Here is a 53,700-nt window from a genome sequence, read left to right as displayed (position 1 = left end):
CACAGGAGCCTGGAAAGTACCGTCATGTGATCAACCTCCTCCTCCTCCTCCCTCCCCCCAATAAAACTCAATTCCAACGGTCGTCACGAAAATAGCGAACTATAAACGAATACAACAAAACGCGATTTGAATGTTTTAAAAAAAATAAATTAAAAAGTTACAGATACGACTGCAAGAAATCAGATTAATCTCCAACTCCGTTGCCCTCCCCCAAACTCAATACCCCTTTCCCCATCTGGTCACACTCCAGCAGACCAATGACATCATGGTTGCTAGGGACCAGAAGGGACGGTCCGCGCGGGCGTGTCGTTAGTCACGTGCCTCCACCACCGCACGATACCATTGGTGGTTGCTGGGGAGTGATGACGTGTCCCTACCCCTTCTCTCCCCGCCCCCCCCTCCCAAATCCGGTTGTTGTCAGGACAAGTGCGAGACTGGAGCTTAGTGTCCATGTTCTTTCCTGCTGTTTATAAACTGGAGTCGGCCTTTTACTGTCTACCCGTTGTTGAACCCAGCTGACGATATATATATATACACACACACTGGGATATACGTGGGAGGAAAGCTAGAGCCTGAGACGAGAGGGCTTTGCGAGTGAGCGAACAATCGCAGGAAATCGCTTCAGCCTGGCCGCCATTTTCAGCCTTTTGAAACTTTTTTTAATCCAACGACGAAAGGCGAGGAGGTCTGGGTTTTTTTTGGAGGAGGTAGGCTGGTGATTCTACTGTTCCTCTTCCCCAACCTTACTTCCCAGTATATATTTCGGGCGAATTAGACGTTTTTGTCATTGCATGGTGATCGCCTCCTCCGTTGGACGTCGCACCTCAGATGCTGAGTTCGAGATTTTAGCTACAGGTCGGAAGCGGAGGAGACGGCGGCGGTGGGAAGTCGCTATGCATCCATTACCCCTGCCCCGACCACCGCCAGGCCCTCTGCCCACCAGCGAAGCCTCTAAGACCGTCGTCGTGAGCTGCCACCGTCACTCCAACCAGCAGCAACATCCACAACCTGGCAAGACGGCTGCGGTGAGTCGAGCTTGGAAGATCCGCTGCTCTTCCTCCACCGCGCTGCTACAGAGACACACACACGGCCGGCCTGCCTCCCGGGGCGGCGGGGCTGCAGGGCCCACGACGACCACCGGGCCCGAGAAAACTACACCAGCGACTGGCAGCTGCTTGACCGCGGAAGAGCGCAAGGTGAGAGACCCCCATGTTCAAATTGGGGAGGGGGGGGGGAAGAAGGAAGAGAGAGAAACTTTCACCGTTCTCGGAGAGGACATGGGGTTAGGTCTGGGCGGGAAGACCCGTTTTAAACGCTGAGACCGTTCGACAGCTGTTACGCCGCGCGCCCTCCCTTTTTTCTCTCCTCGCCTCCCCCCAGCAACAAGTGACCAATCAGAGCGCTTCACCCACCGACCAATGGCCACAGAACTAACCGTTCACGTAATGGCGCACCATATTCGTGCACTTCCGGGTTCCCGGGGAAAGGGGCGGAGTCGGTGCGGGGGCTTTCCGCTTTGCAGGCTGTCAAATCTCCCTCTCCGCTCTCTTCCTTTCCCCCCCTCCCCCCACTTGCCTTAACTATCCTCTTTAGGTGGAAAGAGGAACAGTCTCTTGTAGGACGATAGGAGCTCAATTTGTCTGAAATGCTGGAAACTGTCAAGCTGGTCTTGATAGTTTTTGTTAGATTGTCTAGTTTCGCAGGGAACGCATTAGAGGGGAAAGTCATCACTGGGGCAATCGCTGGCAAAGTCGAAACACTTCTGCGGCTCTTAGCTCTGTAGTCAAATTTTGCAACCTTTCTCATTCTTTCTTTTCGTTTCTATCCTAGGTGACCAAATCCATGGGAAGGTCGGATAAAGCAATAATTCCACACACACAATTCATGTATAGTGTAAATAAAACAGAGTACTGCCAACCTCTAAATACCAAGAAAAGAAACAGACGTAGCCTACAGTTGAGAAAAACTTCAATAAAAAGAAATGAAAACAGCCATAGCCAGAATGGTCCTTCTGTTGAATGCTGCAATATTATCAAAAACGATGCAGACAAGCCGATTATTTCTGCAAACCCATCCAAAAATCTAAAATTACTGAAAGCTGGACTGAAGTCTGCACTGAGCCTTCAAGGAGATCAGAACTATGCTGGGCCAAAGTTTAGTGAGCCACCGTCTCCCAGTGTTCTACCTAAGCCGCCCAGTCATTGGGTAGGAGCACATGCTGAATGTCATGATGAGAGTAAGGAAATAATGACTGTCCACTTAAAGACTTTACTGAAAGTTAATGTATAATTCTTGAGCAGTTCAGGTTACCTTAAGCAGGTAATAGAGGAAAAAATTTATGAATGTTTCCGTCAAGATTCGACTTGTTGCAGCAGAATGTCCTGTATTTTAGATAATTGTAATGTCCTCCTTGTGGTTTTGGGATGACCATACGCAAGTGGTGCTAGTAATGAAGTGGGGTTCTGTATATTAGTGTAAACCATGTAATTATTTGTATATTTTCGTATACTCAATTTGAAAGAAAGGAATTATAATTTCATATGAGAATTTGTTGCCCTGTGCCAGTTGGTGGGCAGAGTTAAATTTTATATTTTGTATATAAATAGGGAAAACTCAAGTATTCCAAGTTATTCTCTGAATGCAAAACTAGCAGCTGTAGAGTTGTGTACTCCCTTGTAAAGACGCTTGACAATCTGCAATATGTTTCTGACTGTGAAATAGACTAGGGCATAAGATAAATGATTCAAGCACTGCTTTTATCTGCACTACTGAAGGATACTACGTTCCATCAACAAGATGCACTTTTGTCTTACTGGGTGTTTTAATATGTAATGTGAATAATTTTAAAATCTGCCACCAAATTCAACGAGAGCTTTGGCTGGAGGAGGAGCACAGTTTGGTCTTTGGTAAACACAATACCTCATGGTTAACATACAAGTTTTGTGGATCCTATAAATGCGGATCTCTCAAAGACCACTGACAAACTTTTTAAGCTTTGATCATTTCCCGCTCATCAATTTTCACAATCACTGCAGAAGATTGAAATAGGAAGGAGTTGTGCATTGCATACTTGTTAGCTCATCTAAATTTCTGACAGTCCCACTTTGGAAAGTGGGAAAATTCTGTTAGTCTTTCTATTCCTGGTTTCTGGTGTATCGTTGTACTGTGGCGAGTAGTGTCTGTTCCATTGTAGGTATTTTCCTAGACTTCTAAGAGTGGTGATTGGACAACTAATTAAATGAGCCTGCACTGAGCCAGGATGTACACAGGGCTGATGAGACTTTCCTACTAGTGAAAATTGCAGTTTTCAATATAGCTAACCCATATGTACACCGAATGAGTGTTGACACTTTCATGTATTTTCTTTTCATTTCAATATTGCATCTGAAGATTGCTTTTCTGTGAAACAATTTCTGCATGCTAACTTTCATTCCACTCTCCCAAAACCTTTATCTTCGGCAAAGTCTGTGATCTAATGTCACTTACTAAATGAGTTAATTGCAGTTATCATATTGGCAAGTGCTCGTTCATCTAGTTGTGAATGGCTACAAACTTCAAAAGATCCCTTTGTTTGCTCATGTACTCCAAATAGCTACCAATTAAGTTTTTATAAGTTTAAAATAAAAGCTAAAATCCTATCCATGCAACCATTTTAGCCACTGGTATATCTCAATTACAATGCAAGTTCTCCTGGCTCAGTTAGAAACAAAGTGAGAAGAGTAAACATCATATATAGGAGGAAATTATCAATCATGTGTCTTCATTTTGGGCACAACATATTGTGTAAACTACACAAATAGCTGTCTCTCTAGCTTTTGTACTGTAACAGATACCTGAAAAAGATGTCATCTAGTCAAGTGATTTTATAGACTTTGTTTTTGAAACATCTCGTCCAATGCTAATACATAACTGGAATTTTACCTAATGTTAAAAGCTGAATATTTTTTAACCCTATGCAAGACATTGGCAAATAATTAATGACTTAAAATATAAAGTTGTTAAATGAGAAATTGGTATTTTCTAGAAGAAATGCTGTCATCTTTGATGTAAAGATATTTTACTGCAACACTTGCTATCTGTTCCTCTTGAACTGTTCTCATAAATTGGCAAATTTCAAAACCAAAAATAAAATTTAATTGATCTCCCTGGTAATAGTATTTGTTTATTTTCAACAGATTCCATTCAGTATGTGTAGCAGTCTCTGTTGCCTTTTTGATGGTTTTTAATAGTACCTGGAGTGACACGGCTGGATCAGAAATTGATAATCTCTTGCTCCTCACTTTGATGGGTTTGAACAGTCTTTCACCCAACTATACAATATATAACTTTTGCACAACGTTACGTATTTCTAAAGTCCTTCAAAGTGTTGTAGAAAGCAGCAACGATTTGCTAACCAACTTTCAAAACCTCTGAACATTTAAGATGTTCTAATGTTCAAAGTTTGGGTGAAGATTTGAAGCTCGGGTGCTCGTTGTTGTGGTTTTGTTCGCCGAGCTGGAAATTTTTTGTTGCAAACGTTTCATCCCCTGTCTAGATGACATCCTCAGTGCTTGTGAGCCTCCTGTGAAGCGCTTCTGTGGTGTTTCCTCCGGCATTTATAGTGGCCTGTCCCTGCCGCTTCTGGTTGTCAGTTTCAGCTGTCCGCTGTAGTGGCCGCTATATTGGGTCCAGGTCGATGTGTTTGTTGATGGAGTTTGTGGATGAGTGCCATGCTTCTAGGAATTCCCTGGCTGTTCTTTAATGTATGCTATTCATCTCGCAGGTTCTGCATTCAACCATTCTTCCATAATTACATGCTAGATGCGTTCATGGTTATATTTGTAGTCTCTTATTTTGGACTCACTACGAGACTAATATGGAAAAATCAGCTCTTTGTCTACAATTTCCAATTTTTAAATATCATTCATGGGCCATGAGCCTCAATGACCCAGCTTGTGTTAATTGCCCATCCCTAATTGATTCTTAACTGCTATCCAAACAATCACAACACTGGGTCTGGAGTCATGTGTGGGCCAGATTGGGTAACAATCGCAGATTTCGTACTCTGAAGGCTATTCGTGAATCAAATAGATTTTTAACAACAATTGACCCTGGTAACATGGTTGCTGTTACGCTAAATTTTAATTCGAGATTTGTTTTAATGTTGAGTTAAATTTCACCGTTCCATGTCCCAGGACATTAGCTTAGGGTAATGTATTTCTAAACCTCACCCAGTGGCATTATCACTATGCTATTGCTTCCTCAATTGTTTCACATGTTTACAGATCTCCAGTAGAGTGCTGTACAGTCTTGTTTGTTTGTCTGGACAAAATAATTGAATCCTGATCAACATTATCTGATAATTAAACCTTTTTAGTTCTTGCACCGTCCTTTAAATTGGTTTTCCCATCTCTGCTCACCACTGTGTGTCTATCCTTTTTGCAAATTTTTTTTTTAAAATTCATATGGCTAGGGAACGATTTGGGGTTTATTGAATGGGTTCTTAAAATCACTTCAGCTGACAGTGTTGAATGGGTGACAAAAAAGAAATTGTTGGGAAAACTCAGAAGATCTGGCAGCATCTGTAGAGAGAAATCAATTAAAGTTTTGGGTTGAGTTTGGCACTTGACCTGAAAGGTTGATCTGATTTTTCTCCACAGATGCTGCTAGACCTGCTGAGTTTTTTTCAGCAATTTCTATTTTTGTCTCTGATTTACAGCATCAGCAGTTCCTTTCAGTTTTGACAATGTTGAATGATTGTGATGCCACCAAGAATGGATCTCTTAAGATCAGAATTAATGTCTACAGGCAATGGTCTGAGTTGGCTGGCCAATTTGATCTGTTTCTCATGTTCCACCTGTGTAGAAAGTGGCTACAATCTTCAATAATTCATTCTTGAGTTATTCGGAGTTGTCCATTGAACAGTGAAGCCTGGGACTTCAAGCTACAACTGATCTAAGTGATGTTTGCAGATCAACCAAGAGGTGTTGTCATTCTTTTCATATGGACTTTGAGTTCAGGAGGTGTTGCTGGTAGGTCTAAGTACAGTTGAGTGATGTCAAGATATTTTGGTGTTGATTTGTAAATGAGTGATTGACCACCGAACTGAAAGTGAAGAGTTTATCTGGTCTTCAAATTGTTCAAGTTGGTGGTTGAAACAGCAGTGTTTGGTTCAAGTCTTCATTTGTTGATGCAGGTTTCCTGGCTTGGCATGCCCAGGGTCAAGTTATCGGCAGGTGGGAAGAGCAGTGACTTGGTAAGCAAATAATAAGTATGTGTTTGCTTTTCAATTCTATTTTTATCACACCTTGATCCTCATCTCACTTAAATTCATTTTTAAAAAAAAGTGCAGATTCTGAATATTTGAAACAATCGGAAATTGCTGAAGAAGTTCAGCAGATCTGGCAGTATCGGTGGAGAGAAAGTCAAAAATTGACTCTGCTTTCTCTCTACAGATGCTGTCAGACCTATTGAGTTTCTCCAGCATTTTCTGTTTTTGTTTCAGGTATTTTGGCCAAGTATGCTGACTGTTTGGTGAAACTTGTCCCCTTCTTTTTTTTCCCCGTTGTATTTTTTTAAACAATATCCTGACTGACCATATAATCCTAGGACTGCTTGCACTTGACCTGACTGTGGACATCCTCGACTGTAATGAGATTAGCCCCTTGACCAAGTGTGAGTCACTCTCAACCACTAAGCACTTGTCCCTTGATTTTCATGCATGGCTGTTTACTTCAAGTGCATGTCGTGCGTTTGCTGCGTAAGCTGCAGGTACATGCTGCCATTCTGATGGTGACATCGCATTTTGCCAGACATTTGACATATCCACTCTCTTTGACTAATACATTTTACTCTTCAGTCCTCCCTGCCACCGCAAACTGCTTTCTCCTTCTGCACTAAAGCATTCATCCAAAGAGGCTGTCTGCTTTTAACTCAGCATTAAAGACCTTATGCAGGTAAAAAGAGGGTTAACCCTCAGACATTGGCTGCCTCATTAAATGCTTAAGCCTTTGTACATAAAAGAAAAGCAAGTCAAGAGTCAGAGGCTGGATACACCTAAGTACGTGTTAAAGATGTTATGTGCCAATAACTAAACTAGATCCATAAGATGCCTAACTCTATGCCAGCATAAAGCATCTTGTATAGTTATGCAAGTTGTCTAGCAATTCCTTAGTGCAAAGCAAAATGGCAGAGAATGTTTGAAAGGATATGGCTGAAGTCATGAGGTTGTGATTGAGTTAGTCCAAGAGCATATATTGATGCTTTGCCAATGCCAAGTTGCATGGATGAAGGGTCCATGAAAAGCATAACCGGAAATACTTTGTGTAGAAGAAGCAGCTCTGTATAAAGAGAAGAGGGGAAAAATTATACATTTCCAATCCGAGTCTTATACAAAAGGCCTTTCAAGAATGCTAGAGAACTAAAGGGACTAACACAAAAATAAGAAGCTGAAGTAAATTAGCATCTGTAAAGAAAGTAATGCTGGTGAAATGAATGGGTTGAAAAGTACCCTGGATGTGGTGATGTTCATCCACAAGATTGGAAAGGAGTGTCTATGAAGATTTTGAATGAGTTGGTGGTTATCTTCCAAATTCTATAGATTCTGGAATGGTCCCTGCAGATTGGAAGGTAGCAAATATAACCATGAGAGGGAGGGGGGAGTGAAATTGGGGAATGACAGACCTGTTAGCCTGATATATAGTTGGGAAAAATACTACATATTCCAAAGGATGCAAGAACCGTACATTTAAAATAATTGTAGGTTTGGGCAGAATTACTAAGGACCATTGAAAAGGAAATCACATTTGATAAGTCTTAGAATTTTTTGAGATGCAACATGTAGAAATTATGAGAGGAAACTATAGATTTGGTTTATTTGGATTTTCAGATGGCTTTCAATAATCATTCAAATGGGAGGTTAATTGACCAAATTAGATCACGAAGGATTAGTGTGAATATATTGGCATGGATTGAATATTGGGTAATACCAAAAACGAAGAGTAACAAATGGGTCATTCTCAGGGTGCAGGCTGTGATTAGTGGGTTATTAGGGTCAATGCTTGAGCATCAGATATTTATAACTTCTATTAATGATGTGGAGGTATCGGTGTTGGCTGTGAGGGACAAAGTTTAAAAATCACATAACACTAGGTTATAATCCCAACAAGTTTATCTGGAAGCACTAGTTTTCAGAGCACTGCTCCTTCATCAGGTAGCTAGTGGGCAGGATCATAGGACACATAATTTAGAGCAAAAGATTGTAGTGTTATACAACTCATGATATATTGAACAAACCTAGTTTGCTGTTAAGTCTTTCATCTTTTAGGATGGGTTGCAGGTTTTGATTCATTAAAATGTAAATCCCAGAACTACTTTCAAGTAATTTTCCTGAGATAACTTAAGGTTTTATATTAAAAAAAAAAGTGACCTCTCAGCTCAGACTGCATTAAAGGTGTGAGGTTAGAGTCTGTCTGTATTCCAATCTTGAGTCAGACTGGTTCTATTTCCAGAATAGAAATTTATAAAATGTCACATGGATTGACTGCCTACATATTGTGTGTTTTTGCACAAAATAGAATGTATCCGCAAATACAATTCTGCAGAATTGTATTTGCTGATATTCTTTTTTTTCAAAAAGCACACAACCTGTAAAATCTGCACTTGCAAATAAAACTGTTGGACTATAACCTGGTGTGTGATTTTTAACTTCTGTTAATGATTCAGATGTGAAGATCAAATGTACTATTTCCAATTTTGTTGACATAAAACTAGGTGCAGATGTAAATTGTGAGGAGGATGCAAAGAAACTCGAGAATTTAGGCAGGGCAATTGAATGTGGAAGAACAATGGCAGGTGAAATACAATTTGGAATAATATAAGGTTATCCAGTTGGGTAGGAAAAACTGATATGAAGAATATTTCTTTAATGGTGCGAGATTGGAAAATGTTTATGTTCAAATGGACCTGAATCGTCTCCTTCATAAGTCATGGAAAGTTCGGTGATTGTTTTTGACCAGCATGGATGCGAAAGGCCAAACGACCTTTTTTTGTGCTGTAGTTCTCCATATCTTTGTGAAAGGAACCATGCAGTGCCGCAAGTAGTTAGGAGAGCAAATGGTACGTTTTGGTCTTTTTTGGAGAGGCATTGCTGCTATTGCAAAGGGCCTTGGTGAGATCGCACTTGACAATTTGTGTGAAGTTTTAGTTTCCTGACCAAAGTAAGGATAGATTTGCTATTGATGGAGTGTTCAGAGGCTCACCAGAGTGATCTGTGGGACAGTGGGATTTCCCTCTGAGAATAGATTGAAGAGACTAGTCCTCTCTTCCCTACAGTTTAGAAGAATGAGAGGTTATCTCATTGGAGCATACACAATTATTACAGGACTCTTTTAAAAGAGTAAAAGGGGCAAGAATGAATCCCCTACCTATAGGATCTGTTATGAGGGCTTACATTCTCAGAATAAGAGGTAGACCATTTAGAACTAAGATGAGGAGGAGTTTCTTTATTCAGATGCTGGTGATTTTTTAAAATTCTCTACCTAAGAGAGCCTTGAAGGCTCAGGCATTTAGTATACCCAAGACAGAGTTTGGCAGATTTCTGTATACTATATTAATGATATCAAGGAATATGGAAATAGTACAGAACAATGACATCTCAGAGAAAGACCAGCCATGATCGAGTTGAATGGAAGAGCAAGCACGAGAGTTTGAATGGCCAACTCCTTCTATTTTCTATGTTTTTGTAAATGCTTTTTTGAATTATCTTTTACTGTCTAACCTCCTTTTACCTGATGCATCGCAAGACCATTTTGCTTTGATAATGCTGCTGATGTTGGCTAGTATCTATGTATTTGTCATACAGGTTCCCACAGTTTTAACCTGTGCATTTATAGGTGCTAATGTGGACTTTCAGATTGGGATTATGGGACTTTAAAAAGTCATTGGCTTAAGTTTCCTTTTGTATTGCCTACAGTTCATTTATTGAATCAGCAGGCAAGTAACTGAGTTAGTTGTTACTAGGAGCTATACAAAAAATTGCCTGCATTTATTCTGTTTCCATTCTGCTCCATCCCTTAGGAAGAAAAGAAAATATGAAGGGGTATTATATCTTCCAAAAACGAAACAATTTAGCTACAGTAGAGAAATATTTTCAAGATCTTTTAGTATTAGAGATTTATTTGCAATTGTTTATGGCAATGCCTATGAAAATTATTTTTCTGTCATTTGATGGATAAGTCCTGAATATTCTTAGCTGTTGTAGATTTTTAGCAGTAGCATTTGTTTTGCTCATTGCTTCAAAAGTCCAAAGGATAGGACTTTGTTTTTGGGTTACACTTAAAACTAAGTTAAAAATCGTACTCACTTTCGGAACGCTGCTCCTTCATCAGGTGGTGAAGGAGCAGCGTTCCGAAAGCTAATGCTTCCAATTAAACCTATTGGACGATAACCTGGTATTGTGTGATTTTTAACTTTGTACACCCCAGTCCAACACCGGCATCTCCAAATCATGACTTAAAACTAAGGCCTGCATTTTGTGAGGCCAGTGAAAGTCTCCCTCACAGAGAACGGTTGGGAACCCTCATCAATTATTACTATCAGACCTTTCCTGCATTGAGATCCCAAGTAGCAGAACTTGCAACAATCTGATTGGCTGGAAGCTCATAAAGCTATAAAATATTGCAGAAGAAGACCAGGTCATAGGTGCGCAAAGGTTGAATTGGAGTCATGGGAGTGGAAAGCGACTTGAGGCAAGGGCAGAAAGTGGCTTTCGGATTCCCTTTTTCTGATTCTCTGTTCCTTGATTAGGCACAGAGTGCTCATTAATGAAGACACCCTCCTCCCTTCTCCCCTTAAATGATAGAGGTTGCACACAAACTGAACAGGTTTTGCTGCGTGGTTTTCTGAGGAAATGGGAGGTATGATTCAATAAGGAACCTCCATGATTCTCACCGTGATGAGCTGTGTAAAACCTAGCATAATAGAGACATACAGCATGGAAACAGATCCTTTGGTCCAACTTGTTCATGCCAACTAGATATCCTAAATTTAACTAGTCCCATATCCCTCTAACCTTTTGGCCCATACCCTTCTAAATCTTTCCTATTCACGTCCAAGTTTCTTTTAAATGTTGCAATTGTACCCACCTCTACCACTTCTACATAACTATCTGTAGAAAATGCAATTTTGTCAGTAGAAGTGAGAGAATTGTTACACTCTGCTAACAAGTTATTTATATATATGTATATATTGCCTAGGAGTTCAAGACATTTGCCAGAACAGTCTCCCCAGAAATGAAAGCACTATTCAAATAGATTCCAGCTTCATGGAAAGTTAAATGGAAATTGTTAAGGAAATTATCATCGGACACCAAAAAGGAACTGGAGCTTTTTGGTTGCTGCTTTAAGACCAATGGAGATATGAGAATTCCATATGAGATCTGGAGGAAATAATAAAGCTTACGTGCCAACGGATTAAGAATGACAACAGATGAAGAAGAATGAAGAGTAAAATCATCAACATAAGATATTACAGATTTTCAAGAGATATGAAAACAATCTCTCCGAAAACTCGATTACATTGACTTTTCTTTTGCAAATGTTAGTAAATGAAGAAAATTATACCCACAGGCATAGATAAGTTAAAAATTTAGTAATTCACTTACTGTACTGCAAGAGAAATTAAGTATTTGTACATTGAGGGAATACAATCTGAAGGAAGCTGATGTACATTGAATAAAATAATTAACAAAACGTTGGGTGATGAGTGAACAAGGTCATTTTTATGGAAAAGAAGCAGAACAGGAATGACAGACAAAACCATCTATTCTGGGACTATATTCTAATATATCAGATGCTTTGTGCAAACATTATTTTATCAACTACATTTCTTATTAATAGACTCAATGAAATTGTTACTGAGATCTTTTAAATTCATAGAACACAGACCTGAAAAGTGATATTTATCCATCCACAACTTGATTTAATTGGGCTACTTAAAACACAAAAAAGCAGATTTAATGTTTTGAGTCCAAAACATTTCTCCCCAAACATGCTGCCAGACCTGGTGAGTTTTACCAGCAATTTCTGTTTTTGTTTCAGGTCTCCAGCATCTGTCATACTTTTTTTTTCATTTTAATGTCTCTTAATGCTTCTCTCCTTTTGCAGGAGGAAAATATACTGAATAAGTGTGAATATGTGCAAACGGTGGGGGTGGGAGGATGCCTGGCATAGGATGCTGAACTCTTTTCAGGAGCAGGCCACAGAGCTGGCAGGTCACCAAGGGAGGAAGGGGATGTCTGCAGCCATCTAGTGAGAAAGTATCCCAGTTCTTACCAAGCAATGAGTTATGTTTTCAATAACTAATTATTTGATTCAGTAAGTGAGGAATTAAATTATACTCTTTAGTTGTGGAGCACTTTCTGTAATAAGGTTTATGGTTTTATTACTGTTTCATGGCCCAGGTTAAACACTTGTTAAGTGAAGTGACAGCATTATAGTTTGCTAATCACAAGGACAAATGTGTAGATGGTTTTAAAGTGAACACAGCTTTTACTCAGGACGCAGCTCTTTATACTTTAGAATGGTTTACTTTTGTAAATTTGTACACCACATTTAAAAGAAAAAGTATGTAGCAGGGTATATGCATGCATTTGTGTTACTGTTGTATGTATTTATAATACTTTGGAATTAGGCTCCAGAGCAAATTTTCTAGTCCTATAATTGATTTGATTGCTTTATATGTATTTATTAATTAACAGAGGAACCTTGATTATCCGAACAAGATGGGCAGGCTGTATTTTGTTCGGATAATTGATTATTCGAATAACAATACTGATCTCATGCTGTGCTCTACCAGAGAGTTTGTTTAAATCTGTAATTTTGATGAGTCTGCTATTTAAACAAACTAATCTTTACATCCTGCAAATCTCAGGTTAAACTGAGAAGGGCTAAGTCCTTACCATCACATAAAAACATGAAATCCCAGCATTAAACAAGGTCCCGAACAGCTTCTACAATCACAAGAGCATTTGTCAGTTTCTGCTGAACTCAGTGTCATGATAGAAAGACAGAAGTTTAATTTTTCAGCCATTTTTTTCATGAACGGCCCCGTAAAGTGACAGGAATAAAGCACTTACTTTCGCAAAGCGTTGTGTAATATAGATCATGTGCTGTCCATGAGTTAGCAAAAAATTAGAGTTTAGGTTGTCTCTGGTCATACATAAGAGGTAGTGCTTAACAAGGATTAATAAGCAGTAATTTTTCGTGGTTCAGTGTACCAAAGGAAGAATATGGGAAGAAATGTAGAAACACAGAATACAGGAGCAGAATAGGCCATTTCTTTGAGTCTTTTCTGCTATTCAATGTGATCCATGGTTGATCAGTACCCCGTTCCCACTTTCTCCCCATATCCTTTGATCCCTTTAGTCCTAAGAACTATATCTTCATCTTTCTTGAATTAAAACTTCTGTCAACAGAAGAAAAAAAGGATTCTGTACCAAGTTAACCAGTGTGGCACTCTGCTACCCCAAGTTGGTTTGACTGAAACCAGTGTGTTTATCAAGTATTTGTTACTTTTTACTTGTCATGATAAACATTCTGAAAATATACTATTACCTGGACTGGGCCTTGCAACTAAAAAGGACCAAAAAGCTTTTAGATGGCTATCTGAACTTGGTCAGTAATTATAATTGACTTAGATCTTAGAAGTGAAGCTAAAGTGAACCCAAAAATCTTAAAAAAAAAAGCATCCAATCTTAATGTAATCTTAGTTAAGAGTCACAGCTTGTGGTACTAAAAAAATCGTTATGGTTTCCTTTGCAGCCTTTGAATCGTACTCCAAAGCTAGCACAAAAATAATTAAAAGTTTACAAGTCCCTCTTCTGCTAGTTCCTTGAGCTACACCTCTTATGAGAAGAAGGCATGATCTGCAGAAGATGCCCTGTGAAGAATTTCCTCCCCACTCTTCAGCACTGTAATGATGTATATGGAATATGTATAGAGAATAGGCTCAGATGAGTTCAGCGCTGACATGGGTTGCAGGAGAGGAGGAAGAAAGGGCTGAAGTCTCTTATCATTTGGAAAACTGCTGAGGAATAGGCTCCTGTTGAGCCCAGTACAGTGCAGATGGTAACCTTCCGGACTCAGCCATTAATGATTTAAGGGAGATACAAGGCAAGCAAGATGTTGCCTTACAGAAGTACTAGAGATCACGTGTAGACTGGAGAAAAGGGCAGAGAGGTCAGGCTGTACATGCACAGGAACTTTCACTCCATCACACAGAGTGATCAGGTCTTAAGTTTGCTTGCTGGGCTGATAGATTTGTTCTCAGATGTTTCGTCACCAAACTAAGTTACATCATCAGCGAGCCTCCAATGAAGCATTGGTGTTCTGTCCCACTTGCTATTTATGTGTCTTGGTCTGTTGTGGTGGGTGATATCACTTCCTTTTCAGTTTCTGAGAGGTTGGTAAATGGGGTCCATATCTATGTGTTTGTAAATGGAGTTACGGTTTGAATGCCAGGCCTTTAGGAATTCCCGCATGTGTCTTTGTTTAGTCTGTCCCAGGATGGATGTATTGTCCCAGACAAACTGGTGTTCCTCTAGCTTCAGGTCCACTATATGTATGTCATCACAAAACGCAACAAATCCGAAGAAACCCACAAACACATAAACAACATCCTTACTAGTATAAAGTTCACCAAAGTGGAAGCAAACAACAACAGACTCCCCTTCCTGGACATCACGGTAGAACGAAAAGCCATTGTAGAGCTGCAGACCAGCTTTTTCAGAAAAGCCACACACACTGACCAGACACTCAACTACAAGAGCAATCATCCCAATATCCACAAACGAAGCTGCAACAGGACATTATTTAAACAAGCCACAACACTTAGCCGCACCCAGGAACAATGAGAAGCTGAGGAAAAACACCGGTAGAACATATTCAGAAACAATGGGTACCTGATAATGTGCAATCTGCCAATTCCTGCATTGATTCCTGCACAACAGATCTAAACAGGAAGACACAAGAAGTCCAGAGACTCTAGCCACCCTGCCATACATCAAAGACATATTGGAGATGATGACCAGACTACTCTGGCCCTAGGCATCATAGTAGCCCACAAACCTACCACGACACTGAACCAGCTCCTGATGAATTTAAAGGACCCCTTACCAACAACCAACAGAACAAATGTCTTATACAAAATACCCTGCAAGGACTTAACAAACATTACATTGGACAAACCGGCAGGAAACTAGCCACTAGGATACATGAGCATCAACTAGCCACCAAAAGACATGACCAACTGTCACTGGTATCCAGACACACAGACAAAGATGGATACCAGTTTGACTAGGACAATTCATCTATCCTGGCACAGGCTAAACAAAGGCATGCACAGGAATTCCTAGAAGCCTGGCATTCAAACCAGAACTCCATTAACAAACATATCGATTTGGACCCCAATTCCAACCTCTCAGAAACAGAACTGGAAGTGATATCACCCACCATAACAGAAACATAAATAGCAAGCAGGACAGAACATCAACGATTCATCGGAGGCTCACTGATGATGTTACCTAGTATGGTGTTGAAACATCTGAGATCAAATCTACCAGCTCAGTGAGCAAACTTACAACTTGGTCTACAACCTGAACTACAAATCTTCTCTAAAATGGCAAACTCAGAGAGATGGCTGAATTAATTCACTGGTTTGATCTCCCTTTATCTGACAAGGAAGGAGGCATTTGAACCAGCATGATGAGCAACAGACAGACACCTAGGGATTGGTGTCAAGAGGTTTCCTGCTCCTCAATGCTGCTTGACCTGCTGTGCTTTTCCAGCCATACACTCTTAACTCTAAACTCCAGCATCTTCAGTACTCACTTTCACCTTGGAATTGGTATCACAGGACATTCCATAGGTGCCCTGCCATTAGATCTCCACTATGTCAGAGAGACCAAGCACTTTCTTCAGATTCTAGGTAAGAAGTTTGCACCTACACCTGTACTGATGACCTTCAGCAGGCCAGAACCTGTTAGATCCTGGACTACCAGAGGACACCTACCAAGCCATCTGAGGTAAGCTGACAAAGCAACCAGTGGACTTCTTAAGGAACAGCTTGGGCTGCTGAGGTGAAAGCAAGACATGGTGGTTGAAAAAGACAGATGAAAGAACATTAAAGTTCTTATTGTTATCGACCTTCTGTACCACCTGACACTTGTCACAAATATAGCACTTTATACAAGTCACATGGTTTCTCCCAATCTGTTAAAGCTTCTATTTATGTTTTCCTTGTATATTTGCAACAGCACATGAACAGAAGCTCACTAACACCGTGGGCAATTAGAGACAGGCAATAAATGTTGGCCCAGACAGCGATTCCCACTTCCCACAAATTAAACAAAAATGTGGAACAGCCTCATGATAACTCCCTGGATACTAAGCACACACCTGCAGGAATTGTTGCTTGTGGTAATATTCGTAGAAACATAGAAAATAGGAAGAGTAAGCCATTCAGCCGTTCAAGTCTGCTCCATTATTCAATATGTTCATGGTTGATCATCCAACTCAGTAACCTGTTCCCACTTTGTCCCCATACTCTGATTCTTTTAAGAGAAAGTGACTGCAGATGCTGGAGCTCAGAGTCGAGAGTGTAGTGCTGGAAAAGCACAGCAGGTCAGGCAGCATCCAAGGAGCAGGAGAATCAACGTTTCAGCCAGCTCCCTATACAATAGTGTAGTGTATCCTCCATAGGTTTTCCTCTTTATTATTCGGCCACATACAACACCTTCTCTACATCGGGGAGACCAAACATAAACTTAGGGAATGGTTCGTCAAGCATCTCAGCAGGGCCCACAGGGCTGACCAGACCTCCCAGTCACCACCCATTTTAATTCCCATACCCACTCCCTTTCTGACATGACCATCCTTGGCCTCCTTCATTGCCACAATGAACCAAACCACAAATTGGAGGAACACCACCTCATCTTCAGTCTACAGCTGGGAGGACTCAACATTGAGTTCTCCAATATCAAATAACGTCCTTTTCCATCCCCTGACTCCCTTCCCAACCCCTCCCCCTCCCTTCCACCAATCAAATTCATTCTTCCCATTGACCAACCAGGTCGTACCCTCTACCTATCTTCACCTATCCCCACCACCACCATACCCCCGCCACCCCCTTTATCTGCAGCTCCCCATACACCCACTCCCAGTCCTGAAGAAGGGTTACACCCGAAACATCGACTTCACCCCCTGATGCTGGCTGGCTTGCTGTGTCCTTCCAGCCTCCTGCTTATCTACTATATACAACACCTTTGCAAAGACAGACAGGAGTCTTGATCTTACATTGCTTTCCATATATGTGACAATTAGTTCAATCTGATTCTTGGTGGGCTTTGTTATCCCCTATGATACAGCCCTACAATCATGGAATTTACAGCCTCTGTAATGACTTAATCTCCATATCCTTTGCTTCCATACACATGGTCATTGATCATTGAAGGTGGCAGGCCAATTGGAGAGCGCAGTAAACAAGCATACATTGTACAAGGATGTGTTGAAATGAGCAAACATTGCTGGAGAGCCTCAGCAGATCTGGCTGCTAGCCAGTTTTGAGAAGATTTGTAGCCCAGGTTGAGGTTCTGGATGTAAATTTGCTCGCTGAGTTTGAAGGTTTGTTTTCAGACATATCATCACCATACTAGGTAACATCATCAGTGAGCCTCCAGTGAAGCACTGGTAGTATGGCCCGCTTTTTAGTTATGTGTTTAATTATGTCTTTGAGTGGATGACATCATTTCCTGGTGGTGATGTCATTTCTGGTTCTTTTTCTCAAGAGGTGGTAATTGGGATCCAAGTCAATGTGTTTGTTGATAGAGTTCTGCTTGGAATGCCATGCTTCTAGGAATTCTCATGCATGTCTCTGTTTGGCTTGTCCTGGGATGGATGTGTTGTCCCAATTGAAGTGGAATCCTCCTTCATTTGTATGTAAAGATATTTACTGCCTTGTTCCCATTTACCACCCCCTAAGAAAACGAACTGGAAATGACATCACCACAAGAAACAACGTTACCAACCCAAAGAAACCTAAGCACATAAATAAAAAGCGGGCCATACCACCAGTGCTTCACTGGAGGCTCACTGAGGTCGTTACCTACTATGGTGATGAAGCGTCTGAAAAGAAACATTGCAGTTCAGCGAGCAAACTTACATCCAAGATCTGGCTGCATTTGTGCAGAGAAAACAGCATTAATGTTTCAAGTCCGCTGACCCTTCTACACCACAGGACTCAAAATGTTATCACAGTTTTCTCTTCACAGATACTGTGAGGGCTGCTGCATTTCTCTAGCAATTTCACTTTTCAGATTTCCACCATCAAGGATTCTTCATTTTATTTGGGGCGGCACGGTGGCACAGTGGTTAGCACTGTTGCCTCACAGCGCCAGAGACCTGGGTTCAATTCCCGCCTCAGGCAACTGTCTGTGTGGAGTTTGCACATTCTCCCCGTGTCTGCGTGGGTTTCCTCCGGGTGCTCCGGTTTCCTCCCACAATCCAAACATGTGCAGGTTAGGTGAATTGGCCATGCTAAATTGTCCATAGTGTTAGGTGAAGGGGTCCATAGTGTTAGGTGAATGGGTCTGGGTGGGTTGTGCTTCGGCGGGTTGGTGTGGACTTGTTGGGCCGAAGGGCCTGTTTCCATGCTGTAAGTAACCTAATTATTTTTGAGGTTAGTTGAACTTATGCAATACAGCTGTCCGACCTCAATATTCTGTGTCACACCAATAAGAGGAATATCAATGCATTGCTGAAGAGCACAGGACAAATTTAGAGACAAGTTAGAGTCATAGAGATGTACAGCATGGAAACAGACCCTTCGGTCCAACCTGTCCACACTGATCAGATATCCCAACCCAATCTAGTCCCACCTGCCAGCACCCAGCCCATATCCCTACAAACCCTTCTTATTCATATACCCATCCAAATGCCTCTTAAATGTTGCAATTGTACCAGCCTCTGGCAGTTCATTCCATACACCGTGCCGCCCCTCTGCGTGACAAAGTTGCCCCTTAGGTCTCTTTTATATCTTTCCCCTCTCACCCTATACCCCCTAGTTCTGGACTCCCCGATTCCAGGGAAAAGACTTTGTCTATTTATCCTATCCATGCCCCTCATAATTTTTTAAACCTCTACAGATTAGATTACTTACAGTGTGGAAACAGGCCCTTCGGCCCAACAAGTCCACACCGACCCGCCGAAGCGCAACCCACCCAGACCCATTCCCCTACATTTACCCCTTCACCTAACACTACAGACAATTTAACTTGGCCAATTCACCTAACCTGCACATTTTTGGACTGTGGGAGGAAACCGGAGCACCCGGAGGAAACCCAAGCAGACACGAGGAGAATGTACAAACTCCACTCAGAGTTGCCTGAGGCTGGAATTGAACCCGGGTCTCTTGCACTGTGAGGCAGCAGTACTAACCACTGTGCCACCGTGCCGCCCCTCAGCCTCCGACGCTCCAGGGAAAACAGGCCCAGCCTATTCAGCCTCTCCCTATAGCTCAAATCCTCCAACACTGGCAACATCCTTGTAAATCTTTTTTGAACCCTTTCAAGTTTCACAACATCTTTCCAATAGGAAGGAGACCAGAATTGCACACAATATTCCAACAGTGGCCTAACTAATGTCCTGTACAGCTGCAACATGACCTCCCAACTCCTGTACTCAATACTCTGACCAATAAAGGAAAGCATACCAAATGCCACCTTCACTATCCTATTTACCTACGACTCCACTTTCAAGGAGCTATGAACCTGCACTCCAAGGTCTCTTTGTTCAGCAACACTCCCTAGGACCTTACCATTAAGTGTATAAGTCCTGCTGAGATTTGCTTTCCCAAAATGCAGCACCTCGCATTTATCTGAATTAAACGCCATCTGCCACTCCTCAGCCCATTGGCCCATCTGGTCCAGATCCTGTTGTAATCTGAGGTAACCCTCTTCGCTGTCCACTACACCTCCAATGTTGGTGTCATCTGCAAACTTACTAACTGTACCTCTTATGCTCGCATCCAAATCATTTATGTAAATGACAAAAAGTAGAGGACCCAGCACTGATCCTTGTGGCACTCCACTGGTCACAGGCCTCCAGTCTGAAAAACAACCCTCCACCACCACCCTCTCTCTTCTACCTTTCAGCCAGTTCTGTATCCAAATGGCTAGTTCCCCCTTTATTCTATGAGATCTAACCTTGCTAATCAGTCTCCCATGGGGAACCTTGTCGAACGCCTTACTGAAGTCCATATAGATCACATCTACTGCTCTGCCCTCATCAATCTTCTTTGTTACTTCTTCAAAAAACTCAATCAAGTTTGTGAGACATGATTTCCCACGCACAAAGTCATGTTGACTATTCCTAATCAGTCCTTGCTTTCCAAATACATGTACATCCTGTCCCTCAGGATTCCCTCCAACAACTTGCCCACCACTGAGGTCAGACTCACCAGTCTGTAGTTCCTGGCTTGTCTTTACTGTCCTTCTTAAACAGCGTGGCACCACATTTGCCAACCTCCAGTCTTCTGGCTCCTCACCTGTGACTATCGATGATACAAATATCTCAGCAAGAGGCCCAGCAATCACTTCTCTAGCTTCCTACAGAGTTCTCGGATTCACCTGATCAGGTCCTGGGGATCTATCCACCTTTATCCGTTTCAAGACATCCAGCACTTCCTCCTCTGTAATCTGGACATTTTGCAAGATGTCACCATCTATTTCCCTACAGTCTATATCTTCCATATCCTTTTCCACAGTAAATACTGATGCAAAATATTCATTTTGTATCTCCCCCATTTTCTGTGGCTCCACACAAAGGCCGCCTTGCTGATCTTTGAGGGGCCCTATTCTCTCCCGAGTTACCCTTTTGTCCTAAATGTATTTGTAAAATCCCTTTGGATTCTCCTTAATTCTATTTGCCAGCTATCTCCTGTCCCTTTTTTACCCTCCTGATTTCCCTCTTAAGTATACTCCTACTTCCTTTATAGTCTTCTAAGGATTCACTCAATCTATCCTGTTTCTACCTGACATGTGCTTCCTTCTTTTTCTGTTTAAGAGCACAGCCAAATCTGTTCCCAATGATGAAGCATTTCAGCTGCACAGATTGAAGTATTTGGAGACTGCTGCCCCGCCCCATCGAGCTAGCTGCGGATTGGACGGAAGGCAACAGTGCGTGGGCTGGCCCCCACTCTTGCCGCTGTTGATTGGAGGAGAAGCTGGATGGTGTAGCCGCACGCTTCACCAATCCGGCTGTTTTATTGGTGATTGGCATGCTATCACCGTCCCCACCCACACGAAGCGAGATGCTGATTGGAGAAGGAGCGGGAGGGTGTAGCCACGTGCCCTGCAGATCTGGCCGTTTGATTGGTGATGGGAGTGGGCCCCCCCCCCCCGCGGTATCTCTTCGCTGAGAGGCCGGAGTCTGTAGCCGACCCTCTCAGGCCGTAGAGGGAGGTTTCGCTGTGATGATGGCGGGGGGAGGGGACTGGAAGGCTTGGCCGCACTGCAGGAGCTGCTGTGCCGGGCCGTGGACGGTGCAGCTGGTGACCTGTCCACCCTGAGCCACCAGATGTGGAGGGAGCCTGAGCTGGCCTACCAGGAGAGGCGGGCTCACGACGCCCTCTGCAGCTTCTTCGCGGCCGCCGGCGGCTGGGAGGGTGACGCCTCGCTACCACCTGGACACGGCGTTCAGGGCAGACTGGGGGCCCCGGCAGGAGGCCTCGCCGTCGGTGACCTGTGCGAGTATGACGCTCTGCCCGAGATTGGCCGCGCCTGTGGACACCACCTGTTCGCCGAGGTCGGTGCTGCCACTGCCCTGGGGCTGAAGGCGGCTCTGGAGACGATACCCGATCTGAAAGTGAAGGTGACATTGGCGTCTGTGATTCTTTTTAAACCTCCGTTTAAATAAATATGACGGTAAAGCGTTGTGCTTGGAGTGTGTGCCTGTTTGGAAAAAAATGGAAAGCTGCAATAAAACAGCAAAGTGCTGGATTTCCATCTCCTCTGATAACAGAATGATCTTTGCTCAGTTGGAGGTCAAAGTGCTTGTGTACTTTTCAGCATTTACTGGATTTTTTTTCTTTTGCATTTGAGCAATTAAAGTGGCAGTAATGTCAAACGCAGCATGTCGAAGTAAGGGAGTATTGTTGCAACTGTACAAGGTGTTGGTGAGACTGCGCGCAATGCTCCACGCGGTTTTGATCACCTTCTTTGAGGAAAGATGTATTGACATTGGAACCTTGAAAGAATATTCACGAGATTGATCCTGGAGATGAGGGGTTTGTCGTATGAAGAGAGATTAAACAGTTTAGGCTGATCCTCTCTGTAATTAGGAAGAATGAGGAGCAATCAATTTGAGGTATTCAAGATGATAGAAGGTGTGGGAAAAATAGACGTGGAGCAGATGCTTCATCTTGGGCATTCTAGGATGAAAGGTCAAAGTCTTAAGGGATGGCAAATTAAACCAGTTGAGGAGAAACTGCATCTCACAAAGGATTGTGAATCTGTGGCATTTGCTATGTCAATGTGTGCTGAATGTTGGAACAGTGAGTGATTGAGTTGTCAGACTTTTAATTGGTAATGGGCTGAAGGGATATTGTTATGAAGGTGTACTGTACCTTTAAGAGTGAATACTGTTCTGAGTTTACAAGCACCTGTATGTATAACTAGATGGCAGTCCTAGAGTATACTGGAAAATTTGAAAACATGTAACATTTAACTGTGAAAAGGATACCAGACTTTTGGTTGCTATTTTTGGTTAAATTCAAATTGTCATCACTCAGTTTAAATTATGCCCCAGGATACTAAAACCCAATCTAGTTTGAATTTGTTTTGCCAACATTGGATTGCTTCATTGGTTCAATGTTGGAGATATAAAATGTGGGCCTTTTGAAAATTGGTCAGAGTAACTACCTTTGAAATGCATGGAGAGCTAACATCTTGCTCTGCAAGAAATTGGGAAACTCTCTCTGTCAAAGTAACCTCTTCATGTGAAACATACTTGCAGTGAAAAGAAAGAGGACGATCCAGGGAGATCCTCAGTTGGAAAAAGAGAGACGCAGAAGACCACAGCAGCTGTGGTTTTGAAGTAAAGTTGATGTAATGTTAATAAGTGTCTTATTGGAACAGCATATTGTTATAGAGTTGGTGGCACTTAATCAGTTAAGAGAAAGGGGGCATAAAATTGTGAATAGTTGTTTACTGTTTACCTTTTTTCAGTTTTTTAAGGTGTATTTTAAATTGCGGTGTTTGTAAGTTCTGTCACTCATGTTTTAAGATTGCGAAGCGTGGTGAGCTTTTCTGAGTGTTTGTTTAACTAACCTCCGTGTTGTAACAATTTGGAGAGAAGGCAGGAAAATGGGGATGAGCATATCAACCATGATTGAATGGTGGAACTGACTCACTGGGCACAATAGCCTAATTCTGTTCCTATATCACGAATGTATGAATAATGGTGGCCTTGGGCTGTCGGAGCTACTATATCTCTTTGGCCAAGACATGGTTGGTTTTGTCTGCTAAACCAGGGTGATCTGCTTTCCAATTTACAGCTGATTTACCAATCCTGGGTGGCATTATCCTATATCTGAAGATTGAGAGAAGAAAATAGTTAGGCACATTAGTCCTGGTAAGAGACTTGCCTCTTTTTCAACATCTCAGCAATTAAGTGCTGGGTCAGAGTCACTGACTTGAAGGAGTATGATGTCCTGCCCAAAATTGGGCACCTATGGACACAGCCTGCTCGCTGAGGGCAGTGTAACTACTTCTCTGGAGCCACTGCCTGACCTTCAAGTTGAGGTGATAATTCATGACTAGCTTGTTTTAAACAAATTTGACTGTGATTTGATGTGACTGGAATGTGCATTCCAGTATTTAAGGGGGACTTTTTTGACTTGCCACTGAGGCCTTCACACTGGCATTTAAATCTACTTAAAGGCCCTTAACCCCATCAATCTGACTTCCTGGCTGACAACTGATAGGTCACTTTATTTTAGCAGTCAACAACCAGTTTTCTAAATTTGAAGGAGTGCCCTTCATTTTCATAATTTTGAAGGAACAGCAGGCAAGCTGTGACTGGTAGAGGCTGTACCTCTGCCCAGCCTGCAGTGTCCCCTTGACCTCTACTCCCTTGACCTGAAAGAGAGAAAGCTTATTGCTAAATCTCCTGAAGCCTGGTCAACGATCTGTAGGATTGTGTGGTGCAATGGTAGTGACCTACCTCAGAGCTTGAAGATAAAGTTTCAAGTCTCTCCAGTTCCTGAGGTGTGTAATTGGGGGGTATTGTTTTCCTGGAGTGTCAGAGGCTCAGGGGTGACATGAGGTTTATAAAGATATAAGGGCATGGATAGGGTAAAGAGACACAAGTATTTTCCCTGGGGTAGGGGAGTCCAGAGCTAGGGAGCATAGGTTTAGGGTGAGAGGGGAAATATTTTAAAAGGGACTGAAGGGGCAACTTGTTCACACAGAGGGTGGTACATGTATGGAATGAGCTGCCAGAGGAAGTGGAGGAGGCTGGTACAGTTGCAACGTTTAAAAGGCATCTGGATGGGTACATGAATAGGAAGGGTTTAGAGGGATATGTATCAAATGCTAGCAAATGGGGCTAGATTAATTTAGGATATGATTGGCATGGACAAGTTTGACGCAAGGTTCTGGTTCTGTGCTGTACATCTGATTTTTACTGATTGATTTTTTTAAAAAGATTATTGGACCCAGCCACTGCTAACGTCTGATTAGCTGGCAGCTTCTTGCAGGCTGGACTTTGAGATTCCTGATTCATTAAGAAGCGTACTGCTCAGTTGAGTGAATCTTAATGGAGCTTGATCTGGCAAACGTTTGGGAGTCAGTTGGCCCTGAAGAAGCCTCCCTCCACATTTGATTCATGGAGTGCTAAATCTAGGCCAATCCCTCGAGTAAGAATTCAACATTTACATAATTTTTTTTGTCACCACTTAGACTTCTTTTGAGAATAGCAATTACTTTTTCTCTTTCAGACTGAGTCAAGAAAGGTTAGAAAGGTTAATGACTTCCCCTCATCTTTGTCCACACACTCACCATAGAGTCATAGAAATGTTCAGTGTGGAAACAGACCCTTTTGTTCAACTTGTCCATGCTTACCAGATAGTCTACACTAAACAAGTCCCATATGCCAGTACTTAGCCCATAGCTCTCTAAACCTCTGTGCCCCTCATGATTTTATAAACTCCATAGGATCACATCAGCTTCTGATGCTCCAGGAAAATAGCTCAAATCCTTGTCAATCTTTTGAGCCCTTTCAAGTTTCACGACATCTTTCCTAAACAATTTTTCCTAACTATTTATGCACGTCAGGTTCTAGTATGGGGCATAAAGAGTAGTTGAAGATCATAGCTCTGATGTATTAAAAGGAAGCTGGAAAAACAGCTGGAAGAAGAAATGGCAGGATAAATTGAGACAAACCTATGATATTTAATGTACATCCCTGAATCCATACAATCTTATTTGCTGAGTTTAAAGTCATTAATCTGCTAATCCTCCTCCGAGGAGTCACTCCATGACCATGTCCAGCATGGTTTATATTTTTGCAAATGGATTTGGACTGAGGTTCTATCTATGGTAGTTGGCTCTGCAAGGGCCTTGGCTGTCCTGACCTTGCTTAGTAAAGTGCAGAGTTCAAAGCTTCCATTTGACAGATGTTGATTATCATAGAGACTTGCCATACTTCCCATTCTTTTATCTGTAAAACATCTGGTAGATTCTCCACAGGAAGAGCTTATTCATGTAGGGTATCAAGGTGGAAGGGCTTTGAACAGTAATCATTGAGTGGGTAAGTGAAATGCAACACAAATGGTTTCAACCAGTTTGTGTTTTTGTCAGACAGATGTGTTGCAGATTGTATTTACAAGCACGGTAAGCCAGGGGAGGTGTGTTTAGCAGAAGCTTCCAGTTTTGCATGTGGTTGCATTCATAGAATATCAGAACAGTACAGCACAGTATATGTGCTTCAACCCACAGTTTTGTGCTGAGCATTTATGTTAATCTAAGATCAACTTAACCTACACACCCCTCAATTTACTGCCTTTGTTGTGCTTGCCCAGCAGTCATTTAAATGTCCCTAATGTCTCTGACTCTGCTACCACTGGTGACGGTACATTCCATGCACCCACCACTCTGCGTAAAGAACCTACCTCTGACATCTCTCCTGTACCTTCCTCAATCACCTTAAAATTATGATCCCTTGTGACAGCTCTGTCTGTCGCTCTGTCTGTCGCTCTGTCTGTCGCTCTGTCTGTCGCTCTGTCTGTCGCTCTGTCTGTCGCTCTGTCTGTCGCTCTGTCTGTCGCTCTGTCTGTCGCTCTGTCTGTCGCTCTGTCTGTCGCTCCCGATGTTGGCCTGGGGTGTACAAAGTTAAAAAGCTCTCAACACCACATTATAGTCCAACAGGTTTAATTGGAGGCACACTAGCTTTCGGAGTTTTGCTCCTTCATCAGGTGATAATCTCATTACCTGTACGCCTCTATCAAGTCACATCTTCCTTCTCTCCAGTGTGAAAAGCCCTAGCTCACTCAATGTCTCTTCATAAGACAAGCCCTCCAATCCAGGCAGTATCCTGGTAAAACTCCTCTGCATCCTCTATAAAGCATCTATCCTCCCTTTAATGAGGTAACGAGCTGAACACAATATTCCAAGTGTGATCTAACCAGGGTTTTATATAGCTGCAGCAAAATCTCACAGCTCTTAAACTCCATTCCCCCTGTTAATGAAAGCCAAAACACCATACGCCACCTTAACAACCCTATCAACTTGGGTGGTAACATTGAGGGATCTATATATGTGGACCCCAAGATCTTGCTGTTCCTCCACAACTACCAAGAATCCTGTCTTTGACCCTGTATTCAGCATTCAAATTCAATCTTCCAAAATGAATCACCTCATTTGTCCACGTTGAACTCCATCTGCCACTTCTCAGCCCAGCTCTGCATCCTGTCAATGTCTTGGAGCCTGCAACAGCCCTCAACACTTTCTACAACACCACTGACATTTGTCACTGGTAAACTTACCAACCACCCTTCCACTTCATCCAAGTCCTTTATTAAAAACTACAAAGAGCAGACGCCCAAGAACAGATTCCTGTGGGTACTGCTGGTCACCGAACTCCAGGTGGAATATTTTCCATCCACTACCACTCACTGTCTTCTTTCGGCCAGCCAATTTGTATCCAGACCGCCAGATTTCCCTGCATCTCTTGCCTCCTAACGTTCTCAATGAGCCAACAGTGGGGAACCTTGTGTGTTACTGAAATCCATATACACCACATCCACTGCTCAACCTTCGTAAACTTGTCTCGTCACATCTTCAAAGAACTCTAGGCTTGTGGCATGACCTGCTCCTCTCAAAGCCATGCTGACTCTCTTTAATCAAACTTTTTTTTTACAAATAGCTGTAAATCCTATCTCTCAATCCTTTCCAGTACCTTGCTTAATAGACGTGAGATCGACTTGTCTGGATTTCCCAGGTATTTCCCTATTCCCTTTTCTTGAACGGAGGAACAATATTCACCTCCCTTCAATCATTCAGTGCAACTATTCAATTGACTATCAACAAATGAGATGAACTTGGCCAGACAGGTGCACGGTACTCTACAGAACATGATAGGGCAAGTGCTAAGGTCCAAAATGTTGTGATAGCAGCACACCATGTAGAGCCATCATTTTTGGCTTTAGTACTAGTTTTAATCTTTGCTGTTGGTGCTCTAGGAAGGGCAAAGTCTCATTCCCAAGTATATTGAGTTGGAATCTTGCTTTCTTCTTTGCCTATCCATTCAGGTATACAATTCATCTTTGATATTGGAGGTGGAGTAGACTGAATTCCTCAAATGCCCAATGTACTACAATTGACCATCAGTTAAGTAACATCTTTCAGGATCTCGTCCAGGGTGCATGGAGGTTGGTCAGCACAAGCACAACTTTGGTGACAGTTCACTGATAATGATGCAACTCAGTTGTCTGATATGAAGTGAGAATAATTCTGGTGGTCTGTACAAGTATAACATTTAAGAAGTATACTATCTACCTGAATTTTGAGTATTAAATGCAAAATCAAGAAAGATACCTTGTAACATTGGAATTGGAGTGTAGTTTCAGATGTTTACTTCAGTTGGTCTGAAGCCAAAATGTGGCACTGGTGTATCTATTTTCCTAAAGCAGAAAATGTACAAGTACATCAATGTGCTGGCAAAAGTTAAATATTCTATATTTTGTTGATAGCAAATGAGTAAGAAACTTTATTGCTGGGAAATAACCATAACTAGCAAAACTTAGAATATAAAACTAATAAGGTTTATTGGACAATAAAGCTTGACACTTAAGATTCCACTTGTTGTATCATGCCATATTAAAAGTTCCATACAAGTTTGCTTGTCTTTCCCCTCTATCCCAGGATTCTGTAGTTTTCTTGGTTCTTTGAACCTGGTGTCTTGACTCATGATGTAATACGATACTTTAACTTCACCAGCAACTTTAAAATAATATTTAAATTTAGGGGTGAATTTACCTACTACCCCTGCTTTTGTGGAGCATTGCCAAACTAAAGTCTTTTTATTTTCAAACCTTTCTATACTAGAGTTGGTGTCATTTCCGGGTTTTTTTTTCTCAGGGGGTGGTAAATGGGATCCAAATCAATGTGTTTGTTGATAGAGTTCAAGTTGGAATGCCATGTGTCTAGGAATTCTCACATGTGTTTCCGTTTGGCTTGTCCTAGAATGGATATGTTGTCCCAGTTGAAGTGGTGTCCTTCCTCATCCGTATGTAAAGATACTAGTGAGAGTGGGTCATGTCTTTTTATGGCTAGTTGATGTTCATGTAACCTAGTGGCTATTTTCTGCCTGTTTGTTTGTTACAGATCTTAAGGTATTTTGTAAATAACATTAGTTTTGCTTGGTGTCTGAAAACTAACCTAGCTCAACCTACATCCAGAACCTCAACCTGAGCTACAAATCTTCTCAAAACCTGCTATCAACTACCATGCAGGAATTTGTGTGTGTCCATGACACAGGTTTGATGGATTAGGATGCAATGAAATTATGGATTGGTAATCCCTTGAGGTAGGTGTCTATATAGAGAATGCATTTATTAGTGTGAAACATGGTTAGGTCCCTTGGAACTGTTAAAATCAGAGTGCTTTTGGAGGCTGCGACATGTACACTGAGATCTGAGGTGAATTCTCTAATGTTTCATTGTATCTCTAGAAATAACCCGTTGTTTGGTTGGAATTTGTTATGGACTAATTGACGTGTTGCTACTTTCGGCTATTTTGTTTTTCACTATCCCATTGGTCCTCCACTCCATTTGAATCTTCTTTTCCGAGTAAAACATTCTTAGTTTTCTAACTAAAATGTAGTACTTCACAATTGTGGGGTTAAATTCGTTTGCTAATCATATGCTCATTTTGCAAGGTTAGTAATTTCTTACTGTCCTCCACTACACTGACCACCCAAGCTACCCCCTTAATTTGCTATCATGTGCAAACTTAGTCATTAGAGTGTTAGAGATGTACAGCACGGAAACAGACCCTTTGGTCCAACCCGTCCATGCCGACCAGATATCCCAACCCAATCTAGTCCCACCTGCCAGTACCCGGCCCATATCCCTTCAAACCCTTCCTATTCATTTGAAACATTCAGCAAGTAATTGCATGGCACTACAGGTCCTTTGTTAAACAAAAACAAACTTTATTGTGCAAATGAGAAGCTAAATAAAGCATCCTTATTTAACACCATCCTAATATCTGTTTTGAATTCAATTTCACTTTAACTGCCCAAGATGTTTATCTCGAAGTCCTGAAGATTCATCCCTTTTTCTAAAGGGATCAACCCAAATGTATGTCATAACCCACTGGAGTTTACTTCGATTCCTCCCCAGTTTCTCACTCTTATACCTGAGATTTTCAGCTTTCTGGTCTGCGAATGTTCCAGTATCTGTGTTGTCAGAGCTGACTGGATAAAAGCCTGTCAAAAGACCTGCAACTCGTTTACGGTTGGTTACAAGCTTCCTTGATGTTGTTCCCATGCATTTTTACATTCAAGGGGAAAGTTTGATTTCTAGATTTTTCTATTTCTCCTGATCCAAAACTATTCGCCTCTCTGTTAAACGCTTTCTCAATTTTGGACTTTATTTTCTTTCTCGACTCCTCCCCAGGGCAGGATTGACTGGCACGAGGGGTCATAGTTTTAAGACATTAGGAGAAAGGTATAGATGGGACGTCAGAGGTAGGTTCTTTTATGCAGAGTGTTGTGAATGCATTGCCAGCGGTGGTGGTGGAAGTAATCATTTGGGACACTTAAGTGACTGCTGGGCATGCATATGGATAACGGTGAATTGAGGGGTGCGTAGGTTAAGTTTATTTTATTTTACATTAGGATTAATCTTTGGCACACCATCATGGGCCAAAGGGCCTGTTCTGCGCTGTACTTTTCTATGGTCTATGTTCTAACACTTTGACACTTCCACATCAGGCTGAGGTTTAAAGTGCTCATTTATGAACTGATTATTTGCCGGTTGTATTCTGCATTGTTTTGGCACCGGCAGGCACATTTGGTATTTAATGTCATTAACATATAGTTGCTAATGTCTTTGTCTATTCTGTTGAAAAAATTTATTTTTAGATTCTGCTGGTCATCTTGGAGTTTCTATGCTGTCCATTACTAGGATAAATATCCTAGTTTTCTATTAGGACATAGAACAATACAATGCAGAACAGGCCCTTTGGCCCTCAATGTTGCACTGAGCTGTGAACTATTCTCAGCTCGTCCCCCTACACAATCCCATCATCGTCCATGTATTTATTATTTCAATCAGTTCCATGCTAAACTGGATTCCAAATGTCGAGATGTTTTAACAGACTAAAACAAATTCTGAATTGAGTCTACATCCGATGTTGTGGAAACAGTATAGAGCCCACAAAATTTCCCTGAATTAAATGCACCTGATTAACAGGTAACAGGGAAACAACACCAACATTCAGAGACTCTGCTCCCAGAGTACAATGTCAGTTCACTCTGAACAACAGACAATTAGACAAAGGAGCAGATGTAGACCATTCAGCCCATCAAGTCTAGTCAGCTATTCAATCAAGTCACCATTGACGAGAAAGTCCTTCATTCCACTGCCCTATAACCTTTGATTGCCTCACTGATTAAAAATCTGTCCATTGGGCATTCCTACTCCTGTTTTGATTTTCTTAAAGACCTCCTCCTCTGTTTTTGGTTGCACTTCAGTTCCACGCTCCTGATCTTTGGCCACCTGGTGCTGAGGGCAGAGGTTAGGTCAGAGGATCTCCTAGTGAGTCTGCTCCTGGGCCTGACAAAACTGGCCATAAACAAGTCCAAGCAGCGGGCCGTGGAGGGGGTCGTTAGGGCCGATTGCTTGCCCCTCTTTTGCAGTTATGTCAGAGCCTGGGTGTCCCTGGAGAAGGAGTATGTAGTGTCCACAAACACCCAAGATTTTCAGGGAAAGGTGGGCACTGCAGGGAGTGGAGTGCATTATTTCCCCGTCCAAATCTATTTTGATTTAATCTCTGCCCTCCCCTTTATTGTTTGATCACGCAGCATTACCCTTTGAGAAGGGCACTGCTTGTCACTGGCCACTCAGGTGTTTCCTTTCTTCCTGGTGGTGGAAATTGATAAAGTATTGTACGCCTTGTGTCTTTCACTGTTTCTCTCCTGCACGCACACAACATGGGTGCTGGGAAAAATTAGTTCTTGTCTTTGATTACATAGTTTATATCATTAATATAGCTTGTGAATGATCCCAACTCTGACCATGTGGAATTCTATATATTTTACTCTGAATAGCTACATTTCACCATACTCTACTTTGTCTTGTAGCCTGTTCGCTATCACTTATGTTATTTATCTGAGAATTTTCAGGAGTACAAACTAATGAACAAAATCAGAAGTATGCAATTGATTGCATTACCCTTGTAACTGTGACCATAGACCTCTTCAAGAAATCAATGAGATTGCTTAAGCAAGACTTCCTTTTTTTTGGAATTAAAATTGATTTGAGTATTGCTGGCCAAAATAATATTTTATCAAAGCTTTTCATCTTTCACTGATCAGGATGATTCACAGAAATGCCAAAGTAAGAAAACACCATGAATACTTTTATAAGATAGCTGATTTGGTTGGCAAGTGGACTCTTGATTGGGAGAGGAATTGCTATGAAATATGCAGTAGCTAATAACTGACAGTTAATTGCTGTGCTCTATTTAATTTAAACTGGTTAAACATTGCCCTGCAAAATTAACCAGAGAATAGTTGTCCTGTCTTGTATTGAGCTGAAACAAGTAGTGTGTTTACATTTTCCTTTTGTCCACAAGAAAAGACAGTATACCTGCAAATTTTAATAGAAGACAACCCTTGCAGCAGTTCCAGAACACACAAACATGGACACAGATTGGAATTTCTGATGGGATGCACTCTAGGGAGTGGATGGAAGTGATTAGTAATTGCAATGGTGGTGTTCCTTTTTAGTTTTAACAGGACCTTTGTATCTGACAAGGCAATCCTTCTGTTGGCTCCCACAACATAATTAAACATGGACAATGTAGTATTGAAAAATTCATAAACACTTATTATAGCTCCAGGTGTATACATATGTTACCATCATAGACACTTAACCCTATACACATCATGGCTCCAGTTAGTACAAACATTTCAGTCTTCATCCTATCAGGACATGCTGATGATGTCGTGAGAATGTCCCTTTTTAAAGTATGCTGCATAATACCCATTGGACACAACTCAACAGGAGGGAGTGATGGATTTGGATTTGGGTTTGGAAGTTGGGTTGCCTTTGCAACACTGCCCTGATGTACACAGCATATCCCTAAAGTAGAAACCACCCTTCCTGCCTTTCACTAGATTTGGAAGGAGTAATTTGTAGGATTCAGCCAATTACACTTCATTTTGAATGGAGTTACTGTCACTTTATTTTTAACTATCCTTTAACTGACCTATATGTTCCCTGGCTATTCCCTTCTTTAGTTTGTCCTGTTCTTTCCCTGTTTTGATTTATGTTGAGGCTTCCTTCATTTGTGTAGTCAAACTTTATCCCTATCTCCACTCATTTTTATCAGTTTTAAAGCTTTTTCAATAAAAACATAAACAGGAGAAAGTCATGGAGATGTACAGCATGGAAACAAACCTTCAGTCCAACTCATCCATGCTGACCAGATATCCTAACCTAATCTAGTCCCATTTGCCAGAACTTGGCCCACATCCCTCTAAATCCTTCCTATTCATATACTTATCCAAATGCTTTTTAAATGTTGCAATTGTACCAGCCTCCACCACTTTCTCTGTCCGCTCATTCCTTCTGCATGAAATAGTTGTCTCTTGGGTCCCTTCTATATCTTTCCCCTCTCACCCTAAACCTATGCCCTCTAGTTCTGGACTCCCCACCCCAGGGGGGAAATCCTTGTCTGTTTATTCTATCCATGCTCCTCATGATTTTATAAACATCTGTAAGGTCACCCCTCAGCCTCTGATGCTCCAGGGAAAACAGCCCCAGCCTATTCAGCCTCCAACCCTGCCAACATCCTTGTAAATCTTTTCTGAACCCTTGCAAGTTTCACAACATCCTTCTGGTATTTTTTATCAATAAAGGAATACATACCAAACACCGCCTTCACTATCCTATCTACTTTCAAGGAACTATTAACTTGACTCCAAGGTGTCTGTGTTCAGCAACACTCCTTAGGGTCTGAGCATTAAGTGTATAAGTCCTGCTCTAATTTGCTTTTCCAAAATGCAGCACTTCACATTTATCTAAATTAAATGCCTTCCGCCACTCCTCCGCCCATTGACCCATTTGATCAAGATCCTGTTGTACTCTGAGGTAACCTTCTTCGCTGTCCACTACACCCCCAATTTTGGTGTCATCTACAAACTTACTAACAATACCTACCAATGTTCACACCCAAGTCATTTATATAAATGATGAAAAGTTGTGGACCCAGCACTGATCCTTGTGGCACTCCACTGATCATGGGCCTCTGTTCTGAAAAACAACCCTCCACCACCATCCTCTGTCTTCTACCTTTTGAGCCAGTTCTGTATCCAAATGACTAGTTCTCCCTGTATTCCATGAGATCTAACCTTGCTAACCAGCCTCCCATGAGGAAGCTTGTTGAATGCCTTCCTGAAGTCCACATAGATCACGTCTACTGCTCTGCCCTCATCAATTCTTTATTACTACTTCAAAAAACTCAATCAAGTTTGTGAGATGATTTCCCATGCACCAAGCCATGCTGACTATCCATAATCAGTCCTTCCCTTTTCAAATGCATGTAATTCCTGTCCCTCAGGATTCCCTCCAACAACTTGCCCACGTCGGACTCATCAGTCTATAGTTCTCTGCCTTTTCCTTACCACCTTTCTTAAATAGTGGTACCACGTTAGCCAGCCTCCAGTGTTCTAGCACCTCACCTGTGACTATTAGTGATACAAATATCTCCAAGGGGCCCAGCAATCACTTCCCAGCTTTTCAAAGTTCTAGGGTACACCTGATCAGGTCCTGGGGATTTATTCACTTATATACATTTCAAGACATCCAGTACTACCACCTGTAATATGGACATTTTTAAGGTACACCATCCTTTTTCCCCATTTTGTATATCTTCCATGTCCTTGTCCACAGTAAACACTAATGCAAAATACTCGTTTCGTATCCTCCCATCTGTGTCTACACATCAGATGCCTTGCTGATCTTCGAGGGGCCCTATTCTTTTCCCTAGTTACCCTTTGTCCTTAACGTATTTATAAAAACCCTTTTGGATTCTCCTTAATTCTATTTGCCAAAGATATCTCATGTCCCCTTTTTGCCCTCCTGATTTCCCTCTTAAGTATGCTCCTCCTGCCTTTATATTCTTCTAAGGATTCATTCAACCTCTCCTGTCTATACATAACATATGCTTCCTCCTTTTTCTCAACCAAACCCTCAATTTGTCTGGTCATCCAGCATTCTCTACACCTACCAGCCTTTCCTTTCACCCTAACAGGAACATACTGTCTCTGGACTCAAGTGATCACTTTTTTTTTTTGAAGGCATCCTATTTTCCAGCTGTTCCTTTACCTGCAAACATCTGCCCCCCAATCAGCACTGGAAAGTTCTTGCCTAATACTGTCAAAATTAACCTTCCTCCAATTCATAATTTCAACTTTTAGATCTGGTCTATCCTTTTCCATCACTATTTTAAATCGAATAGAATTATGGTCACTGGCCCCAAAGTGCTCCCCCACAGATACCTCAGTCACTTGCCCAGCCTTCTTTCCCAAGAGAGGGTCAAGTTGTGCCTTCTCTAGTAGGTACATCCACATACTGAATCAGAATTTTTTTTTTAAACACACTTTAACAAATTTCTCTCCATCTAAACCCTTAACACTATGGCCGTTCCAGTCTGTTTGGAAAGTTAAAATCCCTGACCATAACTATCCTATTATTCTGACAGATCACTGATCTCTTTACGAATTTGTTTTTCAATTTCCTGATGACTATTAAGAGGTCTATAATGCAATCTCAATAAGGTGATCATTCCCTTATTTCTCAGTTCCACCCAAATTACTTCCCTGGATGTATTCCCAGAAATATCCTCCGTAAATGCAGTCGTAATGCTATCCCTTATCAAAAAAACCACCTCTCTCTCCTCTCTTGCCCCCCTTTCTGTCCTTCCTGTAGCATTAAGCTGCCAGTCTTGTCCATCCCTGAGCCACGCTTCTGTAATTGCTATGATATCCCACATTCTTAACCATGCCCTGAGTTCATCTGCCTACCTATTAGGCCTCTTGCATTGAAGTCCTTCAAGCCTACTCCACCATTCAATGTTTGTGGCTGATCATCCAACTAAGTACCCAGATTCGACTTTCTCGTCATACTTCTTGATCCCTTTAACCCCTTAAACATTTTGCCCTCAACCACTTTTTGTGGCATAGAATTCCACAGCCTCACCATTCTCTGGACGAAGAAATTTCTCTTCAACTCGCTCTTGCCTACCCCATATCCTTAGACTGTGACCCCTGGTTTTGGACTTCCTAGTCATCGGGAACATCCTTCTTGCATTCCATTTGACTAGTCTTGTTAGAATGTTAAAGGTTTTTGAGATCCCAATCCCATTACTTCTCCATTTCAACACCATTCCTGTTCTGGGTTAATTGGAGGCCATTTCCTTGATACAGCTCCATACTGCCCTAGTATTGAAGCCAGTGTCTAATGAAAAGAAGTTCCTCTCTTTCTGCATGCCAATTTGCATATGGCCCAGGGAACAATCAAGTGTTACCACAATTGAGCCCCTACTTTATAATTTAACATCCATTTCCACACTCTGTCACCAGGACTTGTTCCTTGATCTTACTTGCTTCATTTGATCTGAAAAAAAATGCAACTGAATTTTCATTCTATGATTCTAAATATCAAACGACCTTGTAGACTTTGGGCTAGTGCAAGTGTCAGTGTCCTCTGTTTATTGTAAAATAATGCTGTTACCTCCATTTTAATAAATGGCTTATAAAGAATGTGGACGTTCATCTATTTTGAACAGTGCTTCCCCCCCCCCCCCCCCCCCCCCCCACCACCACCACCACCACCACCACCACCACTGCCATCCAGACAACCCCCCCACTGCACCACCTCCATTCCCTGCTTCAATGATCTAACCGCCCCCCCCCCCATGCAACACAAAGACAGTGTCTGCAACTACCACCCCACCAATCTCTGCATCCAATGTATCATCCTTAAACACTTCTGCCAACTCCAACTAGACCCCACCACCAAGAACATCTTCCCTTCCCCACCCCTCTCAGCCTTCTGCAAGGACCGTTCCCTTTGTCAATCCTTGGTTCATGCCACACTCCCCACACACTCACCTCTCCGAACCCCCCCCACCCCATACCTTTCCCTGCAGCTGTAAAAAAATGCAAAACCTGCCAGCAAACCACCCCTCTCACCTCCATCCAGGGCCCCAAACAATCCTTCCAGGTGAGACAGAGATTCACCTGCTAGTCCAACCTACTTTATCTGGTGCTCTTGATGTGGTCTTCTCTGTATCGGGGAGACCAAACGTTAACTCGCCAGGCATCTCAGCCAACCCCACAGGGGTTGACCAGACCTCCCAGTCACTGCCCATTTTGATTCCCCTTCCCATTACCTTTCTGACATGACCATCCTTGGCCGCCTCCATTGCCAAAATGAATCCGACTGCAAACTGGAAGAACAACACCTCATCATCCGCTTAGTCAGCCTACAGCCTGGAGGACTCAAGCGAGTTCTCCAGTTTCAAATAACATTCCTTCCTTTTCAGCCCCTTTTTCCCCCCCTTCCATTCCTCTGAACCTCCTTTCCTTCCAGCTAGGTAAAAACAATGACTGCAGATGCTGGAAACCAGATTCTGGATTAGTGGTGCTGGAACAGCACAGCAGTTCAGGCAGCATCCGAGGAGCAGTAAAATTGATGTTTCGGGCAAAAGCCCTTCATCATGAAGGGCTTTTGCATGAAACGTCAGTGTTTTTTTTTGTTTACTGCTCCTCGGATGCTGCCTGAACTGCTGTGCTCTTCCAGCACTAATCCAGAACCTTCCTTCCAACTACCAAACAGATTCATTCCTCCCATCGACCAACCAGATGGTACCCTTTCCCACCCCCACCCCCACCCCAACCCCCACCCCAACCCACCCCATTATCTGCAGTTCCCCTCACATTCGCTCCTAACCCTGAAGAAGGCTTACACCTGAAACATTGACTTCTCCACCTCTTGATGCTGCCTGGCTTGCTGTGTTATTCCAGCCTCCTGCTTCTCTATTTATAAACTCTTAGCCTGATAGTGCAACAATGAATACAAGTACTTTGCATTCCGGTTACTCTGACCAAAGTGAATCACCTCACACTTGTCCACATTAAACTCCATTTGCCACCTCTCAGCCCAGCTCTGCAGCTTATCTATGTCTCTCTGTAACCTATAACATCCTTCGTCACTATCCACAACTCCACCGACCTTAGTGTCGTCTGCAAATTTACTAGGTAAAAACAATAACTGCAGATGCTGGAAACCAGATTCTGGATTAGTGGTGCTGGAAAAGCACAGCAGTTCAGGCAGCATCCGAGGAGCAGTAAAATCAATGTTTCGGGCAAAAGCCCTTCACCAGGAATTCCTGATGAAGGGCTTTTGTCCGAAACATCGATTTTACTGCTTGGATGCTGCCTGAACTGCTGTATTTTTCCAGCACCACTAATCCAGAATGCAAATTTACTAACCCACCCTTCTATGCCCTCATCCAGGTCGTTTATAAAAATGACAAACAGCAGTGGACCCAACACTGACCCTTGCAGTACACCACTGGTAACTGGACTCCAGGATGAACATTTCCCATCAACCACCACCCTCTGTCTTCTTTCAGCAAGCCAATTACTGATCCAAACTGCTATATCTCCACAATCCCATTCCTCCGCATTTTTGTACAATAGCCTACTGTGGGGAATCTTATCGAACGCCTTGCTGAAATCCATATACACGACATCAACCGGTTTACACTCCTCTATCTGTTTGGTCGCCTTCTCAAAGAATGCAATAAAGTTTGTGAGGCACAACCTACCCTTCACAAAACCGTGCTGACTATCCTAATCGAATTATTCTTTTCTAGATTATTATAAATCCTATCTCTTACAACCTTTTCCAACACTTTACCAACAACTGAAGTAAGGCTCACTGGTCTATAATTACCAGAGTTGTCTCTACTCCCCTTCTTGAACAGGGGAACCACATCTGCTATCCTCCAATCTTCTGGCATTATTCCTGTAGACTATGATGATTTAAAGATCAATGCCAAAGGCTCGGCAATCTCCTCCCTGGCTTCCCAGAGGATCCTAGGATAAATCCCATCTGGCCCAGGGGACTTATCTATTTTGACACTCTGCAGGATTTCTAATACCTCTTCCTTGTGAACCTCAATCCCACCCAGACTAGTAGCATTTATCTCTGTATTCTCCTTGACAACATTGTTGTTTTCTGGAGTGGATACTGTCGAAATATTCATTTAGTGCTTCCCCTATCTCTTATGACGCCCCACACAACTTCCCACTACTATCCTTGATTGGCCCTAATCTTACACATCATTCTTTTATTCCTTAAGTACCTATAGAAAGCCTTGGGGTTTACCCTGTTCCTATCCGGCAACAACTTCTCATGTCCCCTCCTGGCTCTTCTGAGCTCTCTTTAGGTCTTTCCTGGCTACCTTGTAACCCTCAAGTGCCCTAACTGAGCCTTCACATCTCATCCTAAAATAAGCTGCCTTCTTCCTCTTGACCAGAGATTCAACTTCCTTTGTAAACCACGGCTCCGCTCTACAGCTTCCTCCCTGCCTGACAGGTACATACTTATCTAGGACACACAAGCTGTTCCTTGAATAAGCTCCACATTTCTAATGTGCCCATCCCCTGCAGTTTTCTTCCCCCCCCACCCCCATTCTATGCTTCCTAAATCTTGCCTAATCGTATTGTAATTGCCTTTCCCCCAGCTGTAACTCTTGCCCAGTGGTATGCGTCTATCACTAAAGTAAACATAACAGAATTGTGATCACTATCACCAAAGTGCTCACCTACTTCCAAGTCTAACACTTGGCTGGGCTCATTACCCAGTACAAAATCTAATGTGGCTTTGCCCCTTGTTGGCCTGTCTACATACTGTCGGGAAGTCCTCCTGCGCACACTGGACAAAACCTGACCCATCTACAGTACTCAGTCAATATTTGGAAAGTTGAAGTCCCCCATGACAACTTCTCTCTCACTCTTTCGCTCTCCTATCGAGAATCCTCTGCTATCCTTTCCTCTACATCTCTGGATCTATTCGGAGGCCTATAGAAAACTCCCGACAGGGTGACCTCTCCTTTCCTGTTTCTAGCCTCAGCCCATACTACCTCAGTTGACAAGTCCCCAAACATCCTTTCTGCAACTGCAATACTGTCCTTGACCAACAATGCCACACCACCACCTATTTTACCATCTTTTCTGTTCTTACTGAAACATCTAAATTCTGGAACCTGCAACAACCATTCCTATCCCTGCTCTATCCATGTCTCTGAAATGGCCACAACATTGAAGTCCCAGGTACCAACCCATGCTGCAAGTTCATCCACCTTATTCCGGGTGCTCCTGGCAATGAAGTAGACACACTTCAAACCAGCTTCTTGCAAGCTGGGGCCATCTTGCGTCCCTGAAACTTGATTTCAGGCCTCCCAAATCACAGCCTTTTCTATACTTGAACTACAATTTTGGTTCCCATTCCCCTGCTGGATTAGTTTAAACCCACCCCAATAGTCTTAGCGAATTTTCCCCCCCCCAGATATTTGTACCCCTCTGGTTCAGATGAAGACCATCCTGCTTGTAAAGGTCCCACTATCGAAGAATCCAAAACCCCCTCACCCCCTCTCCTCCTCGTTTTCCACCCCCCCCTTTCTCCTTCCCCCTCCTTTTTCCACCTCCCCACCCCCCACCCACCCCCCCCACCCACCCCCACACACCAACCGTGGGTCGTCCTCGTCATCGTCTCCCTGCACCACCTGCTGGTTCCCTTTCCATCTGTAGCCCATTTGCCTCTTCCTTGTACTTGAGTAGTGACTATCTCCCTGTAACTGCTCTCAATAACCCCCTCTGCCTCCCAAATGATCCAAAGTTCATCCAGCTCCAATTCCCTAACTTGGTTTTCGAGGAGCTGGAGTTGGGTGCACTTCCCTCAGATGTAGTCAGCGGTACAGAACAGTGAAAAAATTTTTTCTTAAATTTTATTTTTATTTCACTTGTTAATTTATTTTTAAATATTGTTTCACTGTTCTGTACCTCTTGACTTTCTCTTTATTTTGCTCCCCACTCTCATGACCTTTTTTTTTTCCCCTCCTCTTTCCCCCTTTTGCTACCCTTCTTCCCTGTTTTCCATTTTGTCTGTTTCACCCATTCCCCCACATACTTTGTCACATAGCACTGGCTTCAGCCTTGGTCATTCACAGCTCCTAATCTCCCTATAATCTCTCTATGCACTGTCATTATCACCACTGTCATTATCACCTTTGCTTCTGGAGCCATGACTCGCCTTCTCTCAGCCTCGTGTAAATACCTCCCTATTTCTCCCTTTTTAGCTTTGGCAAAGGGTCAGTTAGACTCGCAACGTCAGCTCTTTTCTCTCCTTACAGATGCTGCCACACCTGCTGAGATTTTCCAGCATTTTCTCTTTTGGTTTTTAAACAGTTAGACTCACCTTCCTTCGCTCCTCCCTCGCACCTCTTGGCAAATGAGGATTCATTTGGTCTCTGTCTATACCTGACCATACCATATGCTTTTTCTTTTTCTTAACCAAAACCTCAATTTCTCTCGTCATTCAGCATTCCTTACACCGACCAACTTTGTCTTTCATCGTAACGGGAACATATTGTCTCTGGACTCTAGTGATGTCATTTTTGAAGGCTTCCCATTTTCCAGCCCCCAATCAACCTTTGAAAGTCACTGCCTAATGCTGCCAAAATTAGCCTACCTCCAATTTAGAACTTCAACTTTTAGATCTGGTCTATCCTTTTCCATCACTATTTTAAAACTAATAGAATTGTGGTCGCTGGCCCAAAAGTGCTCCCCCACTGATACCTCAGTCACCTGCCCTGCCTTATTTCCCAAGAGTAGGTCAAGTTTTGCACCTTCTCTGGTAGGCACATACTCATACTGAATCAGAAAATTTTCCTGTACACATTTCTCTCCATTTCTCACTTCGGGGCCAGCGACCATAATTCTATTAGATTTAAAATAGTGATGGAAAAGGATAAACCAGATCTGAAGGTTGAAGTTCTAAATTGGAGAAAGGCCAATTTTGACGGTATTAGGCAAGAACTTTCAAAAGCTGATTGGGCACAGATGTTCGCAGGTAAAGGGACGGCTGGAAAATGGGAAGCCTTCAGAAATGAGATAACAAGAATCCAGAGAAAGTATATTCCTGTCAGGTTGAAAGGGAAGGCTGGTAGGTATAGGGAATGCTGGTTGACTAAAGAAATTGAGGGTTTGGTTAAGGTATAGACAGGATAGATCGAGTGAAGTAGGAGCATATTCAAGAGGAAATCAGGAGGGCAAAAAGGGGACATGAGATAGCTTTGTCAAATAGAATTAAGGAGAATCCAAAGAATTTTTAGAAATACATTAAGGACAAAAGGATAATTAGGGAGAGAATAGGGCCCCTCCAAGATCAGCAAGGCGGCCTTTGTGTGGAGCCGCAGAAAATGGGGGAGATACTAAATGAGTACTTTGCATCCATATTTACTATGGACAAGCATATGGAAGATATAGACTGTAGGGAAATAGATGGTGACATCTTGCAAAATGTCCAGATTAGAGGAGGTGGTGTTGGATGTCTTGAAATGGGTAAAGGTGGATAAATCAACAGGACCTGAGCAGATGTACCCAAGAACTCTGGGAAGCTAGAGAAGTGATTGCTGGGCCTCTTGCTGAGATATTTGATAGTCACGGGTGTGGTGTCGGAAGACTGGAGGTTGGCAAACGAGGTGCCACTTTTTAAGAAGGGTGGTAAGGACAAGCCAGGAAACTCTAGACCAGTGAGCCTGACATCGGTGGTGGGCAAGTTGTTGGAGGGAATCCTGAGGGATAGGATGTTTTCATGTAATTGGAAAAGCAAGGCCTGATTAGGGATAATCAACATGGCTTTGTGCATAGGGAAATCCTGTCTCTCAAACTTGATTTGAGTCTTTTGAAGAAGTAACAAAGAGGATTGAGGGCAGAGCAGTCGATGTGATCTGTATGGACTTCAGTAAGGCGTTTGACAAGGTTCCCCATGGAAGACTGATTAGCAAGGTTAGATCTCATAGAGAACTAGCCATTTGTATACAGAACTGGCTCAAAGGTAGAAGAGAGGGTGGTGGTGGAGTGTAGTTTTTCAGACTGGAGGCCTGTGACCAGTGGAGTGCCACAAGGATCAGTGCTGGGACCTCTACTTTTTGTCATTTACCTAAATGATTTGGATGCGAGCATAAGAGGTACAGTTAGTAGGTTTACAGATGACACCAACATTGGAGGTGTAGTGGACAGCGAAGAGGGTTACCTCAAATTACAACAGGATCTGGACCAGGTGGGCCAATGGGCTGAGGAGTGGCAGATGGAGTTTAATTCAGATAAATGCGAGGTACTGCATTTTGGGAAAGCAAATCTCAGCAGGACTTATACACTTAATGGTAACGTCCTAGGGAGTGTTGCTGAACAAAGAGACCTTGGAGTGCAGGTAGATAGGATAGTGAAGAAGGCATTTGGTATGCTTTCCTTTATTGGTCAGAGTACTGAGTACAGGAGTTGGGAGGTCATGTTGCGGCTGTACAGGACATTGGTTAGGCCACTGTTGGAATATTGCGTGCAATTCTGGTCTCCTTCCTATCGGAATGATGTTGTGAAACTTGAAAGGGTTTAGAAAAGATTAACAAGGATGTTGCCAAGGTTGGGCTGGGGCTGTTTTCCCTGGAGTGTCAGAGGCTGAGGGGGTGATCTTAGAGGTTTACAAAAATTATGGGGCATGGATAGGATAAATAGACAAAGTCTTTTCCCTGGGGTGAGGGAGTCCAGAGGGCATAGGTTTATGGTGAGAAGGGAACGATATGAGACCTAAGGGGCAACTTTTTCTGAGGGTGGTACGAGTATGAAGTGAGCTGCCAGAGGAAGTGGTGGAGGCTGGTACAATTGCAACATTTAACAGGCATTTGAATGGGTATATGAATAGGAAGGGTTTGGAGGGTGCTGGCAGGTGGGACTAGATTGCCTTAGGATATCTGGTCGGCATGCACGGGTTGGACCGAAGGGTCTGTTTCCATACTGTACATCTGACTCTGTGCCACAAGATCACTGCTCGGTCCAATGGTTTTCGTCATTTATATGAATGATTTTAGATGTGAATATAGGAGGTATGGTTAATAAATTTGCTCATGATACCAAAATAGGTGGTGCAGTGGACAGTGAAAATGATTATCTTGGAAAACAATGGGATCTTGATTAGATGGGCCAATTGGTCAAGGAGTGGCTGACAAAATTTAATTTAGGTAAATGTGAGGTGTTGCATTTTGGGAAGGCAAATCAGGGTAGGGCTTATGCAGTAAATGATAGATCCCTAGGAAGTGTTGCTGAGCAAAGAACTAGAAGTGCAAGCGGGTAAGTCACTGAAATGGAGTTGCAAGTAGACAGTGTAGTGAAAATGACATTTGGCACATTTGCCTTCATTGGTCATAATATTGAGTATAAAATTAAGGACATTTGTTGTTGTACAGGACATTGGTGAGGCCACTTTTGGAATACTGCATATAATTCTGGTCGTTCTTTTATAGGAAAGGTGTTAAACTTGAAATGGTGCAGAAAAGGTTTACAAGGACATTGAGGACTGGAGGGTTTGAGCTGCAGAGAGGCTGAGTAGGCTGGAGCTATTTTTTCCTGGAGCATTGGAGACTGAGGGATGATCTTATCGAGGTTTATAGAATCATGAGGGGCATGGGTAGGGTGAATAGCCAAGGTCTTTTTCCTCAGGTGGGGAAATCCAAAACTAGAGAGCATAGGTTTAAGGTGAGAGGAAAGATTTTAAAAAAGATCTGAGGGACACCATTTTGAGAGGGTGGTGCATGTATCGAACAAGTTGAAGTGGTGGAGGCTGGTACAATTACAACATGGATGGGTATATGAATAGGAGGGGATTAGAGGGATATGGGCCAAATGCTGGCAAATGGGACTAAGTCAGAATGAGATGTCTGATAGGTGCAGATGAGTTTGTCCATAGGGTCTGTTTCCGTGCTAGATGCCTCTGACTCTGACTCTGACTGTAACTGCAATTCAAGAAGGAGGTTCATCATAGCCTTCTCAAAGATAATTTGCGGATTGGCAATAAATGCTGGATTTCCAGGGGCCTATCCCAAGAATGAATAAATAAAACCAAAATCTGCTTCCTCTTTATTTCCTGCCATTTTCCAATTTCCGTTAACATGAGAAACTTAAAAAATTAGACCTGGAGTAGGCCATTCAGCATGTCAAAGCCTGCACTACTATTCAATAAAACTGTAGTTGATCTGATTGTAGCTTTAATTCCATTTTTCTATCTGCTCTCTGGAATGCTTGAGTTGCTTATCATTCAAAAATTTGTCTTAATTCAACCTTGAATGTATTCAAAGACAGTCTCCACTGCCCACTGGGAGAGAATTCCAAACACTAATGACCTTCTCGGAAGATATTCCTGTTTATCCCATCTTAAATTGGAATTTAGACTCGTGCTTTCTAAATTTCGTCATGAGGAGCAAAATCCTTTCAGCGAAATGTCCTGTCAGAATCCCTCAATCTTTAATGTTTCACAAGGTCTCCTCTCATGTAATCAGAAGATGCAATCTTTTCAACTTGCCTTATTAAGTAACAGACCATATGATGACATAAACATCTCTAGCTGTAAATGGTGCTCTGAAATGCTAAATATTCATGAGATATTGAGCTGTTAGGTTTTAGCTCCAAGTAACTTCTATTCTGTGTAACCTTCACGTATGAATGATTTGTAGATATTTCTGGAATCTCCTCATACTGACCAGGGCAAATAATCTTCCATTTAACTTTCTACTGGTCCTAACTCTTCAACCCAAGAACTAGGTCCTACCAAATTCTGTCTAACAGGGAACCACATACTCCTTCGTAGAACAGAATCATAGAGTCCCTACAGTGTGGAACCAGGCATTTCAGCCCAACAAGTCCACACTGACCCTCCAAAGAGCAACCCCACCAGACCCATTCCTCTAGCCTATTACTTGACATTTACCCCTGACTAATGCACTGAACCTACACATCCCTGAACACTCGGCAATTTAGCATGGCTGATCTAACCTGCACATCTTTTTGATTGTGGGAGGAAACTGGAGCACCTGGAGGAAACCCATGCAGACGCAGGAAAAATGACTGTGCAAACTCCACAGTCACCCAAAGCTGGAATCAAACCCAGGTCCCTGGTGCTGTGAGGCACCAGTGCTCACCACTGAGCCACCATGTCACCCATTCTGTTTATGACAGGTGCTGTTTCGCTCGCTCACGCATTCTTGCACACTAGAGTGTAGGCATGCATCAGGGCAAAATGCACAGTTTCTGTAAGGTTTGGATTATTTGATCATTAATGCTGTCTTTGCTACTAGGCATTATTAAACATGGAGGAGTAAAGCCAAATATTATTCCATCATACACTGAGCTAGTATATTATCTACACACTCCAAAGTACAAAGACCTGTGCATACTGTGAGAAGGCAGTGCAGTGTTTCAAAGCTGCTGGCTTGGCCACAGGATGCAAGGTAGTTATTGCATGATAATAACTATAAACTTTTTCACTTTCCAACTGCATCCTTGAAGCTGTGTATAAAGACCTAGTTTTCTGCCCTAATTTCATTCTCATGTCAGTACATCTGGCATACAGTAATAATGTCATCAAATAGGGTAAGCAGCCAATCAGGCAGCAAACCTGAAAGAAACTAGCAAGTCATCTTATTGATTTTTTTTTTAAATACTCTTACAGAAAGTGAAAAAGATTGATCTGTACACTTGGGATTAAAGTTTAAAAGCTGAAATATCAAATTAAGAAATATAAATCTGAAATTTGTTATAAAATTTAGCTTTTTGGGGTCAGGAATATTGTTCAGGAGTACTTATGATCTACTATGCCATTTAACAATCCAGTTGCCTGGGTTACAGGACATTTCTTTAGTAAAGACGTTTTACAGCCAGAATAAATCTAAAATGTGCCAGTTCACTTCAGTTCAGTGATGTTTTATTATTTCTGAGCCCAAGTGCTCTTTAAAAGGCACGGTGGCTCAGTGGTTAGCACTACTGCCTCACAGCACCAGGGTCCCAAGTTCAATTCCAGCCTCGGGCAACTGACTGTGGAGTTTGCACATTCTCCACACAGTCTGCGTGGGTTTCCTCTGGGTGCTCTGGTTTCCTCCCACAGTCCGAAGATGAGCAGATCAAGTGAATTGGCCATGCTAAATTGTCCAAAGTGTTAGGTGCATTAGTCAGAGGGAAATGGGTCTGAGTGGGTTGCTCTTCAGAGGGTCGGTGTGGACTTGTTGGGCTGAAGGGCCTGTTTCCACACTTAAGGGAATCTAATCTAAATGATCACAGGATTATTTGACTCCTGTCTATACTGGCTCTTCAGACAAGTGGCATTACCTAGCGTCAATCTCCTTTTTCCCCATACCCTATTTCTATTGAAGTAATCATCCAATGCCCCTTTGAATGCCTCAAGTGAACCCCTCCATCACATTTTCAAGCAGAGCGTTTCATCTATCCTAACTGCTGTGTTAAAAAGATTTTATATTCATGTAACCTTTGCCTCTTTTACCAATCACTTTTTAAATGTTTGATAGACTTTGTCAATGTAGTGTGACTCAGTGTGATATTGTCTGAAGCTCTGTGATATGCCATTGAGCCCCACTGCTCTCGTTTCTTGTTGTTGAAGCAAAGAGATTAGCACTTGAAATCAAATTCAGCAGCTACAACTTATGTAATTAGATACCTTCTTTATAAAGGTGGGCCAGAAAACAGCAGATTTAGGGAGAGAGGAAGAAGATTGCTTGTTCCTCATTAGTTCTGTGGTTTGAGTTTTCAGTGTTCGCCTTTCCATCAACAGTATTTGTTTTGACAAAGAATGGACAAAGAGCAAAAGATAGAGAAGTTAGTTATGAGGGTGATTCTCAAAGGTTTCTTGCTGTTCTGAGCCAGATTTTCTTAGTACAGTTCAAATCTCAAAAACAATGTTATATTTGGTTTGAAGAATAAAGGGTTCCACAAAGCAAAGAAGTTAATCATGCTGAGTCCTTGTGAAGTTCTTTCCCCTGAATTCTGTTACTTTCTGAAACTTGAATTCTCATATGTCCATTGTCTGTCTGCAAATTACTGGTATTTCAATTTATGAGTGTGTCACTCTGTAATCCCGTTAAAAATCACAACACCAGTTTATAGTCCAGTAGGTTTAATTGGAAGCACTAGCTTTCAGATGGCTGCTCCTTCATCAGGTGGTTGTAGAGTACACAATTGTAAGACAGAATTTATAGTAAAAGTTTAGTGATGTAACTGAAATTATACATTGAAAAATACCTTGATTGGTTAAGTCTCTCATCTGTTGGAATGACCATGATAGTTTCACTTCTTTCATATGTAAATCACAACACTTGTTTAAAAGTTACTTTAACAGGCTCAGTGGTTAGCACTGCTGCCTCAGCACCAGGGACTCAGGTTCAATTTCCCCCTTTGGGAAACTGTCTGGAGTTTGCCCGTTCTCCCCATGTCTGCGTGGGTTTCCTCCGGGTACTTCTGTTTCCTCCCACAGTCCAAAGATGTGCAGGTTAGGTGAATTGGCCGTGGTAAATTGCCCGTAGTGTTAGGTGCAGGGGTAAATGTAGGGGAATGAGTCTGGGTGGGTTGCTCTTCGGCCCAACAAGTCCACACCTGCCCTCCGAAGAGCCTGTTCCCGCACTGTAGGTAATCTAATCTAACCTAAAAAAAATTGGTATCGGCTCAGATAATGTGTTGAAGGTGTTAGCCCCCTATGTGCTGCTGTCTGTGCCATAATGTTTAGACTGATTTCTAATCTAAAAAATGAATTAACAGAATCTTACATGGATTCATGCAGTTTTTGAGCAAAGTACAATGTAATTCTGCAAGTACAAATTCACCCCACGTGTGTGTGTGTGTTGCAATGTGGTCACCTGTAGTGTGACGTGAACCCAAGGTCCCGGTTGAGGCCCTCCCTATGGGTACCAAACTTAGCTACCAGCCTCTGCTTGGCCACTTTTCGCTGCTACCTGTCCTGAAATCCGCCTTGGAGGATGGTCACCTGAAGGTCAGGTCAAATGTCCTGGACCGCTGAAGTGTGCTCCAACTGGGAGGAAACACTCCTGTCTGTTTGTTTGTTGTGCTGCGTCCATTCATCCATTGCCATAGCCTCTGCTCGGTTTCGCCAATGTACCATGCCTCAATGTACCATGTGATTTTTAACTTGTACACCCCAGTCCAACACTGGCATCTCCAAATCACTAATCCATTTAACAACTTTCAGCTTTAGAGTCAAGTGGTTTTGTAGCAGGCACTGTTTAAAAGATTTTCATATCCAATTAGATGCAGATTAGTTTTTAAACAAAAATCAATGAAGTCGTAACTCCTTTATTTATGACCTGAGCTTAAACTCATTTACTTGGAGGAAAAAAACCCCAAAAACTGAGGATGCTGGAAATCTGAAACAAAAATAGAAATTGCTGACCCAAGCATTAACTCTTGCTTTTGCTCCACAGGTGTTGCCAGACCTGATGGATTTCTCCAGCAATACTTGATAGTTATATATTTGATAGAAGTATATTAGTCTTTTCTTGACTTCTTTACCGTGTTATACTTAATCCAATGTAATCAACAGTCTCCATTTATAGGAGATATCTTAACTTTTGCAAAGTAGAGAAAACAAAAACTAATATATAAGCTAACATATCTTTACTTTTTTGAAAGGATAGTTATATATAGCTCTCTGACTTAGTTTGTGAAAATCTGTTCACATTTCCAGTGAAATGTTTAATTATTTAATTTATTTCTAAATTTTGCAATCAAGAGACTGAACAGTTGGTAAATAACCAATGATTATTTATGAACTATTTATTTTCAGGTAGAGCTGGAATTTATGAAGACAGCATTTTATAACGTGTTTCCAAATGAGACACTACGAAGGTGAATGGCAGAAGTCTTAGTATGGAATTTGCAACTGGTGAAGTTTTGAACACGCTATCAGGTAAAGCTGTGAATGCACACTTTTACCATCATAATTATCAGCAGGTACAGTTTGGATTTCTTTTCTCTTTGCTGTTTGAATATAAAACTAGTTTGAAAAATCAGTAATTTCTTAATGTTCGGTCTCGGTCTCTTCCCCCCGTGTTAAAGTTATGAAAATCTCAAGCATGCAATTCTTGTATAATTTTTAATATTCACATTTAAAATCAACATTTTTAATATTAGGCATGTAAACCATTTTTATAAATTCAATTGAGACTGCCTATTAAGGAATTGAGATGAAAAATGTCTGTTGCTTTTGCACAATAAGTTGTATTATTAGTGTGAGTACAATTTTCTAGATTGTTCTACTATTCAAGAAATAGTATGATATTTTTGATGTAAAATATATTAAATTATTTCTATTTTTTTTTTATTTTCTTAGGCTCCACAGATTTTGGCAATGTTTCTCTTGTAGTTCCTGGAATTCACCCTTAATTTTACATTGCCTCCTCTGCATTGAATCATACACTGAAGCAGCTGGTAAGTACTGAATATCACTTATAAAATTGTTGTAAATGCTTACTGAATATAAAATATAAACATGAATGTTTCAGCATCCACTGTTAACAAAAACTGGGTTCTCCTCATTCCACATCTCTCTCTTTTTTTTTAAAAGAAAGGGGCTGTGTTTGCAGTTGTCCTGCTTCTAGTCTTGCCCATGTTTCTTTGTAATTGGATAATTGTGGGGAAAGCAAGAATTGCCTGGAATGATTCACATGGAATGACACACATCAGACCTTGCTGTGTAGGAAGTCCCAGGTGTGATCATTTGAACTTTGGTATTCTTGTTGTTGAACTAATGAGTGCAAAGCAAAGATTTTTGTCAATTTGTCTCATTTCAGCGATGTTCATTACTATTTGATGAAATTTGAATGTTGTATGAAAGGCTGGTATTTATTACTCACCCCTAGTTGTCCTGAGAACTTAGTGAAACAACTTAATAGCATGTTAGGCTACTTCAGAGTAGTGTAAATAAGGGTCATTCAATTGGTGGGAAACTGAAAGCAGTGGCTTCTTCACATTACCTATTGCCTGTGTTAGACTACTATCTGGTAATTCTTGCCCTCCATTTCCACCTGGTCTGTTTTCACTTGTGCTAGTTTAAGTCTTGTTTTTATGCTTTTATTTTCAGAAAAATTAATTATTCTGCCATTCAGACTGGCCCTGGACAAATAACATAACTACTTTTATAACAGGAATTACCACTCTTTTCTCTCCTATGCTGTGAAATCTTCAGTCATTAACTTCTTACCTCAACCCTATCATAGACCTGTCCTTTTTTTTTCTCCCTCTCCACCACTTTCACTTGCTCAAAACTAATTACATCTTCATCTTTGTTCAGATCTGAAAAAAGGTTATTGATTTGAAGCACTAACTGTTTCTCTATAGATATGCCAGAGTGAGTATTTACAGCACTTGTTTATTACAGATTTTCAGAATCTGCAATATTTTGCTTTTGATTTGGTGTAATATTTTATAACTACTAACAAATTTACATTTTTCTACTTGCTCAATTTATCTATGTTACATGTCTCCCCATATTTTTCATCAACTGCAAAGTGAGTTTGTTGTGTGCAGGTCACTAGATATACCAATCAACAGTCTAAGCAAGGAGCCTTAGAAAATGCAGCTCAGCACCATCTGTTTCCCTTACCCCTCATCTCTCATACCCAAAACCTACCTATCCAGTTCTGATGTCGGGCCATCATCCTGAAAAAGACTGCAATAGTTCAAGATGAAGAGCCACCACAGTTTTCACAGGGCATTTAGGAATGGCCAATTTTTGAAAAAAAAACCCTGTTACACTAGTCTATGTCCAGACAATATTCAGTCTACTGTTTCCAAGTGGATTTTATTTAATCTGAAGTCTTTCTTGGAATGTTTTGACAACATTCTGGAAGTATCGCTGTTCTAGTGAGTAAAGCCAAAGTTATTGGATCCGTCATCTTTTATATACCTGATATTCAGGTACCAGGTGACTGCAGCTCACTGATTCATTATGACAGCTTTCATCCAACTCTGTCACCATAATGTCCTGCATGCTCCATGGACACCATCCTGCATAAACCTTTGCCAGGGCTGATTTTCATGGATAATTTATTAGCCTCATTAAATTATCATGCCTGCTCTTAGTCCAACTCCCACACAGCATCAGCCCTTCCCGACTTTGTGTGAAGTTCAGGGACATCCACGACTTGAATGCCTCTGCAGGTTGCTTTATGTGCAAGGATACAAATATACCTCATTTCTTACCACTTACTTTGTGCTTAGCTGGAAGTTGTCAGTCTCTGTCGGTTGCATTGTCTTTTAAGCAGAGGTAGAAGCAGCCAGTGTGTTGCTGTACAGCTATATCATGCATGCTATAGCATTATCACACCTAGACCATGTACCAGCAGCTTGCATGGCAAACACTACATGAGCTTAAACCAAATTACCATGTCTAAAGCAATCTTTAGTGGGGTCAAAGGGAATTATTGTCAGTCATTGATACCACAGTCAGTCATGGGGCTCATCTGATTGTAGTCCAGGATTTTGGCTGAGGCCACACGGATGCTTGGGCTTACCCAGGTCTGAGGATCCGTTCTTGCAGAACATTGTCTTCAGCCACACTTGTGCCAGGAGACCAGCCAGGAATCTGTTGGAAGAGTCAAGTGAATTTTTTTCTGTCTATACACTGGTTCAAGTAAAAATAGTTTAAATTAAAATTTGACGAACACTATTTGCACTCACTGTTTGTTTGTTTTTCTTTGTTTGAGGATCTAAAGAAGCACAGTATTAAACATTGTGCACAGCAAAGGCCTTGGCAATGACTGCATTGGATGTTGCTCTAAACCTCGATCTGTTGGAACAGATGAAGAAAGATTTTGAAAAGCTCAAGTTACAGGAAATAGTCTTTAAACAATAGAATTGTCATTTATTGGAGATCAAAATAACCTGTAAATGATTGTAATTTTTTTAAAAATCGCTCTACTACAAATGGATGGTAAACTAATCACCACAAAAAATTGCTAACTGCCAGTATAGGTGAGTGGTTTATGTTGATCTTGCATTGCGAATATTTAGAGCACTTGTTTTATAACGTAACTAAGTACTTTTTTCCTCTGTTCAATCTTTGAAATTTAAAATTTCTTCACCCTGATATAAAAGAATCTTGCATGATTTTATTCCAACTTGGAAAGGGTGTTGTAAAATTGGTTTTGTACAGAATAATTCTGTAGCTTCCTGGTCACAATGTGAAGAAAGATTTAATCCTATTATTTATGTTTGTTCATAAATTTATAGTAATGAGTAGCTAGTTTCTCATCCTAGCAATACTTCTGTGTGAATTTTAGAAATGTTTTTGCGCAGAATATTTGTATTTTACAATTAAATGAACTGGAAGAATTATTGTTGATTATGTCTGGGAAGGCAATTGTCTTGAGACAAAGAGTGGCACTGGAAAAGCACAGCAGGTCTGGCAGCATCCGAGGAGCAGGAGAGTCGACAATTTGGGCATAAGGCCTTCATCAGAGAACCATGTAACAGGGACACAGGTTGGAATCCCCCCCCCCCCCCCCCCCATGACAGATATTTGAATTCAATTAGAAAATTTTAGAACTAAGGCTAATGATGGCCATGAATCTATTTCTGGTTGTAGGAAAAACCTAACTGGTTCACTAATGTGCCATCCTTACCTGCTCTGGCCTACATGTGACTCCAGACCCACAGCAATGTAGTTGACTTTTGATTCAATTAGGGATAAGCAGTAAATGCTGGCCTATAATTATGATGCCCTCATCCTGTCAAT

General features: G+C 41.8%; 1 protein-coding gene and 1 pseudogene across 3 annotated transcripts; both read left to right on the top strand.

Moving 5' to 3' along the window:
* Nucleotides 1-416: 416 nt before the first annotated feature.
* pnrc1 (proline-rich nuclear receptor coactivator 1) lies at nt 417-11,737 on the top strand. Of its 2 annotated transcripts, XM_087982266.1 has the most exons (4): nt 417-1,196; nt 1,831-2,236; nt 6,176-6,235; nt 11,235-11,737. In XM_087982266.1, exons 1-3 carry the CDS (start codon nt 792-794, stop codon nt 6,229-6,231), a joined length of 867 nt encoding a protein of 288 aa, XP_087838392.1. In that variant the 5' UTR covers nt 417-791; the 3' UTR covers nt 6,232-6,235; nt 11,235-11,737. The 2 variants fall into 2 exon arrangements, with proteins under 2 accessions (XP_087838392.1, XP_043542320.2); XM_043686385.2 differs by lacking the exon at nt 6,176-6,235 and having other exon boundaries at nt 11,235-11,736.
* Nucleotides 11,738-13,562: 1,825 nt separating this feature from the next.
* On the top strand, nt 13,563-53,297 carry LOC122548245 (peptidase M20 domain-containing protein 2-like; annotated as a pseudogene). The gene is made up of 8 exons (XR_015752110.1): nt 13,563-13,652; nt 21,468-21,902; nt 31,899-31,968; nt 46,241-46,393; nt 49,750-49,872; nt 50,296-50,393; nt 51,303-51,312; nt 52,670-53,297. The product of XR_015752110.1 is annotated as a peptidase M20 domain-containing protein 2-like (transcript).
* The last annotated feature ends 403 nt before the right edge of the window (nt 53,298-53,700 follow it).

Source organism: Chiloscyllium plagiosum, unplaced genomic scaffold (assembly GCF_037043375.1).
Source record: "Chiloscyllium plagiosum isolate Xiang-an unplaced genomic scaffold, Cpla_swu_hap1 HiC_scaffold_3, whole genome shotgun sequence".
Classification (NCBI taxonomy): Eukaryota; Metazoa; Chordata; class Chondrichthyes; order Orectolobiformes; family Hemiscylliidae; genus Chiloscyllium; species Chiloscyllium plagiosum.
Note: the sequence above shows the minus strand (reverse complement) of the source record. Positions and strands in the feature narration are given on the sequence as shown.

Excerpts from the sequence above, each read along its gene's own strand:
- pnrc1 (XM_043686385.2), top strand. The coding sequence starts at position 792 with ATGGTGATCGCCTCCTCCGTTGGACGTCGCACCTCAGATGCTGAGTTC. Across the intron at positions 1,197-1,830 it reads TGACCGCGGAAGAGCGCAAG|GTGACCAAATCCATGGGAAG; the intron begins GTGAGAGACCCC and ends TTTCTATCCTAG. Across the intron at positions 2,237-11,234 it reads TGCTGAATGTCATGATGAGA|GAGTTCAAGACATTTGCCAG; the intron begins GTAAGGAAATAA and ends TATATTGCCTAG.